Source organism: Hibiscus syriacus, unplaced genomic scaffold (assembly GCF_006381635.1).
Source record: "Hibiscus syriacus cultivar Baekdansim isolate YM2019G1 unplaced genomic scaffold, ASM638163v2 tig00111129_pilon, whole genome shotgun sequence".
Taxonomy (NCBI): Eukaryota; Viridiplantae; Streptophyta; class Magnoliopsida; order Malvales; family Malvaceae; genus Hibiscus; species Hibiscus syriacus.
In genome coordinates this window covers 766312-838400 of record NW_024062990.1, presented here as the reverse complement: position 1 = coordinate 838400, position 72089 = coordinate 766312, and the positions used below count along the sequence as shown (strand labels likewise).

General features: G+C 33.8%; 3 protein-coding genes, 1 long non-coding RNA gene and 1 pseudogene across 4 annotated transcripts; 3 read left to right on the top strand and 2 right to left on the bottom strand.

Annotated features, from left to right (window-relative positions):
• Nucleotides 1-4514: 4514 nt before the first annotated feature.
• Nucleotides 4515-27814, bottom strand: LOC120154433. The gene is made up of 3 exons (XR_005518881.1): nt 27804-27814; nt 23190-23197; nt 4515-4683 (listed from the first exon to the last, which is right to left on the bottom strand). It is a non-coding gene; the product is annotated as an uncharacterized LOC120154433 (long non-coding RNA).
• Nucleotides 8098-9885, bottom strand: LOC120154432 (protein MOS2-like). The gene is given in 2 exon segments (XM_039166188.1): nt 8098-8977; nt 8980-9885. Coding segments are annotated over 2 exon segments (1389 nt in total). The 5' UTR covers nt 9731-9885; the 3' UTR covers nt 8098-8339.
• Nucleotides 27815-46286: 18472 nt separating the features above from the next.
• LOC120154424 (protein LATERAL ORGAN BOUNDARIES-like) lies at nt 46287-47322 on the top strand. The gene has a single exon (XM_039166182.1). The coding sequence runs from the start codon at nt 46291-46293 to the stop codon at nt 46846-46848; it is 558 nt and encodes a 185-aa protein (XP_039022113.1). The 5' UTR covers nt 46287-46290; the 3' UTR covers nt 46849-47322.
• A 5832-nt stretch (nt 47323-53154) lies between these two features.
• LOC120154429 lies at nt 53155-53925 on the top strand (annotated as a pseudogene).
• An 8999-nt stretch (nt 53926-62924) lies between these two features.
• LOC120154411 (oleosin 18 kDa-like) lies at nt 62925-66644 on the top strand. Its single transcript, XM_039166170.1, has 4 exons — nt 62925-63283; nt 65986-66037; nt 66295-66360; nt 66480-66644. The coding sequence occupies exons 1-4, from the start codon at nt 62925-62927 to the stop codon at nt 66642-66644; spliced, it is 642 nt and encodes a 213-aa protein (XP_039022101.1).
• The last annotated feature ends 5445 nt before the right edge of the window (nt 66645-72089 follow it).

Sequence of the window (72089 nt, the reverse complement as noted above, 5' to 3'; positions counted from 1 at the left end):
CTCAGCTGCACAATTTTTATATTTATGCCGCCTTTTCAGGTTTTTAACTCGAATCCTCCTTTGGTTTCAAGACGTCATTAAAATTTACATCTTGAACCCCCCTTTGTTATTTTTCTCTAGCATGCATTAAAGATTTTAGAAAACTTTTTGCAAATAAAAATTAATCCTAATGGGCGGGATGAAATCTGAAGATAGTCTCTTCTGTTCAGAAATCCATGTACGATTAGAAGGGACTTTTAAGGCACGTAATGTAGGTCATGGTTCATGGTTATGAAAGAAATGGATAAAAGGCCCAAACAAGTGTTTAAGGGTGATTGAACCAAGGACCAATTCATTATGATGTCTTCGATCTTGTCTTACTCGATTTGAATCTGCTCGTATGTATCTTTCTCTTGATGCTCTATGATCTTCTAGTGAAGTGATTCTGGAATAATTTGCTTGATCAATCTCATGGTTTGAAGCTCGATGCGTCATTTGAGTCGAGGAACTCTTTACATGTGTTTATTGTCTTCTTTTTTTCTTTATTTTTCCTTTGTTTTTGTTTCTATTTTTTATTTTTCTCTTTTCTTTTTTTCTCTTTTTGTTCTTGATTGGATCTTTGCACTTGGCATTTGGTTCACCTTTTGGTATCTCCTTTAGATTGATGTTTTCACTTATGTGAGCATCTTCACTCATGTGAGCAGATTTCTTCCACCTTGCCCCCCAGTGTGGAGGGTGATCCTTGGTTAGGGTTGAATCAGAAGAAAAATACTACAGGCTCAAAAGGGGACAACAAGGGAGATATATATATATATATATATATACATACATATATGTATAAATGAAACAAAGTCATTCATCATCTCATACACAAAGGTCTTCATAGAAGAGGTATCCTCAGGGGGATAGATTTTCAGGATTAATTTTATTCACATGAAAACAGTGTAATTAATGTATGATAGAATTATTTTGAATGAATTTTTCTTTCTGTTTCTTGCTCTCAACATGTCTCAGTGTTCAGGTTCTTTGTGAGATGCCCCAAGTTGTGTCTTAGAAGAATGCTCATGTTCAAATGAACAACTCAATGCCTTAGGTTTTATTGGTATAAAATTGTCAATTTTGCTTCTAAAAAGACAATGGTGTGACTTTGTTGACCCAAAGAAATGTATGGTAGACTCTTTGTGTATCGAAAAGATAAAGGCAATGGTCAAAATTTTCAAAGAGAGGTAATGTCAAAATCTGGTCTTTTGGTAATGCCCATGAGTTATTTTGGGTAAAGAATCAAGGTATTTTATTTTTAGGGTTTTAGACAGGATAAGAGAGGTTTAATCTTGCCATATGTCAAAAATCTATAATTCTTGAAAAATTAAAAAAAAATCTTAATTCATTTAATATTCAAAGAACTAAAGATTAAAACTCGTTTAATTATTCTACCTTAAAAGGTAGCATAAATTCAATCGTTTAAAAGATTAAGCAAATATGAAAGATCAAAAACAATGCTCTAAGTGCAAATGGTAGATGCAATGCCCCCTTCTTCAATTGTCCATGCCCCTAAATCCATCAGTTTTGGGATCTTGCGCTTCAGTGTCTTACAGTTCTCATAGGAATGTCTGGAGCTTCCTATGTGGTAACTGCACACAGCTTCAACATCGTAGCCCTTAGGATATGGGGACTCTTTTCTCATATCATCATGGCAGGCTCAGTCCTACAACTATTTGATCAGGCTCCCATTGTACTGATTTATTTTTTCTTTAATTGTTAAACTCTTGCTTCCATGTGGTGTCGTGGTTAAGACCACTTCATCGAATCCTCCATGAAGTAATTTCATATTTATGAAAATTTAAAAAATGAAAATGCAAATGCAAAAATGCATGAAATGTTCGAGGCATTGATCCGAAAACATGTCTGTTATTATAAATAATCTTTATTGAGACAGAAGTGTTATTTCTTAAGAGACAAAAACATCCTAAAGGTACATCCTGACTAAGTCTTCTATACCCGAAACATATTGACTGGTCATCTGCTTCGTCTGTCACCGATTGAATACCCTGTCGAACCACTCTGGCTTCTCTGGCTAAACCGTACAAGTGACGAGCTGGTTTTTGCACTTGCTTCACGAAGTCTCGAATTACTGCATCTCTAGCTTTCATCCTTTGTTAAGCATGTTCCCAACGAAAATGCCATTGAAATCCTCCATCAAAGGGACTATATGAAGTTCATTCTCTTGTTTCTTGAATTCGTCAATAATGACCTCCAATTTCAGCTTCGCTTTGCCATCTTGTTCTTGTTGTCTTTGAAGGGACTCTCCATGTCAGCAATCTTTTTCTCGTCTTGCCCCTGCAACCTTTGCCAAACCATTTTCGAAGAGTGGACTTTTGATGTGCTTGGTGTAAATCCCGGTCCATTCTGAGTTATTCATAATGCAACAGAGTGGTATACTCCTCGATTATGGGCACCATGTCTTCTTGATTGAATGTGACAGATAATTGCCTTGGAGAGTGTCTCCCTTTTCCTTCTGAGTCTTTTCTAATCATAATTGGACCTCTGAGCTTTTCATCTCATGTATTATAACCCATTTGTCCATTAATGCAAATTATTTATGTTTAACAAACACATTTTTGTGGATCAACACCTCTTTTGAATGATGTAAGTGATAAAAAATAAAATAGAATAAAACAAAAATGAAAGGAAAAAAATATTAGTGAGATAAAGATGATAATCAAAATGATAATAAAAGTCCTACCCCACATGATATCTACCCTATATGCTTATTATTCCTACTCGGACATGATCTATATCCCAAATGTTAATTTTAAACCAGTCCTAACCGCATAAATTTCTAGTTCATATGCTTTGAACATAAAATAAAGCAGGAAATAATTCAGGCATCCTAGGTTTTGAAGTGAGGTTTTGGGTGGGCTCTAATTCCCTGTAGTCTCCCGGTTTAGTTATAAAAACGGTACCTGAATTCTCCTTGCTGGTGCTCCCTTGGGCTTGCCAGACCCTTAGTTCTAAGCCCATTACAAGGTTATGTGGACTAAGTTAAACTCGAGAGGATGCATTCCCTTATGCCCGCACGGTGAATAAATTCACACGAAGACATAAGGTATATGAATCCCGAAGGTTACTTGCTAGGCCCATACGGAGAATAAATTCTCACGAAGGCGTCGCGTTCACCCCCACTTAAAAGGGTTCAAAGCTCGGGTATAGAGCCTTAGATGTAAAAAGTTAAAAATCCGAAATCATTGAAAAAAAGTCAGTACAACTATTTATTTGAAAAATAATCAAAGATAAATAATTGGAATCAAATAAATAAATTAAAATTTAAACTTGCAATTTTCGCTCAAAAAGACAACCGAAAATTAATTTCGACCTGACTACTTACCTGTCCCCAGCGAAATCACCAATCAGTCGTAACCATTTTTCGGGTAGACTGGAATTAGGCTTCGACTTGAATAATTGAGTTAGAGTCGCCATCGATCATTTTAAAAATAGTTAGGTGGATCGGACACGTCTTACCTGATCTGCATTTTACCATAAATGTGTCGGGTTCGGGAGTCGGTTACGGTCAAGGAAAGATTAACACCCTTGAACCACCCTTTCGGTACCGATTAATTTATTGGTTGTCTTTAATTACAAAAATTAAAATTAAAATTTATAAAAGAAAAAGCACATTTGAACCACACAAGCATATAATATTTATACAAAGAAAAAGCAAAATAAAGAAGCACATGCTTATCGACAATCTTGTGCATATATAAATTCCTGTCACGCGTAACTTGAATCTAATGCTTGAGTAAGCTTGCCAAGTTTCAAATAGAAATAGGAGCTGTAAGAATGAAAACCATGCATGTCCCACATTTGAACCACACAAGCATTCTTAAACCATTCATGCATGTCCCACATTTGAACCACACAAGCATTCTTAAACCATTTCATCATTTATTCCATTATAAAACATTAAAAACTAATAATGATAATGTCTCATTATTTAAAAAAAAACAGGTGAATGGATAAATGATATAAATATGGCTTGCCACTCTCGAAGACTAGAGTTAGATATTGGAAGAAGTGAGTGGTGAGAATTTCTAATGCAGTTAATGTTGATCAACAGTGACAACCAAAAAGGATGTTATTCCCACTAAAAACGGAATAAAGGGAAAAAAGGTATTGCTAGACAGAAATATCATGACAATGGAAACACATTCTAAATTTAGTAAAAAAATATGACTTACTATACTAGCCTGAAACACGAAGCAAGATCCAGAAAGTGGAAACCATAAAACAACTGAAAATTCACTGTTAGCGGGAAGCAAAAACACAGAAAAAATTCCACTTGAATAAAATAGTAATTCGGCAACTTCTTAACAGTTATATGGTATTAGCAACACAAACAGCCCCCAACGTTGGCAACGGCGATGGGCTACGACGAACCTTAAACCGATGATCGACGACCTTGCTTAATCTTGGAGACGAACGACAGGATGGCGAGTGGTTCCTCTTCGACTCGGCGGCGGCAAGTGGAGTAAGCATGGGGAACTAGAATTTGTGGAACAACAGCAGGAGAAGGTCCATTTGCATCCTCTTTCAATGTCTTTTCCAAGTTGCTAATCTCAGAGGAAATAAGAGATCAAATACGTGGCCTCTTAGCGATGCTTTGAAGCTGCTTAAGCTCCTCCAAATCCATAGCCAATTCTTCTGCCCCTCCCGTGGCCTTTTGGATTGGATTTTTATAGTTTGATGAAGAGGACAAAGTAGAGATGTTGGCCCCGACTCCCATGGATGCTTGCTGCTGAGTTCTAGGAAAAGATGGATGGGTGCCCACGTTTACACGAAGAGAAACAATTTGAGATGCGTGGGGTCCCCTTGGGGCCTACAAAATAATTCTATATAAATTAATAATAATAATAAGTAATTATTATAATAATAATAATAACAATATAATATTTTTTAAGCCCGGTCAAAAACAGGTGTCTACATATAACATTTGGTTTTTCATCTTTAACATTGAATTTCATTTGTTAATATTAGTATCTACAAGAAGATAAGAGCATACCATGAAGATCACCCTTTCTTTTTATCTTCTTTGCATTTAACTTAAGAAATCTTAAAGAATGGAAGTGAGATAGTACATTCTGAGTCGGAAATGAGTTAAGAGATGTTCGTTGCCCACTGAAAGTCGCGAAGTGTGTATATTGTCTTCAGCAATTTCTGGTGAAGACAAAATGGATAAAGAAATTGAAGACTTCCTCGGCTAGATGTTGTTGGTGCTAGTGTTTTGTAAGTAATTTGTTTTCTTAAATATTGTTGTTTTGCATCTCTAACTCCTTGGCTCATTAAAAGTTGCATCTTGGTACTGCATTTTAAGGCCAAAGATGGATAAGTAGCCTGTTTGTAAGTTGTTTGGATATTGAGCAGGAAAGGAATCCAAGTAAATGAGATGTTTAAGGAGATAAGGGCTGCCCTAAGGAAGTGTAGAGATTCAAATGAATCACTAGTTTCAAGTTTGAGATGAAGAGGGTACTAATTCAACATGTTGGACTTGAGTTGCCGATGTCAATCTTACACCATGTTTTCTCCATTGCCAACGAGTTCTGAAACAGTTTTGGCCCATACACTCGTAAAGATGCAAGATTGACTTCGTTAAAAGCTCAGCACTGCCATATTTTAGAGCTGCAACTTTGGTGCCGAAGTTTTTGTTGTCTTGGATATGTATATATTTCTACCATGGTGCTCACTGTCATTTTCTCCATTCACCATCTTGTGTCATATGTTTCTGTATTATTTCTTTCTTCTAACCCCTGAAGTGCATATGGAGCTTTAGGGTAGGAGTTTCAGCTATTATGGATTAAACGATCTAACTTGGCTTATAAGTGATCTATAGGAGATCACGTGGTTGTAGGTCGTAAATAAAATGGTTGTACTTTGGTGTTCTTGACGTTCAGATAAGGACTAGGGTATTTTAAGTTAATCGTAAAGAATTGAGTCAAGTTTGAATAGTTTAATATATCGAGCTCAATTATCAAATGATTACCCTAATACTTCTGATGTTGTCGCACGTAAACTCTACGGCTCGGATGCCAAGCTCAACTTGCCACTTAGTGTCAACCATCAGTATCTACCTCCAGCCAATACTAAGGTCGCGCCAATAGGGAACCAACTTCTTCATACGGTTATGATAACTTTCTTGCTAAGATTGATGGTGAAAATTTTTCCCAAGGAAAGCTAAGAATTTTATAAAGAATCCTCGAGTGGCACCAGATTTCCTTTATTGCTATTCACTAGAATAAATGCCAGCATAGCTGATTACTAAGTCATGCACTACACCGTACCACTAGTGACTTTGTTTGTTGCAACTCATGTTGCTGCATTGGAGTCCTTAATTTGTAGTTCGGAAAGTTGGCCCGCCATTTTTTCTACGTGGATTATTGAGAATTGAAGGAAAGATGCATGTTTTGGAGACTGATATCAGGGTCATTGGTATGCTCAGTAGACCCTAGGGTGGTGTCTGCTCCCCTCTATACATAAAAGGAAACGTAGATATTTGTGCCAAAGTTGTATATGTACAATTTAGGTTGGCTCAAATAAATGTACAGGCCTCTGTTATCGCAGAATGGCCTCACTACAAATAATTCATAAGCATATTATTTCCAATAATCATTCATCAATCCATATGAAATTCAAATTAACCACATGATAGAAGGATTAACTGATACAAGTTACTTCAAATACAACAACAAGAATTAGCTTTATAAAAATAAAGATCAGGCTTAATTGATACCAGTTTCTTAACCACAGAAATGAGAGAAAAAATGATTGCAATTTCTAAATGACAGTAGTTATTCATCTTCAAGAAAAGACCAAACATACAAGCACTAAAACAGTTTCACGAGGACATCAAGCAAACCAACAAACCCTTTTGCTTCCTGATTTACTACCACTGATAGAATATACAGTGGAGGCCTCCTGCCACAAAAAGATACCTACCCAACATTAGTCAAGTTTACCCCCCAGGTGCTTGATGCTATGAAGTTGAGATGGCAGACAGAACAAACCAAGAGAAAGCAGCTACCAGTTTCCTAAACATAAAAAAACGATATTTTCAAGCTTTTGCTCAGTCCAGTGATTTTTTTAATCCAGGTTCAATTCCTTTAGAATAAAAGCCAAAGCAAAGCAAATAAGGATCATCACTCATATGTAGAGATTGATTCTTTCTTAATTCATATCAAATTTTACAGAATACAACCACACAAATTGGTATATAATTTTACATTATCATTCCAAACAACTTATATTAAACTCTTCTAAATTTTTCAAAACCAGTTTATGAAACCCACTTTAAAAACCATTAGGGTGTTTGGTTGGGGAATGTGAATTTCTCATAGGAATGAAATCCACATTCCCCCATTTGATTGGCCGAGAATGTCATTCCCGATAATCTTACATTACCAATAGTGAATTTTTTGGATATATTACCGAAATGTCATTACCTCTCTTTCTTAGGTATTGTTGGATTACGCGTTTTAGACTAAAATACCCTTAAATTTTTTCTTCTTTCAAAAATATCATTATTCTGTCATTGAATAATAAAAATTCTACAAATGTTAAATTAAAATTTATCCTTAAACTATTTTAGATTTACAAAAAAATCTACATTAAAATTTATATGAAATTCAGGAGTTAAAATAAAATTTTAACCTTTCATTAAACTTTTTATATTTTTAATAATGAAATCTTTTTATATTTTTAATTTTGAAAAAAATTATATAAATTTTATGAATTTAATTTTTTTAAAGAAGATATATAAATATTTTTCAACTTATTAAAAAACAAATATATAATAAGGGCAATTTAGTCAAATATACATTCCAATAATCTTTTATTCTTTTAACCAAAACACGGTAATCTTACATTCCTACTAAACCAATCAAACACAAAATACAACATTCCAGTAATCTTATTCCCTGATAATCTTTTATTCTCCATGATAATCTTACATTTGTGAACCAAACAAACTTTTAAGTCATAGCGGTATTCAGGGTGGGTTGACAGGGGATAGGTAGAAGCTATAAGTTGATAGGACGAAATAAATCCTTTCAACAATAATTCTAATCTATGAATTGAAATCTTTTAAACTGCAGTTGAATAATAATGGAGAAGCTTATACCTCAAACATGAATCAAAATACAGCAAGAATGGTTATATTTTGACCCAAAAAGTAGATAATTTGGTGCTTTTCATACCAATCAATGGTAAACATAGATTTATCAGAAAAGGGCACACTTTAGCAGAAAATACCTTTCGATCGTATCATTTGGCTTGGAATGGATTAATTTGTGGCGAGAAGGCAAATGCCATATTCAGTACCCAAGATAGCTCGGATCACCCATATACTCAGCAATCTGTTCAAGTTTCACATTTAGCAACTTCCGACTGTCAGCATCTCTAACAACACCCATTTCTCTATCTAAATCCCTCTCTACCAAATCTCCATATACACCTTTATGCCTACCGTACAATACAAGAACTGGACCACCACGCCTTGGCAATGCAGTCTCAAGCAGTTCCTGCTCAACCCCTTGAATCAACTCCTTATTCTCATCCATTGATATATCACACATGTATGGCCCAACAACATCCACCACCTGCCCTTTCTTCAAATACAGCCTTCCCCCGGCCAAACTTTTACTAATAATCCGAACCCTAATGTGACTTCTAAGCCAAGAAACCCTTCTATCACCATTACTCCTAGTTCTCTCAACATTAACTTGCGTTTCACTCCTTTTTTCACTCTCTATACTCCGTTTGCTAGACTTCCTTTCGCCGCCCTTATGTTTTGACAATTTTTCTTCCCTAATCTTCAACTCCTTCAGTTTCCTCAAACACTTCTCTTCTTCCCTGGAACCCAAATCAGCTATCTCAGATATACGAAATTTAACTTCATCATCCCTGTTCTTCAATTTTAAAACAACCCAATTGCCACCCAACTTCTCCATATTGTACCTTTGGAACCCATCTCTCTTCCTTCGATAACTCTAACATCTTTACCCACAAAAAAGCCATCTCCATCCTCCTTCACTCTTTCTTCTTTGTCGAGATTCTCTTTGACATTCTTCGAACCGTGTATCCTATCTTTAGATTTAAATTCCTTATAACTAAACCCTAACCCCTCTTTGTCGGTCCTCCGTTCGTATTGCTTAACTTTGACATCTTCTTTTGCGTTTTTCCCAATTCCTCTCCCTTCAACCCACCCGTAACCAGCAAGCAAAGCCTTACCGAAACCCTCAACAGGCATATCCTCGAACTCCTCAAACCCTCGATCATCGGGCAGCCTCTCTATATCCTCTTTAAAACTCTGGAGAAGAACCGTCTCGACTGGAGCAGCAGACGCAGTGGCTACCTCAATGATATCAGCCTCGCCCTTGGTAGAGTTGTTACGGAGATTGAGACCGTATGAGATTCCGGACTCCGAGTCGGGATTAATAGATGAGGAATCGAGCTCGAATTTGAGATCACGAGAAGCATCGGATTGGAAAGGGAGATCGAGATTCTTCATTTTCTTGTAGGGACGCCATTCGTTCTGTTTGGGAGGTATAACAAAGGAGGGTTTGGAATCGGCTAGGGTTTTGGAAGGGTCGAATTCTGTGACGAATTCTTTGTGGTTTTGGTCTTCTTGGGCGGCGGAGGGGTTGGGGATGGCCGCTTTCTGGGAGGTTTTTGATTTGGAAGGGAGAGAGAAGGAGAGTTTCATGGCGTCGAATCGAAAATTCACTGAAGAAGAGAGCAAAGCTTTGTGTTGGATCAGAGGATTGGATTAGGTCAAAATTGAAGAATAAAGATTGGGGATAGTCCGATTTGACCTTTGAGAGGGAGAAATAGGAAATACGTTTAAGTAGGAGACCGACACAAACACGGGGCTCCGAAGCAAATTTCCCAATACAACTTCCTTTCTTTCTTTTAGTCCGATTATTTTTTTGTAATTTTAATTTCTTAAATTCGAGATTAATTGATTTCTAATCTATTTTATTATATTTTTCACTTTATAAAAAAATGTTTATTCATTTTAAGATAAATCGTCAATTCAAAACTATTTTTATTTATGAAATACATACACTATTATAATAAAATCAACCTCGTATTAAAGTAACCATCTCTTATGAAGTTGTCTCCCTTCCTTCAACACATTTCTCTTAATTCTATTGTACCTAAGAAGATTTCTTTAGTGTTGAAATTGATAGGAATTCAATAAATATTTAAACTTAAAAAGGATGATGGGTCATGTTTTAATTCGTCTAATTTCAAAATTAAGAGAAAACTAAAAGAAATTTAAATAAAAAAATTTGAGGGTTAAGTTATCTAATTTCAAAATTTAAGAGACCTAGCAAACACCAGCATGACAATAAGGAATCAAAATCCTAGTAGATTGGATGACCAAAAAGAAAACACCATCAGCTTCTAAAGCTAGCATATCTCGAGTCATTTCTATTATGAAAATTTATATTTTCTACAAGGATGCATACATATTGTTACAGACCACCATAAGTTACGATCAGGTCTGACTCTTTGGGCTCATTTGTTATCATTTCAATCATTGAAGTGAATTTCTCTTGCTGCACCATCACTTCCAAAATCCTATCCTCTGAGACATTGCAACCTTTATAGTGCTGAACATCCCTTTTGTGAGAAGAATAAAACAATAATTTTGATAACCAATCCTTCTCAGCTTGTCTATAACATTTTAAACCCTCTATCGTCCCAGACGAGATAAGGTGATAAGTGTATACAACTCTTTGTTATCCAAGCCTATATGCACGGCAAATAGCTTGCCTTTCCATAGACGGGTTCCATGTCACGTCAAGCAAAACCACTCTAGAACCACCAACAAGATTTATACCTTCCAAGCAAGCCCTTGTTAATGCAAGCAACACCCTTGCTTTTCTCTTTGGATCATTGAAAACATTGATTATCCTTTGGCGCTATTTTATTTCACATTGCTCATCCATGTACAATATCTCATCCATTTCCTTCCATTTGAAAAAATCTTTAAGTTGATCCACTATTAGCTTTAATGGTTCAAGGTATTGACTGAAAACTAATGCCTTCTCATCTAGAGCTCCACTAATCTTAAGAAGTTCTATTGGGCTTTAGTCTTAATTCCTTTATCGGGCTTTAGTCTTACTCATTCTAACTCGTTCATACAAATAATGGAGCCAACATTTTTCGTAATATCTTTCTTATGGATAACTGCAGCAACAAAGAATGGTGGGTGGAGATCAAAGACACATAATACTCTCGCAAAAATGAATTTCTTGTTTCTTTAACACGCTCAAGGATTCTATTCTGCAGATTAGAGGGTCGTAAACAACCTCATAATGCCTCAAACTATGAAGGGTAGTTTGTAGAATTGTACCCTTATGCAAATGCACGAAGGGCTTAATCACAACTTTAAGCTCTCTCAATTTTTCAGCTTCATATACATCATCTTTGCCAATGGAATCAGTCAAAAAGTCTCATTTCCTTTTTGCTTTGTTTCCTTCATCACTGCACTTTTTATTAGTCTCTACTCGAAGCCTATATTGGATTCCTTCAGCAAATTTTGGTCTCACTAGGCAGAGAGTATTGAAGAGCTCATCAAAATTATTTTGGAAAGGAGATCTAAAGAGAATGATACGACGTCCCGTTTTGATTCTCAATAAAGCCTTCCACATAAGTGTATCATCATTTCTAGGTGTGCCCTTCATCAAGAACAAAGAGACCAGGAAGCTCAAGAAGTATTTTACTTGTTGAAAATCAAAGTGCACCGAAAGCATGGTGCAAAGTCAAAATTGGTGTACCTAATGCATTGAAAAAAAAAGACGCATAAATTGTCAAAATACACGGCAATTAAGTGAGCTGAAATTGTTGAAATGGGTAATGGTAAAATCTCAATTTTAGTCATTGTACTTTAGGGTATTTATAAGATTAGTCCTTAAGCTTTAACTATAAATACCCTAGCTCATTTAGCTTCAAAACCATCCCAAAGCATTCTAGCTTTCTTCCAATACTAGAGAGAATTTAGAGAGTTTCTTGAGAGTTATTTTCTCTTATTTATCAAGAGAGATTTATCATTGTTTTCTCTTTGGTAGATTGAGAGAAGTTGTAATTCCTATTTTCTCATAGTGAATTTCTTCTATCGTTGCCCGTGGTTTTTACCCTATATCACGTAAATTTTGTGTCTTTTTTATCTTCATATTTTATTTTCTCAAATTATCAGTTGCGATTTTGCTCTATTCGATAATCGTCTTCCGCAACAATTGGTATCTGAGCCAGATTTGAGTGTGTAATATCTGCTTATTGTCTTTGTGGTTGCCACCAAAAGGTGGATCCTCCAACATAAGAAAGTAAGAAGTTATTACTCATTCTTTGAAGGTTCTAGAGAACTATTCACGATAGTGAAATAGTGGGAGCTATCCGTAATAGAAGCTATGGCAACGAAATTTGATATTGAAAAATTCAATGGGAGAAATTTCTCATTATGGAAATTGAAGATGAAGGCCATCCTGAGGAAAGACAGGTTGTCTAGCAACTATCAGTGAAAGGCCGGTAGATTTCACAGACTACAACAAATGGATCGAAATGGATGGGAATACTATACAAACTTTCATCTAGCATTAGCAGATGAAGTATTGTCAAGCATCGAGGATAAGAAGATAGTTAAGGAGATATGGGATCATCTCACCAAATTGTACGAGGCCACATCGTTGCATAATAAAATTTTCCTTAAAAGGAAATTATACACTCTCCGGATGTCAGAATCTACTTCAGTGACGGAACACTTAAACACACTGAACACTTTATTTTCTCAGCTTACATTCTTAAACTGTAAAATAATAGAACAAGAATGTGCTGAACTTCTATGTACAATAAGAGAACAAGAACGTGCTAAACTTCTACTTCAAAGTCTACCTGATTCGTATGATCAACTCATCGTCAACTTGACAAACAGTAATGTCATTAGTCTAGTCTTCGATGACGTTGCAGCTGCTGTTCTACAAGAAGAAAATTAGCGTAAGAACAAGGAAGACAGACAAGTAAATCTGCAACAAGCAAAAGCGTTGACAACGATGAGAGGGAGATCAATGGAACGTTACCAAAGCAACAGTCACAAACATGGTAGATCGAAGTCGAGGAGCAAGAAGAATTTAAAGTGCTGCAACTGTGGAAAGAAGGGTCACTTGAAGAAGGATTGTTGGAGTCTAAATAAAAACTCCAATCCACAAGGCAATACCGCAAACACTTCAGATGATGGAGATGATATATGCTGTAAAGTGTCAACCACCGTGGAAGGCAGAAAAAGATTTTTAGATATATGGCTCATTGATTCGGGAGTGACATATCACATGACCTCAAGAAGAGAATGGTTCCATCATTATGAACCTGTCTTAGGAGGATCTATGTATAGTTACAATGATCATGCCTTAGAGATCGTTGGCGTGGGAACCATCAAATTGAAGATGTATAATGGAACAATTAAAGTTGTTCGAGATGTGCGACACGTGAAAGGCCTGAAGAAAAATTTATTATCCTACGGATTGTTGGATAATAATGCAAGCAAGATTGAAACATGGAAAGGAATCATGAATGTGTTCCATGGAGCGCTTGTGGTGCTGAAAGGCGAAAAGATAACATCAAACTTGTACATGCTGAAGGGAGAGACTTTGCTATAAGCAGAAGCCTCTGTTGCCTCATGTAGTTCAGATTCGGCAATGCTATGGCATCAGAAACTTGGACCCATGTCAGAACAGGAAATGATAGTCCTTGTGGAGCAAAAGCTACTTCCAGCTTAACAAAGGTATCACTTACCTTGTGTGAGCATTGCATAACAAGTAAGCAGCACCGGTTTAAATTCAATACGTCAAATTCTAAAGGAAAAAGTGTTCTAGAATTGGTTCACTCTGACGTATGGCAAGCACCGGTTACATCCCTAGGCGGAGCAAAATACTTTGTCCCATTTATTGATGATTACTCTAGGAGATGCTGGTGTACCCTATTAAGAAGAAGTCAGATGTGTTTTCAACTTTCAAAAACTTCAAAGCGCGGGTGGAACTTGATTCTGGAAATAAGATCAAGTGTTTCAGAACAGATAATGGAGGAGAATACACAAGCGAAGAATTTGATGACTTTTGCAGGAAAGAAGGCATCAAAAGACAGTTCACAGTGGCGAACACTCCTCAACAAAATGGAGTGGCAGAGCGGATGAACAGAACCTTGTTAGAAAGAACAAGAGCAATGTTGAGGGATATAGGCCTAGAAAAATCATTCTGGGCGGAAGCAGTCAACACCACCTGTTATTTGGTGAATCGAGCTCCATCAACTGCAATAAAGCTGAAGACACCAATGGAGATGTGGACTGGTAAACTAGCTGATTATTCAAACCTTCACCTATTTGGAAGTATTGTATATGTGATGTACAACTCCCAAGAAATTTCAAAGCTGGATCCAAAATCCAGGAAATGCAAATTCTTGGGGTATGCTGATGGAGTAAAGGGGTATCCCTTGTGGGATCCCACTGCCCGTAAAGTGATCATCAGCACAGATGTTATCTTTGTAGAAGATAAACTACAAAGAAAAGAAGAAGATGGTAGCGCTGAAAAGTCAGAGACTACACAGATACATGTGGAAAAGGAGTTTGAACAAGGAGATTCTTTTGAAGAAGAACCAGCACATTATGAACAATAACCAGAGAGTCTGAAGCTCCAACAACTCGTCAATCAGATCATGTGAGAAGACGTCCCAATTGGTACTCAGATTATATTATAGAAGGTAATATTGCATACTGCCTTTTAACAGAGGACGGTGAGCCATCAACATACCAGGAGGCAATAAACAGCTCAGATGCTTCACTGTGGATGATGGCAATGCAAGAAGAAATCGAAGCCCTTCATAAAAATAATACATGGGACCTTGTGCCACTACCACAAGGAAGGAAGCCAATTGGTAACAAATGGGTCTTCAAAATCAAGCGAAATAGTGATGATCAAGTTGAGAGGTATCATGCAAGACTGGTGGTCAAATGATAGGCTTAAAAAGAAGGTATTGATTTCAATGAAATCTTTTCTCCTGTGGTTCGACTAACAACAATTCGAGTAGTCTTGACAATGTGTGCTACATTGAATTTACATCTAGAGCAGCTAGATGTTAAAATAGCTTTCTTCATGGAAATCTTGAAGAAGAGATTTATATGCTCCAGCCTGAAGGTTTTGAAGAAAAAGAAAAGAAGAACTTGGTTTGCAGGTTGAACAAATCTCTGTACGGTCTAAAGCAGGTGCCGAGGTATTGGTATAAGAGATTTGATTCCTTTATTATGTGCCTTGGATACAACAGACTTAATGCAGACCCTTGTGCTTATTTCAAGAGGTCTGGTGATAACGATTTTGTTATATTGTTGTTGTATGTGGATGACATGTTGGTTGCAAGACCCAACAAAGATCATATTGAATAATTGAAGGCACAATTGGCTAGGGAATTTGAAATGAAGGACTTGGAGATTCTAGGGATGCAAATTCACCGAGACAGAAATAATAGGAAGATATGGCTTTACAAAAGAATTATTTGAAAAAGATCTTGTCACGATTCAGCATACAATATTGTAATCCAATTTCTATCCCTCTTCATATTAACTTTAAATTATCCTCCAGTATGAGTCCTAGTAGTGAAGAAGAGAGGATGGAGATGTCTCGAGTACCGTATGCATCAGCAGTGGGAAGTTTAATGTTCGCTTTGATATGCACAAGACCAGACATTGCACAAGCAGTGAGAGTGGTTAGTCAGTACATGGTGAATCCAGACAAAGAGCATTGGAATACAGTAAAGAGGATCCTGAGATACATTAAAGGGACCTCAAATTTTGCATTATATTATGGAGGATCAAATTTACTTATCAATGGATATGTTGATTTTGACTATGTAGGGGATTTGGATAAAAGCAAATCTACTACATGATATGTGTTCAAAGTTGTTGGTGGAGCTGTAAGCTGGGTTTCAAAATTACAGTCAGTTGTGGCTACATCCACAACAGAAGCAGAATATGTAGCAGCTACACAAGACAGTAAAGAAGCAATTTGGTTGAAGATGCTATTGGAGAAGCTTGGGCACAATCAAGAGTATGTCTCTCTGTTTTGTGACAGTCAAAGTGCCTTGCATCTAGCAAGGAATCCATCATTTCATTCAAGGACAAAGGACATACGAGTTCAGTACCATTTCATTCGTGAAAAAGTTGAAGAAGGGACGGTAGATATGCAAAAGATCCATACAAAAGACAACATAGCGGATTTCATGACGAAAGCGATCAATGCTGATAAATTTACCTGGTGTCAATCCTCTTGTGGCCTGTCAGAAACGTAAGCAACATGATGGTACAGGGTAGAAAGAATGATGTGAAGATATGATTGTTCCAATCAAATCTTCAAGTGAGAGATTGTTGAAAATCAAAGTGCACCGAAAGCATGGTGCAGAGTCAAAATTGGTGCACCTAATGCATTGAAAAAATGCGCATAATTTGTCAAAATACACGGCAATTAGGTGAGCTGAAATTGTTGAAATGGGTAATGGTAAAATCTCAATTTTAGTCATTGTACTTTAGGGTATTTATAAGATTAGTCCTTAAACTTCAACTATAAATACCCTAGCTCATTTTAGTCATTGTACTTTAGGGTATTCTAGCTTTCTTCCAATACTAGAGAGAAGTTAGAGAGTTTCTTGAGAGTTGTTTTCTCCTATTTATCAAGAGAGAATTATCATTGTTTTCTCCTTGGTAGATTGAGAGAAGTTGTAATTCATATTTTCTCATAGTGAATTTCTTCTACCGTTGCCCATGGTTTTTACCCTATATTATTTAGGGGTTTTCCACGTAAAGTTTGTGCTTTTTTTATCTTCATATTTTATTTTCTCAAATTATCAGTTGCGATTTTGCTCTATTCAATAACACTCTTCTGCAATAATTGGTATCCGAGCCAAATTTGAGTGTGTAATATCTGCTTATTGTCTTTGTGGTTACCCCCAAAAGGTGGATCCTCCAACATAAGAAAGTAAGAAGTTATTACTCTTTCTTTGAAGGTTCCAGAGAACTATTCACGATAGTGAAATAGTGGGAGCTACCGTAATAAAAGCTATGACAACGAAATTTGATATTGAAAAATTTAATGGGAGAAATTTCTCATTGTGGAAATTGAAGATGAAGGTCATCCTGAGGAAAAACGGTTGTCTAGAAACTATTAGTGAAAGGTCGGTAGATTTCACAGACGACAACAAATGGATCGAAATGGACGGGAATACTATGGCAAACTTTCATCTAGCATTAGCAGATGAAGTATTGTCAACCATCGAGGAGAAGAATTCAGCTAAGGAGATATGGGATCATCTCACCAAATTGTACGAGGCCACATCGTTGCACAATAAACTTTTCCTTTAAAGGAAATTGTACACTTTCCGGATGTCAAAATCTACTTTAGTGACGGAGCACTTAAACACACTGAACACTTTATTTTCTCAGCTTACATCCTTAAGCTGTAAAATAGTATAACAACAACGTGCTGAACTTCTACTTCAAAGTCTACCTGATTCGTATGATCAACTCATCATCAACTTGACAAACAATAATGTCACCAGTCTAGTCTTCGATGACGTTGCAGGTGCTATTCTATAAGAAGAAAATTGGCGCAAAAACAAGGAACAGACAAGTAAATCTGCAACAAGCAGAAGCGTTGACAACAATGAGAGGGAGATCAACAGAACGTGGCCAAAGCAGCAGTCACAAACATGGTAGATCGAAGTCGAGGAGCAAGAAGAATTTAAAGTGCTACAACTGTGGAAAGAAGGGTCACTTGAAGAAGGATTGTTGGCGTCTAAATAAAAACTCCAATCCACAAGGCAATACCGCAAACACTTCAGATGATGGAGATTTTCTATGTTGTGAAGCGTCAACCACCGTGGAAGGCAGAAAAATATTTGTAGATATATGGCTCATTGATTCGGGAGCGACATATCACATGACCTCAAGAAGAGAATGGTTTCATCATTATGAACCTGTCTCAGGAGGATCTGTGTATAGTTGCAATGATCATGCCTTAGAGATCGTTGCCGTGGGAACCATCAAATTGAAGATGTATGATGGAATAATTAAAGTTGTTCGAGATGTGCGGCACGTGAAAGGCCTGAAGAAAAATTGATTATCCTACGAATTGTTGGATAATAATGCAAGCAAGATTGAAACACGGAAAGGAATCATGAAGGTGTTCTGTGGAGCGCTTGTGGTGCTGAAAGGCGAAAAGATAGCAACAAACTTGTACATGCTGAAGGGAGAGACTTTGCTAGAAGCAGAAGCCTCTGTTGCCTCATGTAGTTCAGATTCGGAAATGCTATGGCATCAAAACATGGACACATGTCAGAACAAGGAATGATAGTCCTTGTGGAGCAAAAGCTACTTCCAGGCTTAACAAAGGTATCACTTATCTTGTATGAGCATTGCATAACAAGTAAGCAGCACCGGTTGAAATTCAACACGTCAAATTCTAGAGGCAAAAGTGTTCTAGAATTGGTTCATTCTGACGTATGGAAAGCACCGGTTACATCCCTAAGCGGAGCAAAATACTTTGTCCCATTTATTGATGACTACTCTAGGAGATGCTGGGTGTACCCTATTAAGAAGAAGTCAGATGTGTTTTCAACTTTCAAAAACTTCAAAGCGCGGGTGGAACTTGATTCTGGAAATAAGATCAAGTGTTTCAGAACAGATAATGGAGGAGAATACACAAGCGAAGAATTTGATGACTTTTGCAGGAAAGAATGCATCAAAAGACAGTTCACAGTGGCGAACACTCCTCAACAAAATGGAGTGGTAGAGCGGATAAACAGAACCTTGTTAGAAAGAACAAAAGCAATGTTGAGGGATGCAGACCTAGAAAAATCATTCTGGGCAGAAGCAATCAATACCGCCTGTTATTTGGTGAATCGAGCTCCATCAACTGTAATAGAGCTGAAGACACCAATGGAGATGTGGACTGGTTAACTAGATGATTATTCAAACCTTCACGTATTTGAAAGTATTGTATACGTGATGTACAACTCCCAAGAAATTTCAAAGCTGGATCCAAAATCCAGGAAATGCAAATTTTTGGGGTATGCTGATGAAGTAAAGGGGTATCGCTTGTGGGATCCCACTGCCCGCAAAGTGATCATCAGCAGGGATGTTATCTTTGTAGAAGATAAACTACAAAGAAAAGAAGAAGATGGCAGTGCTGAAAAGTCAGAGACTACATAGATACATGTGGAAAAGGAATTTGAACAAGGAGATTCTTTTGAAGCAGAGCCAACACATTATGAATAAGAACCAGAGAGTTCTGAATCTCCAACAACTCGTCAATCAGATCGTGTGAGAAGACGTACCAATTGGCACTCAGATTATGTTATAGAAGGTAATATTGTATACTGCCTTTTAACAGAGGACGGTGAGCCATCAACATACCAGGAGGCAATAAACAGCTCAGATGCTTCACTGTGGATGATGGAAATGCAAGAAGAAATTGAAGCTCTTCATAAAAATATTACATGGGACCTTGTGCCACTACCACAAGGAAGGAAGCCAATTGGTAACAAATGGGTCTTCAAAATCAAGCGAAATGGTGACGTTCAAGTTGAGAGGTATCGTGCAAGACTGGTGGTCAAAGGATATGCTCAAAAGAAGGTATTGATTTCAATGAAATCTTTTCTCATGTGGTTCGAGTAACAACAGTTCGAGTAGTCTTGGCAATGTGTACTACAATGAATTTACATCTAGAGCAGCTAGATGTTAAAACAACTTTTCTTCATGGAAATCTTGAAGAAGAGATTTATATGCTTTAGCCTGAAGGTTTTGAAGAAAAAGAAAAGAAGAACTTGGTTTGCAGGTTGAACAAATCTCTGTACGGTCTAAAGCAGGCACTGAGGTATTGGTATAAGAGATTTGATTCCTTCATTATGTGCCTTGGATACAACAGACTTAATGCAGACCCTTGTGCTTATTTCAAGAGGTCTGGTGATAACGATTTTGTTATATTGTTGTTGTATGTGGATGACATGTTAGTTGCAGGACCCAATAAAGATCATATTGAAGAATTGAAGGCACAATTGGATAGGGAATTTGAAATGAAGGACTTGGGATCAGTAAATAAGATTCTAGGGATGCAAATTCATCGAGACAGAAGTAATAGGAAGATTTGGCTTTCATAAAAGAATTATTTGAAAAAGATCTTGTCACGATTCATCATACAAGATTGTAAGCCAATTTCTACCCCTCTTCCTATTAACTTCAAATTATCCTCCGGTATGAGTCCTAGCAGTGAAGAAGAGAGGATGGAGATTTCTCGAGTACCGTATGCATCAGCAGTGGGAAGTTTAATGTTCGCTATGATATGCACAAGACCATACATTGCACAAGCAGTAGGAGTGGTTAGTCGATACATGGCGAATCCAGGCAAAGAGCATTGGAATACAGTAAAGAGGATCCTGAGATACATTAAAGGGACCTCAAATATTGCATTATGTTATAGAGGATCAAATTTACTTATCAATGGATATGTTGATTCTGACTATGTAGGGGATTTGGATAAAAGAAAATCTACATGATATGTGTTCAATGTTGCTAGTGGAGTTGTACGCTGGGTTTCAAAATTGCAGGAAGTTGTGGCTACATCCACAACAGAAACAGAATATGTAGCAGTTACACAAGCCAGTAAAGAAGCAATTTGGTTGAAGATGCTATTGGAGGAGCTTGGGCACAATCAAGAGTATGTCTCTTTGTTTTGTGACAGTCAAAGCGCCTTGCATATAGCAAGGAATCCAGCATTTCATTCAAGGACAAAGCACATACGAGTTCAATACAATTTCATTCGTGAAAAAGTGGAAGAAGGGACGATAGATATGCAGAAGATCCATATAAAAGACAACATAGCAGATTTCATGACGAAAGCGATCAATGCTGATAAATTTACCTGGTGTCGATCTTCTTGTGGCCTGTCAGAAACGTAAGCAACATGATGGTACAGGGTAGAAAGAATGATATGAAGATATGATTGTTCTAATCAAATCTTCAAGTGGGAGATTGTTGAAAATCAAAGTGCACCGAAAGCATGGTGCAAAGTCAAAATTGGTGCACGTAATGCATTGAAAAAATAAGGCGCATAAATTGTCAAAATACACAGTAATTAGGTGAGCTGAAATTGTTGAAATGGGTAATGGTAAAATCTCAATTTTAGTCATTGTACTTTAGGGTATTTATAAGATTAGTTCTTAAGCTTCAACTATAAATACCCTAGCTCATTTAGCTTCAAAACCATCCCAAATCATTCTAGCTTTCTTCCAATACTAGAGAGAATTTATAGAGTTTCTTGAGAGTTGTTTTCTCCTATTTATCAAGAGAGAATTATCATTGTTTTCTCCTTGGTAGATTGAGAGAAGTTGTAATTCTTATTTTCTCATAGTGAATTTCTTCTACCGTTGCCCGTAGTTTTTACCCTATATTATTTAGGGGTTTTCCACGTAAATTTTGTGTCTTTTTTATCTTCATATTTTATTTTCTCAAATTATCAGTTGCGATTTTGCTCTATTCGAGAACCGTCTTCCGTAACATTACTCACATGCTTATCTACCGTTGGACATTTTTGCTTCTCCTCGATGTCTTTTCCAGCAAGTTGCACAAAAAGGTTGTAACTGATTCCTAAAATGCCTCCATCGGATTTCCAAGACATCAACTTCACCATACGTCGGACAAGAGGTCTATCTTGCTATGGAACACGGTACTTGAATTTTTCATAAAGTCCAATACCGCACAGTTTTTCCTTGTCGAAAAATTTCTTAGTGTTTGAGATTGTGAAAGGGAATGTCAACCTTCCACTTTCTAAATTATGCTTCCCATGTGAGTAGCATGCTGCGAGGAGCAACAATCACGGGGCTGCAACTTGGATATTCATTAAGTACGTCTGAAGAAAGACTATCATGAGAAGCGTTTTCCCTGTCCCAAGAGTATGAGATATAATGCATCCACCACTACCTTTGGATGAGTTTTTCGACTTGTCACGATAAATCCCTCTTGCTATGTTATTCCAAATAAATTCAAAACCTTCATGCTGATGGGGATAGAGTTTACGTTTCAAATCAGGAATGATTCCCCACACTATGCCCTCGATATGAGCAGAGTGATCAATGCTGGGAATATCACGGTTAGAGTCTTCACATTGAAGGCCATCAAATATAGAAGAGTCCATAATGCCAGAGAATTGCCTTTCATATTTTCCACAAGGATCTATCATATGAATCAAGCGAAACCAAGTTATGAACAATCAATCATCAGTCAGTAAGAGCTATTTAGTTAAGTGTTATATAAATATATGTATATACATATTAGGCTCCTAGTGATTAGCCTATTGAGCCATTTAGCTAGGTCAATAGCATAATTCTCACTGGAACTACTTAGAATAAAATGCCCCCAAATTTAATGGGATAAAATTCCCAGCATTCCTAGCAATTCAAAATGCAAGAAAGCTTATCCATCAACGTTTTCAACAGAGCACTTCTTCTAGCATCATGCCATTTTATAACCAGCCAAGATACAACAAAACAAACCGCTAGTATGAAAATGAAAGTTCTATTTTAGATTATTAAGCATGAAACATGGAGGTATGACAAACAACTTACAAAAGGTGGTGGCATATCTTTGATATCCAGCAGCAGGAAAGAGCAGGATTTGCATTTCATTCCAACTTCTTCGTCTAACACGAGATGGCGATCCTCTTGAAGACATCGAGATAGGGTTGTTCTGTTACGTTCAGACTCTGAAACATTAGCAATTTCATTTTCCACATGTTCAGCAATTCAATATGAAAAGTATTAGTTCAGTTCAAATCCATATGCAGCATGCAGACAAGGGCGTCCTCATTATTATTCATGAAGCATTCAACATACCATAGATGGAAGGGTTGATGTTGAACCAAACTCGGACACCATAGAGAAATGCATCTCAGACTACAGGTAATCCATTTCTTTCTCGAACTCGGTTTTCTCATCTCCAAAAGTAAACTTGAGAGGCAAAAAGTGTTCTTTTTCTTCTTTGAATGAGATTCTCTTCGGATGTGTTAGAATCCAAGTTTAAATTTTGTTTGTCCGTAATAGATTCAGCGAGAACGCTAAGAATATCAAACTTTTTACTCTCAGACATGGTGGCGGAACCATCCAAGCCAATGGAGCCACTTAAGTTCTTTTTACACTCTTTAGTGCGTTCCACGATGAGCTCGGTCTCTGCAGCTTTTCTTTTCACAGTGAAACGACTTGACGTCTCTGAAAAAGAAGTTTCGGTGTCATCTTCTGAACTAGAAGATGGCCGATGATCCTCCTCTAAGTCCTCTTCCTGTTCCTCATAATAATCCAAATCGTCTGGATTAGAATTATCCTCTCCACTTGTATTTGAGAGATCATCATCCGAAACTCCGACTGAATCGTCATCCTCATTATATTCTTCTTCATCGTTATCATCATCACTACTCAGCCAAATAACACCCGGTTGAGGGTTGCTTCCATCTTAGTCTCGTGATCTATCAATATTCGAACTTGAGCGGTTTTCTTTTGAGAACTCAAAGACACGTCAACGTTTAAGGAAGGCTGCGGCGTAGACATATTCGTTTTGGCCAAGCTTCCATCATTCTCCGCCAATGTCTTCCTCCGCTTGCTATCACCACAAGATGACAGCGCTTTCCGCCATTTACTTCTTGTTATGGAAGCAACCGGAATCGACTTACTCGACATTGTGCTTGTATTGAAGAAAAGAGAAAAATAAAAAAGCTTTGAAGTTGAGGAAGAAATGCATGAGCAGCAACAATAAGGAGACTTGGGAAGCACAATATAATAGTGATAAGATTAATTAACAAAGTAACTGTAAAATGTAAAGAGAGGATTAGAGAAAAAGACGCCTGCAGTGGGAATGGATTGGCCGCCAACAGTAGTTCAGCGGACAAATCAGAAACAAAAGTAAATGGTAAAAAATCCAAGACAACCTCAAACCCAAGTCCAAGTGTTTGCGATTTTCTCGAACTGCTTTTCAACAGTTAGTCTACTATTTGTTTTTTTTATAATTGTCATTTATCTACAAATATTCAACTTATAAAAGTTACTACATTTTAGAGTCGATAAAATTTTGGTAGAATCGTACATCATATTTGAGTCAATAAAATTCATATGACGAGGTTGAAAAAAGTGGCCAATAAGGGGATAGTTTCTAGTTTGTTTGGCCCATGCTAGCTGCTGCAATGGAATTGCTTTAGTAATTACAATGTCAAATCCAGCCAAAACCCATTTTGCGTGTTTATGTATTGCCTTTTGCCGTTAATGTTCGTCAGAGGTAATTGAAGTATTACTTCTAACCAAGACCACCGCTTAGCTACTAATTCAGACATTAGGGATCAGTCTATATATACATATATATTTCATATATACAAGGTTAAATTACATGTATAGTATTTAAACTATCAATTTTAATATGTTTTAATATTTAAATTTATTTTTTTTAAATTATACATAAAATTTAGTTTTGTTTCATTTTAGTACCCCATTATTAAAAACTTTAGTTTTCGTTTCATTTTAGTACTCTCGTTTAAAATTTAACGTTAAGTTTTGAAAAATTAAAAATTTAGGTACTAAAATGGACCAAAATGGATAGTTTAGGTACTAAACAAGTTAAATTTTTAATGACGGGATACTATAATGAAATGAAAACTAAACGTTATGTATGATTTTAAAAAATTGAAAGTTTAGGTACTGAAAAATTAGTCGGTTAGATCGAATTAAGATTAAGAGCATTCACAACTCTGGAATTGGTCCAAGTAAGATGATACGAAATTTCGTGAATGAAGTTGTTCCATTGAGAATTTTGGATTTCTACCAAAAGATTTGTACAACTATATATATATAGTCAAACGACAAGAAGTACAAGATGGTGATGATGACTCATTTATGTGGAAAGCAAGAATTTGATCCTTTCTTTTTTGTGAGGCACACGAGAGATGAATTCGGAAACTTAGAGAAGTTATTTTGGGACGATGGTATATTACTTGCAGATTATAAAGAAGTTGGGCATGTTATTGTATTTGATATGACTTACAAGTGCAACGCTTACAACAAGTAGTTCGTTGTTTTGGTTGGTGTTAATCATCATTGAAACACAGTGTGATTTTGATGTGTATTGGTTGTGAATGAGAAAGAGGTTACTTAGTGTAGATGTTACAATTGATTGAAGTAGGAGATGACCACAGACCTCTTACTGTTATTACTTGTAGAGATAAGGCCCTGGAAAATGTCATTCCTGAAGTACTACCAGGGCAAAACATAGATTGTGTTTATAGCATATCATGAAGAACGTGCAATTCAATGATGATCACAGTTTTCTCAACAGGTTTTTGAGATACGCTGACAAGTGTAGAACTAAATCATATTTTTGAAAGGGTTTGGAAAGAATGGGTAGACAAACACAAAGTTGAAGGAATGAGATGAGTTCAAGAATTGTATAAAGTTAAGGAGAAATAGGCATAGACATATTTGCAAGGATATTTTTATGTAGGTAACATTATATACACTTGAATTGTATTTAATATTATATTTACTTACTATATTTAACAAATATATATTTTGGTGTGCAACAATGAGGACTACTCAACGGTGTGAAACAAAGAATAACACATTGAAAACTTGGTTGGACAGAGAGGTAATATTGTATTGATTTGTTGAGAATTATCATAGACAACTACAATCTCTAAGATGAGAGGAATGTCATCAAGACTATAAAACAATTGATGAACAATCGTATTATGATGGTGTGTTGGAAAGTTTAAAACGTATTACAACCCAAGTATATACTAGAAATGTTTTTGTTACACTATGCAAATAAATACCTTATGGGGTTATTATTTGGTTAAAAAAATGGAAGTACATAATAAATGTATGTGTTATTGGTTAGAGCATGTTGAAAAAGAAAAGTTGTATCTTGTACTGAAAGATACCACACATGATACCATGTATTGTTGTTGTATGAAGTTGAAGTATGTTGGTTTTCCATGTCGTCGTATGTGTGTCGTGTTGAAATATGAAAAGGAAAAAGAAATACCTCAAGGATGTATAATGAAACGATGGACTATTTATGCGAAGAAAGATGTTGGATTATAAAATAAGAATGCATATGTTGAAGATAATAATCCACCAACAGTTTAAGCCATGTATTTCATTATAGCCTCATATTATATGACTATATGTCAACGTGCATCACAAAAATTCAAAATTTTCAATGAGTTTAGAGATCAGTTTGAAAAATTGAGTCTCAAATTAAAAATGGTGAGAGTGAGATGTAAAAAGAAAACCAGTAAAAATGGAGAGACTCTTGGAATTGGTGATCCTATAGTTCTTGAAACTGGAAAGAGAAAACTCAAGAGAACAAAGCGTCAAGCTTCATCGTCCAACCTACCACATATTTCATATGATGAAGATGTTACGTTGGACTTGCATAAAACCTCTAAGCCTTCTTCGAACAAGCCTTCTGATCAGGATAAAAGGCATACTGAAGCACTTCAAATATCAAAATTAGTTAGATACATGCCCAAAACATATAAAAAAAGATGACATATCTGAGGTAATTAAATATGAAATATAATAGTGATCACTCTTTGTTGTTATGCATGTTGATAATATTTTTTTCGCAGACTGCATATATTAATGAATTGAAAAATATGGAAAAAGATCCAACTATTTTGGATTGACAACCAAATAAGGATTGGTAAAGTGCAGTCTAAATATCTGAGGTAATTAAATATGAAATATAATAGTAATTACTCTTTGTTGTTATATATATTTATAATAGTTAAGAATTAGTTTTATTAGTGATTCATTCACTTAAAAAATGTTTTAGCTTTTTTTGTTGTTGCGATTACTAATGTTATTTTCTACAATTTTTTACTCTCATGATAAACATGACTAGGTCTGAGCGTGCCTCAATAACATATCAAAATTCGAATCAACTACCGCATGGTGGATAACGGTTGCAGTTGTCTATTTCTATGTTCATCGGGAGGTTTAGTTTAATTATGTTATTCTATATATACATACATGACATACTAGTTATATGCACAAAATATTGTTAAGTTTTAATCTTTCAGATTGTATGAAGTTGATTTTCTACTTACTTTACTTTTATCTTATTTACAATTATAATGTTTATTGTGCTTTGTGATTTTCTTCCCCTTACTTCAATGCAATGGATATTCAGATTACTCTTACTTTTTAATATTCAATGATAATTTGGTTTAAATGTAAAATATATCTAATCTAAATAATTGTTAGTCTTTAGATTCAAATACGAGTGTCAAATACGAATATAATTCTTATTTGAAAAAAATCAAATTCAAATTCAATGTTGGAATATAAAAGTTCTTTGAAACAAATTCGAATTATTTATAATACATGTTCCTTACAATGAGTTTTTTTTAAACAAATTCAAATCCAATGCAGTGGATATATAGCAAGTACCAGTACGATACAACATGTGTATCGATACAGTACAATTATGTGAATTTTAGTGAGTTTCAACGGTATCGATACAAAATGTGTACCAATAACGTTCAATTACACATACTGATATTAAATAATGATTTTACTGGTACGTGCGGGTCTGGTGATATAAATATGCCTCTTATTAGTTTTTCCTCAAATTTTATCAAACCTTAACCTAAATAACACAACTTTCTCTAAAAAAACCACTTATTTATCAATCAAAATACCAAAATCCTTCACAATTTTTGCAAGGATTTCAAGGGATTTTATCTCCAAACAACAAATCGTGCATACCCATCACAACATTGATGTTTTAATAATTACTACTAATGTTACATGAACCTATAGGTTCACACCCTAGGGTTGAAATGAACAAATTTTAAATGAGACATATTTGTATAATTTTATCGTACATGAATGATGTATATAATTAAAGTTATTATGTATATATATATATAGTTAATTATCTCGAATATAATAAATAAATATTAAAATAATAGTTATGAATATATTTCTTTTAATAAATATATAATTTGGAATAATAAATAAATTTAGATTAAAACCCTAAGAGTTAGGGTTATTGTCGTATAAAAAGATTATGATGGCTTAGCAGTCGTTCTAGTCTTTTGACAAAATTTCTCAAAACAATTTTGAGAAAAAGAAAATTTCCCTCAATCTGGTGAATTGAGTAGAGGCCGAGACAATTTCGTGGAGGCTTAGGATTTGAACTATTCGTGAATGCACTGCTGATTTGTTGTTATTCCAGGAACCCAAGGTATATCACACATCTTTTCCACCTGAATTCAAATTTTCATACATGGATCACTTGTGAGGTCGTTGGATATTTTTTTCGATGCGCCATGGGTTGTATCGACAATCCCAACATGGTCATCTCCTTTTACTACAATTTTGTCCTGAGTCATATCTTTATTAAGGAGAACATAGATTGATCCATGTATATTCCTTTCTCTCTAGGAAATAAAATTGATGGTCAATATCTTCAAATGGCTCATTTCAATCTCATCAACGGTGAGTGGATTCCTCGCGTTCCACGGCCAACTCCAGCACCTGCAACACTTCGAGCGGCTCGTCAACCAATTTCTCCAATACCTTAAAAAGATGTCTCTTTGGCATCACTTTCAGAGTTGATCACTCATATAGAGGGTTTCATTATGCGACGACGATACACTGGAGGCTTAGCTTTATTCTATTGATTAGTTTGGATTAAGTTGGATTATTTTGTTGTGGCTATGTCACTTTGGATATCATTTATCCTTCATCTCTATTTTATTTAAGATATGTTGGTATTTTAGATTTGTTGTGTAACACCCCTAACCCGTACCGACCCGAATACGAATCTAATGTGTCACATTGACATTTCAAAACATTTACTTGTACAAAATAGTGAATAATTTTAAAACTTTTATTAACACACGATTATATTTACATAAATTACAATCATATGATTTTACAAAATCAATTAGAGCATATCAGATTCAAACCATTATTTACATGCCAACTATAATCAGTATTATAAAATACATACTATTCATTTCTCTTCTGATCTGACCTTCAGTAAGGAGAAACTGACATGTCTTGCTCTTCATCGTTACATAAGCTCGTCAAAACCTACGTTTGAAACACTCACACGCTAAGTCGTTGACTTAGTGAGACATATAAAACATATAATTTAAACTATTACTTATAACAATGCATGTACAATTAATACTATCATATCATGCAAAACCATATAACATTTCATATAATCCAATATATTCATATACATAACTCATCCTTTCTATCTTTACCTCATTCCATTATCATTTATATCTTTTAGTCATTCTTAATTAAACAATAAACACAAAACAACTTATATTTTATCATGCATAACATCATATAATCCTTGTAATACATTCCCCATAACATGTAATACATACACATATCACATATAATATATTTATATTATTGCTTTATTAGCCCATGTATACTTTGAGAACTTAAGGTATGTGAGTACATTGAGGTTGTGCACAAATTCTATCACCACAACTCGTATAAATACACCGAAGTGCCACATAGAATTTGCACCGAAATGCCGCGTAGAAATGCACCGTAGTGACATATAAGATTGTCCATAAGGACCACATAGAAATTCCTTAAGAATCATATACATATACCAAGGATCAAGTAGGTGTCTCAAAAGACCTCATACATGTTCCAAAGAATACATATATGTCCCGAAGGACCACGTAGAATTGTCCTGAAGGACCGCGTAGACCCTCGACTCTTGGCATGCCAACTATACCTTTAGATCTCATGACACATAACATGGGCATTATCTTTATACTTATCATTTCACATAACACGTAGTTCACTTTCACATATCACACAGCTGATGTCACAAAACTTGGATCACATATACATAGTCACGTAGATCACTTTTGCATAGCTTATATCTTATTATTATGACTTCTCAAAGTCATACATTCATATGTTCATTTTCTTCTTCTCATAATCACATATACAAATAATCTCATAGTTCTTTCACATAACTCATTATAAATTTTCATAAGATCACATCCAGTCACGTAGTTCATTTCCATATAATTCACATATACCTATATTCTTTTTCATAGAATCACATAGTCGAATAATATTTCATATTACCTCATATATCACATCACATAGATACATACTCATATACTCATAGTTACATATTACTTAAATTATTCCTATTTACATCATTCAGGGTCATATAACTTCCATCACAAAGTCATTTATTTCATCTCTTGTTCTCATATGTTCATATTTATTATATAACACATAACCTATGTCATATTTATAAACAAATATCTTATATTATATGTGCATATCATCACTTTATATTCAAGTTCCCTAAGTGTTATATTATTCTCAGTTCATTCTATAATTCAATCTTATCTAGTTTTCTTCAATTCTCCATAAATCATATAACTCTAATGCACTAATTCTCATAATTGATCATACCACTATGTGCTTGTCTCATTCATGTTTCTATTATTTATATAACCTTTACACATGTTTACTTAGTTCCTATTGTTCTTTGGAATTCACTTTCATCATATTCTCATATTATTACACATTTTATTGTTGAATGATGTTCGTTATAACAAATTTAAGGAAAGAAACGTTTGTATGAATAGTACTATACGGTATGAACAGTACCGTGAACAATAATGAATAGTTCTGTGAACAGTACAAAATGCTAAAAATTTTCAGAATGCTACAGGGGTATCGATACCTTGCTACAGTGTACCGATACCCTGCTATAGTAACTCCGTCAAACATATATAAAACTCATAAAATTTAACCTTTTATCACTATAAAGTTATCATTTACATATATACGTTTAAAACATTACAAAACTCAATCATATGATTTATATTTATTCTCTTATAACTCTTCATACTCATATATTTTCATTTACATATATCATATAAATCTTATCACATTACTTATCTTTTATACTCACATAAAACACATAGCACATACCAGAACCTATCAACTCATATAATCAAGCATACATACAAATCATGTCATTCACATACTTATAATCATAAATTTATGCATTCTAATATAGGAAATAGACTTATCGCAAGTCTTAATTCCATAGCATAATTTACCCTTATCATCATGTACTCACCTTAGCTACTTGCCAATACCAATTATTGTTCTCTCTTGAATCTTACTCTGATGACACATCTGAACTTTGTTGTCGTTTAAATTGTACTCGATATCTACACAATCATACATTTTTAAGGTAATTATCAGATATCTACACCTTGTAATTTGATACTAATAACTTAAACGAATTTAAAAGACCCATATTCACTTTTTCCTTTAGGGGGTATCGATACTCACCCTAAGGTATCGGTACTCTGATTACATTCTGAAATTTTCCGTTCAAGAGGGTATCGGTACATATTGAATGGTACCGATACTCTTTGCCCAGAAATCATATTTTAAGCACGAAATTCACTTTTTTCAGCTTCAACACTTCATGTTTCCTCCCCTTTCATGTTCTTAACTTACAAATACATGCTTAAACTCATTTATATCCATTTATCTCATCTTAAACCTCAAAATCCTCTCCTCTTTATGAACTTCAAGAATCATACCCAATTTTTTAACATGTTTTAAATCCAATTCTAACATTTCATATCTCTTAAGTAGACTGGTGACAAGTCAAATTTAACTTCAAATTCAACTTATCAACTCTTTTCCATAAATTCATTTAGAAACTCATTCACTTAAATCTCTCATAACTTCTTCATCTTTTGATTTTAAGATAACTTAAGCTTTCCTTAAGCTTAGTTATCATCTAATGATCAAAACCCAACTTAAATTTCAGCTAATAATCAACAACAAAGAAATCTTACATTTGCCTTGCTTCCCTGGAGATGAGGAAGAAGAAGGGAGAGGAAGAAGAGAATTTTCCATATTTCTCTCCCCCTACGTGTTTCTCTCCTATTAAAGGGGGAAAATATCTTTCATGTCAAATGACCAAATTGCCCTTTACTTCATTTAATAATTACTAACAACTTTCATGAAATATTTCCAAATAAATCATTGAACTATTCCACTTTTATACATTAATCACCAACTTCTGAAATTTTTACAATTTAGTCACTAACCTGGTATTGAGGATGTTACATGTTGGATTATTTACCGCTTCATATTTATGGATTTTGGATATTTTTATAACTGTTTAATTTTATTTTGGATATTTTGCCATTATTTGACCGAGTACAAATATCAAAAAATATTGAAAGGTGAGTCAAAAAGTGTATTTTTGTATATGAATTTGGGTTGAGTAATTTATGATTTAAGTTTAGCTGGATCAATTGTATGATTAAAGATTAAGACATGAGTACTTGAGGGTACGTAAATAGTGTGGATAAAATCAATTTAAAGTATGAAATTATCTATTTAATCTAGATAAATGATTTTGAATAAAATTTTGAAGGTAATTTACAATTTACAAAGTTAGGAGTAATTAAAAAGTTATTTTTGGTCTATGTGTACCTGTATGACCTTGTAGATGTACCGATACGCTTACATATTATGAAATTCCAATGTGTTTCAAAGGTATCGATATGTGTTATGTACCGATACAGTCATATTGAGCGTACCGATACATTCATATTGAGTGTACCGATACGACAGCTTCGTTTAACGGTACTGATACGATGGGAACAAATCATGCTAGTTAGGAACAAGTATTTATGTTTCATATTTTTGATCAACTCAACAAATACTTTTAAAACAATATATATGGGAAGTAACATTGTAATGTTTGAATAATGTTTTGGTTCTTAATCAATTTTTCAGAATCAACACACAGTATATTGAATTGAATGATACAATTTTGGAATCAACAAACAAAAAATATATCATAACAAATATAATAACACTCAAATGTATGACATGCCTCGAACATTCCAATACCACCATTATTCACCATTAAAGAAACTACATTGAAAATCCTCAACTTCTTAATTATGTGTAGGTAGTTTAGGACAATTGAAAAGATCAACTACATTGTAGTTGATTGTGATAAGTTTTGTCAACATTCTTAGTCGTTCAACTCTCATTTGTTGCATCTACACAATAAATATATAACGTTAATCAATATCACACAATAGTTAAACGAAACTACACGATATACTTTACCATAAAAATAATCTTTGATCAATCACTTTTGTTATCGACTTCTATATACTTCAATATGTACATCCCACAATAATCTCTGAATCCAATATAAAAATAATAATTTATTAAAAAGAAATTCACAGACAAATAAATAGTAATTCTTATTTTAAATGTAAATTACATACGAATTTGACTGCATCGGTAATTCAAGAAAATGGATTGAAAATTTTGTAACATCTTTAAATAATCTACCCAAATGATCATGACCCTCGTAGTTGAAAACTACATGAATTCTATTAGTTCTCATAAATGAATAAAAACTCACAATATTTTATGTAATATTTTTATGCACTTCATTTACGCCAAGAGAGTCCAAAATGTAATTATGTTCCTCCATAATATCAATAACTAATAAAAATCAATGATTGTTTTCTTCATCAAGTAAAGACACATATACATGCAAAATCATGTTAGTTAAAAATCATTGTCAACTACATACAAACAAAGAACAAATTATAAACATATATGTTCAACATTACTACTATCAATAAGCATAAAATTCTCTATCAATCGGGTATGAAATTTGAAAATGCTAGTATTTTTTCCCACATTTTAAGCATGTGTGAAATATTTGGTAAGGATACCCTGAGACAAACATTAAATTCGAAAATGTCATTAAATCAAAAACTAAAAATAATGTGATCCCTATCCCATAAATTATTTTTTTACCTGAAAGGACATAAGCATATATAACTTTTTTCGCATAGCCTCTTCTCTCAAGTGCAAATCGTACACATTAAGATCGATAAACTATTAAATATTTAAAAATAATACAAACACTTGTATTAATAACAAACAAAATAATAAATATTGATCATGTAAAAATATTTAATAATTTAATTTATAATACCCAATCAGATAACCATTTTCTGGAAAAAATAGTATGAGCATTGGCAACGTCCAAATTATTATTCTTAGCCATATAAAGAGTGTTGGATGTATCATTCTAAGTAGAAACATTTGTACAAATTCTGCGTTCTTTAGGTGTTAAGAACTCTAAACATTGTATGCATGCATCACTTATCACATCAGTTTCTTTGGAATTTTCTGATAACAAACCAGTTACCTCATATCTATATTGTATGAAAAACATTTAACTCTTAAAAACATTTATACTACATTAAAATAATATCAAACTTTGACATGAAATATAACCAATAAAGAATGAGTTATACATACATTGGCATTCACTTTAGATGTTCTAGCTCTTTTTTTTGATGTCATATCTTTCGACTTTGGATCATCAGTAAATTCAAAACATGTGGTTGAACATCTCACACTCTTTTTCTGTTGAGATTAGAAAAAGTCATAGGACCATTAGACATTTTAGGCCCAATTTTTTTAATCATTGGAAGTTCCTTCAACGTAACTAATTTACTAGGAAATTGATGGAGACTAAATTAAAAGTTAAAAACCTTGATCGAAATTTTGGGAACCATCAATGTCAGTCTTGATGTTGTCTTCAGAATTAACTTTAAGTTTTCTTTTGCTAATAGGTTCTAATGAGGTAGAAGAATAATCAGAATCACAGTAAATAAATGGAGATAAACTCGATTTTTTAATACCACTCTTGGTTTCTTCCTTCAATGATGCGACTCTTAATCCTTCTTTTATGTTTGATTTATTTTCTAAACTCTCATCTTTCAATAGAACACTATGTAAATTAGTCTCTTCTGATATATTATTTAATGCATACTCCTTTAATGATCGACTATGTATACAATCTCCTTTTATTGAATCACCATCTTGTATTGAACTTTTAACATTACTCAGTGTTAATATGCTCACTAATATTTCAAATTGATCATTTAATATTTTAAATTGACCTTTTAATTTTTCAAATTGACAATTCATTATAGCAAATTCCTTTTCAATATTTTGCATAGGATGAATGAGTGTCTCAAACTTGTGATCACTCTAATAAGGAGTTTTTTTAATCTTTTCCTCATGTACAACTTCAACTTTTTTCCTATATGTACATAAAATAAAAAAATAAAAAAATAATCTTAAATAATATATACCGACAAGAAGAAATTAATCAAAATTATTAAAATTTCAGTTAATTATAATGAATGTACCTCGTTGATTGTCTTCTCCAAATTCATGTTGATATGACGCTTACACTCCATTATCTTAACTTGTTTTGAAGGCATTAAGTTTAGATCTATCATCTGCATTAAAAAGATAAAATCTAATCTTGCATACTTAACAAAAAAATGTACAAATCAAGCATATCGTACCGATACACTCTACTAAAGTATCGGTACATGTATTTGAAATTAATAACAGTGTATAATTATGGTACCAGTGCACAACCAGTACCGATACTCGAATGCCCGCGTAACGGTGCACATGAGCCAAGGTATCGGTATGACCTGTGAGATTCAAAATGGGAATTTAAAATTGGATTTCAAAAATACAGTTCTAACGTAGAAATTATGGTTCAATTATTCTAATTGGGATTTTAATTTGGGAATTATGATAGTCAATTTGGGAATTCATAATTCTGACTGCCGGAGGTCTTCCACGGAAGCTGCTCTCAACCCGTTGGGGGCAGCCTTCTACCTTACCTCCCCTCACCCCATTACATATGGGACTAGGGTCAGCTAATATTTTTTTTAATTTGGGAATTAGAGTTCTATAATTGGGCTAACTAGAAAATTAAGGTTAAGGTTGTGGTTAGGGTTTAAAAATTAGAAGATTATGGAATGATGATGAGATGGCGGCAGCCCCATACCGACATCCACGACCACTATTGGTGAAGGCACCGACAGTCGGTGAGGCCCCACTCGCGTGACAATATGGACGGACGACAAAGTCTGAAATAAAATAAAATTAATAATGCTTACCTTAACAGATTGGTTACGCGAACGGCGATAAGAAATGTTCACGTCGGGAGGGTTGAATGAAAAAGACTCAATCACCGGCGATGACGACAGCAACGGCGGCGGGAGCTTCAAAACTATGAAAAAAATAGGGTTTTTAAATTTAGGAGTTAGTGCTTGATATAATTATAAATAAAAAATAAGATTATAAAAAATAATGTAATTAATAGTGTATTTTAAATAAATTACATTTAGATTTTTAACTAATTTATAAGTATACATTAGGTATTTTATAATTTAACATTTTATAAATTAATTTAATGATATTTATCATTAGTGGTGTTCATCGATACTAATAGTAGAATTTTCCTAAAACAATAGCGAGAAAAATATAAGATGTCTAATCAAATCAAGTATAATTTACATCTGATACGTCTATCTGTCTGTGTGTTAGGTATTGATCACAAAAAAGGAGGCCCCAATGGGTCATTTGAAGGAGACTGTTTTCGTAGTTGTAGAATAAGCTTCTCATAGCCCATCATTTTCCTTAATGGTCATAAAAAAGAGAAGCCCAACATCGTATTTGATCATTATGAAGCCTAAACAGTAAACAAAGGGCTATATACAGTAAAATGACAATAGTTAACTTGCTTTTGCTGAACTTGCGGCAATAAAGAGGAAGCCTAATATATGTTCTATGCTTGGTTGTGAGAATTGACAGTCCATAATTGGATTTTCTTGTTTTTGGCTGGTTAGGCCGTAAGGTTCGGCAATCATGAAAGTTAGATGATGAAAAACAGCAAGTATGCATGCTTTGATAATTATCCAACAAGAAAAGGAAAAAAAAATCAAAAGCCATTAGTGCTGTTTAAGTAAAATTCCTACCACTAGCTACCATCATAGCCTAGACTTAGCTTTCAATATAAATTAGCACTATCTAGAGGGAACCTTAATCTTTGGTATCCCATTGCCATTATAAATATGCCACCAGCATGTGTTGCAACACAGATTACTCGCATCAAATCCCACTGTTAAACGTATATGTATGGGCTAGTTTTGGATTCAAAACTTCATTTTATGGCATCCATTTGACTGATAAGCAAACGTTTTCCAAAAGAGTTTTGTGTGCTTAACATGTGAATTGGCATGATTGGGTAAGTAATTTAGAAGTGAAAATGTAGAATAGGCTTTGTGTAAGATGCTTAGTCTGGTATTTGATGGGTAGAGCTCTTGGTCTTTTATCATCTCTAATGGAAAAAGATGAATCTACTGGGAATTTAATATGAAACCTAGCTAAAGAAAAAGCTAGAGTAGACTGAAACTTTGAGCAGTCGATGTTTGTCATGGGGGTTTTTTTTTTTTACATCAGCATCCCCCTTTATCAACTGTGTGATCTGTCAATTCACATAAAATAACTAATTATCAAAACAGAGAAGACTGAAAATCATACAGATAAAGATTAGCGGCTCTAATAGCAACAGAATCCATTGCTAAAATGTTGCTCAATATGATTTGCTCAACTTCCATAACCAGTCACCAAGACTTGCTGCTCTCTCCCTCTCTTTATACTAGACTTCGTTATCTATAAAGAGCTATATGTTTTTTATAAAAAAAAAAGTATTTTATGTTATTGAAGAAGTAAAGATAATTTATAGAAAAATAATTTTACTTTTCTATTGATTAGTAAATTATTTTTTAATCAAGTTATTTATTTTAAAACAAATATAAAATATATGAAAATGTTTTTCAAAAATCATTTTCAATGAAATAAATAAACCTTCATTGGACAAAATCATTAAAAACATAAAGGTCGTGTCCAATTTTTTGATACAATAATATTTTAGATTTTTAATTTTTTTATTAATTCAGTTTGATAACAATTGATAGTATTTAATCTAATTACTCTCAATCATTTAACAATAAACGCTCAAATACTCTGTAATTGTTGGTGTTCGAACTCGAAATATCTAAATTTTTTTTAATTCAAATATTAATAAAATAAATATTTTGTCCTTCTAAATTTAAGATTCAAGTATTTATTAGATCTTTCTTCTATTTATGTAAAATAATTTAACCCTTGTGATATTTAATCATAACTCTGTCCACGATTTAAAGTAACTTATTAAATTCTTATATACTAACGATATTTATACCTTTAAAAGATATATTAGTTTATTTCATCTCATGTTATTTCTTATGCCTTCAAACATTTAAAAAGAAATCATCTTAATCCTTTTTTTTTACATCTTCGTGGTCATGAAATTTAATTCTTTTTGTTAAATTGTACAAACAGAAAATAACATATATATTAAACTAACATTAATTATTTATCATTTGACTAATGTTGCCATAGAATATTTTATTCACATAAAAATAGAAAAACATTTTAAAATAATAAAAATTATTTAGAAATTAAAAAATATTAAAAAGTATAAAATATAAAAATACATTCAAATTGTGTATATGTAAAAAAGTATAAATATTATTTGAAAATTTTCATTAGCTTGTTTAATCGGAAAAAAATATTTCAAGGGCTGAAATATGTAAAAAATAAGGGTTAAAATGAATTTTTAGAAAGTAATTTTAAGGGCAATATATATATATATATATATATATTATTGTCTATTTGATATCATTATATTTTGAGTTGAGTTGAATTAAATCTAATCATATCTTTCTTAATTAGAGATATACGTAAGCTTTTATTTTAGAAGTGATAACTTAAAAAGTTATATTAAAGTTTTAAGGTTTCAAAATTATTAAATTTTAAGAGATATAAAATTATAATATTAATGTAAAATATAAAAATATACCGAAACTATATAAAGATATAAATTTTCCTAAAGGTACACCACTCTCTCAATCCTCTTCTGTCTATCCTACTTTTAGTAATATTTTTCTATGCATAAAACTTAAGCTTTTTAACTTTAATTAAGAAATAATTGATCGTTCATTTAAGGGAGGAGAAGGAGTATGATTATAGCCAGAGTTTATGACAACATTGTGAAGAAGATCCGAATGGTGATTGTTTCCATTTTTTAATTTTAGAATCAATTTCACTGCTAATATGAAAGTAGAAGCACTTATATTTTGTTCCTCATTCCTTTTCCCCTTTCCAATTGTTAATATGTAGAATTCTCCATTAGTATGCTTTAATAAATATTATTTTGGATTACGGAATATATGTGAAGCATGAACTGATGCATGAGGAAAAAAAATGTCGGGAAAATGAGAAATGGGAGACATCCCCTGATATTATTATTAGACGCAAGGTCACAGTCATTCCTTAGTCCGTTTTCATTACCTTTGTCTTTTGCCTACATTCCATCCCCATCCACTAAATGCTCTTTGCCTTCCCTCTTCCTTCTCCGTTTCCTTTTTTTCTCACTGATCAACTTGCTTTTGCACTTTCTCTCTCTCCAATTAGGGTTCCTCTTTGGCTGCAGCGATAAAATCTGCTGTGGATTGGTTAGGTTATTTTATCATCAGTTTTCCACTGCCCAAGGCTGGCCTTATCTTGGTAGGAGAGCAAACCAACATCCTCCCCAACACATACACAGCTCGTTCATTTAAGAGTAAAAGGTATTTCCCTTTTTCATTCTTCTCTTCATAAACCACAGATCCAAGTTCAGTATATATTTATATTTGTATTGTGTCTTGCTGCTGCTTTCTCATCTTCTTCTTCTTCATCCTTTTGTTTTTCTTTTGTTGGCAAAGCAGGCTAAGCTAAGCTAAGCTAATGGCTAATGGCTAAAAGGCTCTAGTTTTAGGCCTTTGCTTATGTTCAAATATACCTTAAATATACCTATGACGGGTTTAATCTTGTTTTTGTGAATTTTGCACTTCTCAGATATCAGATCCCATCTTCATTCCATTGCTGAAAAGAATCCCATGGCTTTACAGCTACTCATGCAACTAAATTTGCAGTACTACAAGTTAATTATGGATCATATATTATTATAATATTAAAAGAAAAGACAAACTTAGGAACCAAATTAATGGTGACAGGCTCAGTTCCTTGTGTGGATCATGAATTGAACTTTTTTTTCTCTAAACGTACAAGAAATTAGCAAAGGAGGAACAAAAAAAAAACAAGTTAAAGAAGAATGAAGGCAGCTATATCTGCAGAAAGTAACTGGTGATAGTTAATATTCACATAGTTACGTGTAATTGCTTATGCATATATGTTTCAAAAGGTTCTCCCTGTTGTTTGTCACTGAGAGTGTCAGAAAGGTGGCCTTAAGATTTTCTTTTTCTTAAACTTCAAAAGTTTCGGTCTTATTTCCTTTGGAACTGGTTAGAATTGTGTTGTGGTTGGAGAAGAAAGGGAAGATCGAGGAAGTGAGCGGGATTTGAATGAGCATGAATTGGGGATAGAGGAGGAACGAGGGTTAGGGATTCGGGGAAGTGAATTGGGAATAGAATTGAAAGATAGAAATGAAGCACGAGGGGAAAAAGAAGGGGTGGAAGCAGGCTAAAAACAGAACAAGGAAGATAAGCCCAACCGGATGGCCCAGTACTTGGATAACAAAGAATCAGTTTGTTAGGCAATCTGTTAGTAAAGAATGCCAGCTGGCATTTGTTAGATTCCTGTAACAGCCTGTATAAAAATAAAACTGCTGTGTAAACAATATTTCCTTTATGAAATGAATGATGCATTTTCTTGTCTACCTACTCTCTCTTTCGTCTAAATTCTTCTCCTAAACCTTTTCTTTTCTTTCAATCTATAACAATTGGTAATCAGAGCTACGATTCTGGCAAGGGAAATTTTTTAAGGGCATGCCAAAGAAGAATCAATCTATGGTGGAAACTGATTTAGCTGGGATTCAGAAACAGATTGAGGACCTAGTTGCATTGGTGAAACAAGGCCAAAATGAGACAAATCCACCTAAATGGTGGGAGACTCAGGAGAATAGGATTACTGCACTGGAGGCAAGGATGAACACGAATCATGGCTATGTGGAGGATATTTTGAAGATCTTAACGGGCAGAAATGGTGAACAAGAGCAATTTGCAGGTGATCAGGTATACACTCCTAATAACTCTAAAAATGGAGAAAAAAATCCTGTTTTAGTAACGGTAGTGAAGGATAAATCACGATTCAACTATAAAACTGATGAACCTGGAATTTTGAAGGATAAGCCTGATGCTTGTTTAGCCCTTAAGAACAGTGGTCGGCCTTAGAATCAAATGGGGAAAACAGTAACACTAGATCTGTTATGTGGGGACTGGAAGCTGAAAAAAGGGGTACAGGGGGCTCATTTAACAGTTCAGGAAGTATGTGGCACAGACCAAAAATAGAACTTCCTTTCTTTGAGGGAGTTAATCCTAGAGGGTGGATCCAGAAATGTTTGAAGTATTTTTCTATTTGCAGCGTGCCTATGGAACAGAGAGTGGAGGTAGCCACTATGTATTTAACTGGAAAAGCAGAAATATGGTTTGATGGGTATATAATGCAGAAACACCATGTCAATTGGCACGAATTTGAAGCTGATATCTGTCACAGATTTAGTGATAGATCATTTTCTGATATTGTAGAGGAGTTTACTAAGTTGATACAGAAGGGGTCTGTGGAGGATTTTCAGGAGAAGTTTGAAGAGCTACAACCTTATATGCTTTTACAGAATCCTACTTTGACTGAAGAATTTTTTGTGCCACTTTTTATTAGTGGACTCCGAGATGATATTAAGCATAGGGTTAAGGCCTTAGACCCTAAGAGCTTGTGTGAAGCATGTAAACAAGCCAAGCTATATGAACTGTCAGTAGAATTTGAAAGTAGAAGATTCAGGCCTTCTTTTAAGGTCCCACCCTACCCAAACCCCATACATACATACAAGGAAAATGCCTTACTAGTAGCCAAAAAACCTACTTCTATGTCAAATCCAAAACAAAATTTGATTGATTATAGAAGGCAAATAGTCTCTGTTTTAAATGTGGTGAAAATACATTCCAGGTCATCAGTGTAAAACCAAGCAGTTAAATATGATTACTGAGGAAATTGATACTTCTCTAGTAGAAGTATGTCCTACTGAGACAGAGCAGTTTCAACAACAAGAAGAGGAGAATCTGGAAATCTCTATGAATGTTATTACTGGCTGCATTGGCCATAATACATTAAGAATCCAGGGTACTATTCAAGGAAAATCATTGAGTATCTTAATTGACAGTGGCAGTACACACAGTTTCTTGACTCCTAAATGGGCTGATGCTGGCATACAAGTTAATATTGCTTATCCTTTGGCCATTACTGTGGCTAATGGCCAACAAGTGTTCAGTTCGGCTAGATGTAACAAGGTCCAATGGGAAATGCAGGGCCATAATTTTTTACATGATTTTAGGTTGCTTAAATTGGGGGGAAGTGACATGGTCTTGGGAGTTGATTGGATGAAATTATTCAGTCCAATTTTAATGGATTTCAATAATATGACCTTAAGTTTTGATCATGGAGGAGAACATATTTGTATTCAAGGTCAACAGCCTTCAACTGAATTACATCAAATATCAGGCGCTACATTACTTAAAATGACTGCAAGGGATTCTGATGTTATGGGCCATATTGTCCTATTAACTATGGCAGCAAAATATTCATCTGTTCCTATTGAATTGCAACCTATCTTGGATAAATACAACAAGGTTTTTGCTGAACCTAAAGGACTACCTCCTCAAAGGACACATGACCATACAATTCCACTGGTATCTACTGCCACACCAGTTAATCTAAGGCCTTATAGATTTCCTCACAATCAGAAGACTGAAGTTGAAAAGCAAATAGCTAATATGCTTTCTTCTTCTATTATTCAACCTAGCAGGAGTCCTTTTGCCTCTCATTGCCTTCTTATTAAAAAGAAGGATGGTACTTGGAGGTTTTGTGTGGATTATAGAAAACTGAACAGTTTGACAATCAAAGATAATTTCCTATTCCTATAGTGGAAGACTTGTTGGATGAGTTACATGGGGCAGTTTATTTTTCAAAGATTGATTTGAGGTCAGGATATTGGCATATCAGAATTCAACCAGATGATATCTATAAGACAGCCTTTAGAACTCACCAGGGGCATTATGAGTTTAAGGTAATGCCTTTTGGCCTTACTAATGCACCTGCTACATTTCAATCTCTCATGAATGAATTATTCAGTTCTTTTCTTAGAAAATTCGTTTTAGTTTTCTTTGATGATATTCTAGTGTACAGTGGCAGTATGAAACAACATGTTGAACATTTACAGCTTGTTTTGGAAGTTTTGGCAGTGAATCAATTATTTGCAAAAATGTCCAAGTGTTTTTTTGGGCAGACTAAGGTGGAATATTTGGGTCATATTATTTCTGCTGCAGGAGTGTCTACAGACCCTAGTAAGGTGGAAGCTATGCATACTTGGCCCAAGCCTAAATCTCTTAAAGCTCTTAGAGGATTTTTGGGGTTTACAGGTTATTATAGAAGATTTATAAGGAATTATGGCATTATTAGCAGACCATTAACACAGATGTTAAAGAAGGATGGGTTTCAATGGACTTCTGCTGCTTGTTCTGCTTTTGAAGAACTTAAAAGGGCTATGAGTTCTGCTCCAGTATTAGCTCTACCAGATTTTTCTAAGCCCTTTTATCTAGAAACAGATGCTAGTTCTGGAGGTGTGGGGGTTGTTCTGTCACAAGAAGGTAGGCCTATTGCATATTTGAGTAAAGCTTTAAGTCCTAGACATTCAGCTTTATCTATCTATGAAAGAGAATATCTAGCTATTCTCTTGGCTGTTTCTAAATGGAGACACTACTTGGAAAGTAAACCTTTTGTGATTAAGACTGACCATGAGCCTTTAAAGTTTCTTCTAGAACAGAAACTGACTACCACTATTCAGAAAAAAAGGTTGACAAAGCTGTTGGGATTGGACTATACTATTCAGTATAGAAAAGGAAAATTGAATGTAGCTGCTGATGCTTTATCTAGGAGATGGGAGGAGGAAGCTCAGTATTTGGCTATGGGAGTGACAGTTTTGGTGCCTACTTGGATTAAAGATATTGAAGAAAGCTACCAAGGTATTCTTTAGCTCAGAATTGGATTTCAATTCTGACTATTACTCCTTCTGCTGACAGTAAGTGGAAATATTCTAAGGCTGTTCTTCGATATGATGGGAGAGTTTATGTTGGAGCTAATGGGAGCCTCAGAGTGAAGATTATACAATCTCTACATGATTCGACTCAAGGGGGACATTCTGGGGCACAAGCTACATATTACAGAATCAGGGCAAATTTTTATTGGCCAACCTAAAATCTATGGTTGCTACTTATGTGAGATGTTGTGAAGTTTGCCAGCAAACTAAGGTTGAACATGTAGCAAAACCTGGGTTGCTACAACCCCTGCCTGTTCCTAATCAAGCTTGGCAGATTATAACTATGGATTTCATTGAAGGGTTGCCTACTTCTTTTAAGAAAAACTGTATTTTGGTTATTGTGGATAAGTTTACAAAATACAGTCATTTTCTGCCCCTATCACATCCTTATTCTGCAGTAGAGGTAGCTAAACTCTACTTAGACAATGTTTATAAATTACATGGTCAACCTCAAATGGCCATCTCTGATAGAGACAAGACCTTTACAAGTTTGTTTTGGAAGGAATTGATGAAGCAATTGGGTACTAAGACCCTTTTCAGCACTGCTTATCATCCGGAAACGGATGGACAAACAGAAAGGGTGAATCAATGCTTGGAACAGTATTTAAGGGGTATTTGTTTATATCAACCTAGACAGTGGGCTAAATGGTTACCCCAGGCAGAGTGGTGGTACAACACCACTTACCATACTGCTTTAAAACTGACTCCATTTCAGGCTTTATATGGGTACAAACCACCTATTATGGTTTGGCCTACAGATACTACTCTACAGTCAGTCAGTGAAATCATGCATAACAGAGAACATATGAGGCAATTGGTTAAAAATCAACTGGACTTAGCTAGCAACAGAATGAAGCAGCAAGCAGATAAAGGTAGATCAGAAAGAAATTTTTTTGTTGGAGATTTGGTTTACCTCAAATTGCAGCCATATAGGCAGTCTTCAATTGCCCTGCGAAAAAATTTGAAATTAGCAGCTAAATATTATGGCCCCTACAAGGTATTGGAAAAGATAGGGGAAGTTGCTTATAAATTAGACTTACCAGTCTCATCAAGACTCCACCCAGTATTTCATGTCAGTCTCTTGAAGAAATTCATCGGGGACTCCTCGCGTGCTGCAACAAATCCTCCTGCCATAGAAGATTATGGTCAGTTTCGAATTAAACCCTTAAAAGTTGTTGGGAGACGAATCGTAAACAGAAAAGGAAAACCAATCACTCAACTTTTGGTTCGATGGCAAAATCTGGATGAAGCAAATGATACTTGGGAAGATTATTCGGTCTTACGAGGGCAGTTTCCTACGTTTGATCCTTGGGGACAAGGCTCGTCTCGTGGGGTGGGTATTGTTGTGGTTGGAGAAGAAAGGGAAGATCGAGGAAGTGAGAGGGATTTGAATGAGCATGAATTGGGGATAGAGGAGGAACGAGGGTTAGGGATTCAGGGAAGTGAATTGGGAATTGAATTGAAAGATAGAAATGAAGCACGAGGGGAAAAAGAAGGGGTGGAAGCAGGCTAAAAACAGAACAAGGAGGATAAGCCCAACCGGATGGCCCAGTACTTGGATAACAAAGAATCAGTTTGTTAGGCAATATGTTAGTAAAGAATGCCAGCTGGCATTTGTTAGATTCCTGTAACAGCCTGTATAAAAATAAAACTGTTGTGTAAACAATATTTCCTTTATGAAATGAATGATGCATTTTCTTGTCTACCTACTCTCTCTTTCGTCTACATTCTTCTCCTAAACCTTTTCTTTTCTTTCAATCTATAACAAATTGTTAGAGATACTGAATCATACACAAAATATACGTTCAGAAAAACCCTAGTAACTATAGATCATATATTCTCGAAGATTGAATCCCAATCCCCCAAGTTAATTACGAAAAAGAAAAGGAAAGGAAAAACTGAAAATATCATGAAAAATATGCAGATGAAGTGTAAATGATGATATAGTTTCTCAAAACCTTTTCAAAATCGCGTCGTTAAAGAACTAAAAATATCTCTGCTGACGACAACTGGCTCTTGTGGATCTGTAGACAGCAGTGAAAATGGCTTCTTCCAGCTCTTACAATTCACCCTGTGCTGCTTGCAAATTGTTGAGGAGGAAATGCACGCCGGGCTGCATCTTTGCACCTTACTTTCCACCGGAAGAGCCCCAAAAGTTTGTGAATGTTCACAAGATCTTTGGAGCGAGCAACGTGACCAAGCTCCTCAACGAGCTCCTCCCTCACCAAAGAGAGGACGCGGTGAATTCTCTTGCCTATGAAGATGAGGCGAGAGTAAGAGACCCGATTTACGGCTGCGTTGGTGCCATCACTTTCCTGCAGAGACAAGTCCAAAGGCTCCAGAAAGAACTTGATGCAGCTAACGCGGACTTGATCCGCTACGCTTGCAACGACATCACAACATCCTTGTCTCAAGCGCCGGGGACGAGCTCATTTCAACCGCTCACTCCCCGTAACAGGTTAGATGAATTTAACAGAAGAAATATTGACAATGAAGGAGGAGGATTCTATCAGGTCCCTGCTGCTCTTCCTTATTCTTTTCCTTGGAATGATACCTCTTCGGGTGATCTCAACGATGGAGGAGGAGAAGGCGGCCTGTGAACAACAAATCAAGAAATTCAGAGCGTATACTATGCTCCATTTAGGGTTTCCTACATGGGGCATATGATCTTGCTGGGATGAGTGTTTCTTTTACATTTTTCAGTGAAAGTTTGGTCTATGGCTAGCTTCTCTATCTTCTGGACTTCCCTTAGTCCGAGCTAGAGATGTCTCGCTTAGCTTTTCTAGTTTTTATTGTTTGCCTGGTGGTTGGTGCAGTAAGACTATCTTCTGGATTTTTAAGTGTGTCATCGGCATTGTACTTTATATATATTTATGTGCTGTAGTAATTTGAACCTAAATAAGGGTAATAGAAGCCGTATGTATATGGCAGCTAAGTAGCTCTAGGCATGGGTGCATGTGGAGCTGCGCTTCCCCTTCTATCATTGTTCATGCTTAAAGAATAAGTGAAATGAAATAGTTGCAGTGTTAAGGTCCAACTTTAAAGAGGATTCTCTAAGCCTAAGTCTATGGCGTAGTCCTTTACGTTATTTATTATTTACCTTTCTACTTTGTTCTTGAGGACCACCGGGTTTACTTTCTTCCCCAAATTTTATTTATTAATTCATCATAGCCACAGCTCTCTAATTCCCAGCGTTCAACCCCAAGTTGCACCGAGTAAATTAACCACTATTTTCTCGTGTATAGGTTTACATGCTTTTAACAGATGAAATAGCGTTTAAATTTATGTACAGAAAGAGAACCAATAAATTTATGTACATACATATATATTTGCCGGCTGACCTTCCAGCAATAGCATGTTCCTTTCTTAATATTAAAATGTTGTACTAATAAAAAAAAACCCTATACCTACGTATGAAATAGAATATAGCAGTCGGTGTGTCATATTTTTTTTTACTTTTTAGTTAATCTTATTAAGAGTATGGACAGAGGGGAAGTTAAGAGTATTTGCTACACTAATACACTATAAACTCATAGACAAAGCCTCACACTAATACGGTATAAACTCATAGACAAAGCCTCTACATTTCCTATACTTTTGTATATTTTCAATATGAATCGAAGTTCTCTAAAGCCCACAGGGAAGAAAAGCAGAAACGTAGGAAGCTTAGGGTTTTCCATTACAATACATGCACCCTAATTTCTGGGTTTTTGCAAGGTCAGCACAGGCAGTGGAAAGCATATGTCGTTATCATAATTAGCTAAGCTATGCTCTTAAAAAGGAAAAGGTCCCGACCTCCACTTCTTTCTCCAAATCGACTAAAGCCGTCGTTTTCAACATTAGACGGAATTAATTCAGGTTTAAAAGAGTCTTGACTTTGGAAAATTCTCCTTAATTTCTTCGACTGTCTAATTCATTTCATTCACGGCCACACGCTTGCATTCATTAAAAACACGACGGTCCATCATTATCATCATCTTCTCTGCTACTCCCACTTTTTGTCAGCGTCTGTTGTAATAATGTACCTTTGCCCACAGGCCACAAAAGAATGCCCAGTATCTCTCATCTTAAAACACATATTTTATCACTATTATAATGCATCTGTATATCTAGGGACACAAGTAGATGATAAGATACTATAGTAATCCAGAAAAAGTAAAGAGTGTCCTCTCGTGGTTTTTTTGCTTCTCTATGATTCACTCGTATATAAATGGAGGAGGGAGTTACAGTGAGAGTCACGTCTTTTGTCCTCCAATTCCACTATTTTTAGTCTTTTGGCCTCATTTTCAGCATTACCACAAGGCACTATTGTGATTTACGAAGAAACAGTGAGTAATAATGAGATGATCAATTAAAGCAACGAGTGCGATAGTTGGAGTTGTAGTGGTACTGTTGGGAGTAAAGCTTATTATCTGCGGCTGCTCTGCAGCTTTGCTTAGCTGAAGAATGAAAAAGTGAGTACTGAATCGAGAATCCATAAAAAACCTTACCCCATCAATCTCTCTGCAAAACGTGAAAAAGAAACAAAGAGCCGGTGAAAAATGACAGTGGGTTTAAATAAATTAAAAGTGGGAAACGACAGGGTGTGCGGGTCCAATTGATTAAACGAACACAGCGTATGCCCCCCCCCCATCCATACAAGGAACTCTTACAGATGTTCTTTCCCGACAGGGAGGGTCTCATCATTTGTATCTTTTAGGTTGGATGTTCTTGATTTTCCAATACACTGATCTCATTATTTGTTGGGATTTGGGAATCTCCTTCCCTTCCTGCATTTGCCTATCCAGATTTTATATTTATCCACCACACTCAACACATGATCCATTCCCGAATTTTGCTCTTCAATCACTTGCTGCATTTCTCATGGACAATTTCGAAATTGTTCAGGAATACGTTAATGACATTGTAAAAAATTAAATTAATACAATTTTTTATTTGTAAAGTTTCTGTGAAGCTCACTACTTCAGCTTCCAGTATTTTGTCGGCTTATATCTGCCAATGATGACAGAATGAGCCCATCAAAGATAGTATGTGTGAATGATGAGATATGCACCGGAAAAAAATTATTCATCACTACCATTTGCCTTCAAACTATTTCCTATTAATGTCACAAAAATGTATTATCAATTTTCTTAAATTAAAAAAAGGAATTGTTCAATTTAAATATCAAATATTTTTCTTTTATAATTTTTGTTAAAAAATGAGGTTTTTAAGTAAAATGTGACTTCAAACTAATGATTTAAGTACGCATAATTTTATAATACAAAGATACTAATACATCTCTTGAGACAAATTATTGACTAAAAATTGATATTTGAAATTCACCATGGACATATTTCCTCTTAAAACTTATTAATGAAATAATATCATTTATTTTAATATAGTAATATCATTTGACATGTTAGCAATATATTGTTATACCATATTTAAATTTTAGTCTAGAATTAACAAATTTTTACTATAAAAAATTTTAGTCATATTTTTACTATAAAAAAATAGTCTAGAATTAGCAAATGTTTACTATAAAAAACTGCTTTTACGTATATTTATAGGGGTCAAAATTTTAAATTAGCCCATATAATATGAGTAAGTTGTAAATTAGTCCTTACACCCCAATTTATTGTACTTTTCATGTTTTAAGTACAAGTAGATTTAGTTTATGTTCTTCAATTTTATCATTTTAAATCTTATAATTTAGTCGTATTGTCTTTATAACATCAGAATAAAAAATAAAATTTCAAAAAATTTTAAAAGATAAGAATTAAAATTAATCAAATTAAAATATAAGAACCAAATTAATAATTTACATATAATACATGTACTAATGGTAGAATTTGACATATATATAAGTGTCTATTATTCATATCAGCGATAATTCTTGGACAGCGTGTAAAAGGACAAGACGCAATCTTCCAACAAATCCATTTGGAATAAATCATCAAGAATAAAGATTTTTTCGGCGGCCGTTTGTAAGAGATCACTTTATGAATTGTTTCTCTTTGAGTTTATAATTAACTCATCCACGCAATTAATTAAAACTTAAAAGGAATATGCTTCATTATTTATTTCACAATCTATTAGTTTATGGATCGCTTCCAATTTCTAAGAGAGCCTAAAATGCTCCAACATTGTCACTTGTACGTCCATGATAAATTAATACTGCTATTTATGCAAAAATTCACAGCATTTATCTTTATATATATATATATATATTATAAAATAAAATTTATTCATAATATTTCGTACTTATTGATAATATATAATAATTTTGTTTGAACCTTACCTGCATAAGATATGATGCTGCCAATGCATCGTGACTCAAATCTAGCGTGCATGCTTTTCAGAGTTTCTTAATTGAAAGAATCATCAACTTCCTTGCTTCTAGATGCGCACCATTAATGAACCCATTTTTCTTTTTCTCAGAACAAAGATTTTTCTTAATTAAGAAAAGAAAGAAAATCTGTCATGATATGTTATTATTAAATCAAAGCATGAGGGCTTTGAGACACGGCGGGTACAAAAGATACGTAGCGAAAGAGAAAGGTGACGTGTTGGTAAATTTGAGTTTGTAAGTTTCTTTATTCTTTAGTTTACATATAAATTCTTTGGTATAATATTATACTATATTTAAAAGTTGAAAGTGTTTGTTTTGTAAGATTACGAATGATGATGGTCATCATGTATGTCATGAGATTATAGGTTCAAAGAATTGCTGTTTTGTCGGATGCATACGTATTCTTTCAGCAAAGAAGGAATTGCACCTCGACACCATTAGATTGTAAGAATATGTACATAATATAGTTAAATTTCAAGATCAAAGTTTAAATCATACCTGTTTCGTTCTTTTCTCTAAGTTTATAACCAAACAAACAGTGTGATATGAACAATATATTGGTGCTTGGAAGAGTGAGTTGAGATCTGAGGATAAGGAATTAAGTTAATTAACATTGCTCTAATCATATGAGAGAGCATAAAGTGTTGATTTCTCTTGGAATATGGGCAGGGTTTCGATTTGGGAAAGTGGGCTGCCCAGTGGGCATCAACCATAAAGCTAGCATCACTTTCCTTTTCCTCTCTCTCGGCGTAACCTTCCATCCATTGATTACAAACAAATTAAACACCATAACAAAAGCACCATTCAGCATGCAAAAGACTCGTATAATTTAAAGAAATTAATTATTGTCGTATCTTACCACTTTTAAAATTATAATTGAGGATAAAATACATAAATGACAACTTAAGTAAATTATCAAATTATTTGGTTCACTATCCACTCTTTTATCACTTCGTAAAGCGTCTCATTCGACAGAGACAGAGTTTTTTTTTATAAAGCTTATTGGGTTTTGATTTGGTCGTCATTCTTAACGAAATGTTTTATTTTCTTTGTATATTTATGTTTAATATTTTACTTTTGTATAAGTATTTTGGTGATTATTATCTCCAAAATTTTCTCTATATTTTGATGCGTTGTAATTTTGACTCCTTCTAATATTAATGAAATCTAGATGTCATTGTACAAAAAAATTATAATTTAGGGTAAAGTACACAAATGATCCCCGACCATAGGGTGTTGCTTGTTGAGTCCTTCAAATATTAATAAAATGATCTATTGACTATAGGGCATTACTTTGTTGAGTCCCTCGACTATTAAAAGTTACAAAATTGCCACTCGACTATTCATATGTTCCAAACTCTTCATTTTTGTTGAAAAAAATGACAATTGTCTAAGCTGGATGTTAGTATGCTAACTAGGATATAATAATCCTTTGGGATTCTGAGATTACATTTTATCATATCTCAGTCAACATGTTAACGTTCAGCTCATAATGCATTCATTCTTTTAACAGAAAATGACGAGTTTGGAATATATGAATAATCGTGTGACTATTTTGTAACTTTTAATAATCGAGGCACTCAACAAAGTAATATCCTATAGTTGATACCATTTTGTTAATATTTGAGGGACTCACAACACCATAAAATCGGACATCATTTGTATACATTACCTTATAATGTACTACAAAATTAAATAAATTATTTTAGAACTTATAATTATAAATAAAAACAATATATTTTTATGATTGTTAGCATAATGAGTTAGTGAGCATCAAGAAGGTTGTTAGCAGCAGTTAAGGCTGTTAACAATTAGTTACAGAGTCTGTTAGACTATAACAACTATGGGAGTTGTATCTAAACAACAGAGGGGTTGTAAACCATGAATTGTATTCATTCTCTATTCAATATACAAGTATTATGTGTTTCTTCATTAAATACTCAACATGGTATCAATCGCCATAAGTTCTTAGAGCCTCTTGTTTTCTTGCTGCGTAACTCAGGGCTTTCTTGTCAGTTCATCGTGCTTGTTGGCGTAGAAGATGGTTGCTCAGTGGTTATGGTATGGTGTTTCTATTTGATTAACGGATGTGGTTGCTGATCTGAATATGGATCTTCGTCGTTCTTCTTCTCAATTATCGATTTACTCTTTCTCTATCAACGTCAATGGTCTGTTAGTTTGAATCTATATACTCTAAATCGTTGTTGCGGTTGTTCAGATGTTCTGTCATAGCTGTTATTTTAAGTCATCTATGTCTAGTACTTCCTCTAATGTACCATTATAAGGTTCTTCTACATTCTTGCTTGGTGTGGTCTCCGTTCGTCATAACTAGCAATATTTTTGTTTGCTTGGCCTTGTTAGTGATGTGTTGCTCAAATTGATTTATGTTTGCTGTGTGAATATTTCTTCTTGCTTGCGCGTATCATCTGTTTGTTGAATTGCCTGACCGAGCCACTCAGACCAGTTCAATTCATACTGATTCTCCAAGTGTTTTGGAATATAGTCAACAGCTTCCGCTGCATGGAGTTCGTTGGCTCTATTGTGACTGCATTTCCGTCTTGAGCAGCAGATTATGTTTGAGATCTTCAATGTACCTACCATGTACGTTGCCATCCAGGTTGTTCTTTCCTTGTATGCTAGTGGTCGTACTACAGGTATTGTGCTGGATTCTGGTGATGGCGTTTTTCATACTGTGTCAATCTATGAAGGATATGCCCTTCCACATGCCATTCTCCGTCCTGACCTTACTGGTTGTGATCTCATTTATGCTTTGATAAAGATCCTTACCGAGAGAGGTTACATGTTTACCAATACTGCTGAACGGGAAATTGTCTGTGACATGAAGGAGAAGCTTGTTTATGTTGCCCTGGACTATGAACAGGAATTGGAGACTGCCAAGAGAAGCTCTTCTGTTGAGAAGAATTATGAGTTGCCCGATGGACAAGTCATTACTATCAGAGCTGAGAGATTCCGTTGTCCTGAAGTCCTCTTCTAGCCATCTTTCATAAGTATGGAAGCAGTTGGAATCCATGAAACTACCTACAATTCTATCATGAAGTGTGATGTAGATATCAGGAAGGATCTCTATGGTAATATTATTCTTAGTGGTGGTTCAACTATGTTCCCTGGTATTGCAGACTGTATGAGCAAGGAGATCACCGCCCTTGCTCCAAGCAGTATGAAGATTAAGGTCGTTGCACCACCAGAGAGAAAGTACAATTTTTGGATCGGAGAATCCATTTTGGCATCACTCAGTACCTTCCAGCATATGTGGATTTCCAAGGGTGAATATGACAAGTCTGGTCCATCCATTGTCCACAAGAAGTGCTTCTAAGTTTTAAGTGCATTTTGTTGTTTCTATCTCAAAGTGTCATGGGACTTGAAAGCTTCATAGCCAAGTGTCCATGAAAAAAAATATATGTCAAGGAACCTTGTAAAAGAGGATGAAGAAGAAAGAAATGAAGGTGGATAAGAAGAATGAAATGAAGGATTGTCACTTTCGATTCAAGTGAACGGAATGAAGCATTGGCACTTTCAATTCAAGAAGAACAAAATGAAGCATCGGAACTTTCGATTCAAGTGAACGGAAGGAAGCATCAGCACTTTCGATTCAATTGTTCATCTTTTCATCAAGAAGGTTGAATGTTAGAAATTAGTTGTAATTAGTTTTTAGAGCTTGCTGTAATAGTGTGTTCAAGGTCAGAAGAACAAAAGAAGAAGAAATAGAGGGAATGTTAGCATAATGAGTTAGCGAGCATCAAGAAGGTTGTTAGCAACAGTTAAGGATGTTAACGATTAGTTACAGAGTATGTTAGGACTATAACAACTATGGGAGTTGTATATAAGTAGCAGAGGGGTTGTAAACCATGAATTGTATTCATTCTCTATTCAATATACAAGTATTCTGTGTTTCTTCACTAAATACTCAACAATGATTACAACTGAAAAACTCATAAATGATATATATATATATACACTCAGGGGCGGACCCAGGACAAAATTCAGGGGCTGCACAAAAAAATTCTTATAAATTTTTTAGGGGTTGCACAATATTAAAGGTGACACTTGTATTAATTAAAAAAAATTAGAAAAAATTAACACTAAGTAGACAATTTTGTTGTATAAATTTTTTTCTATAAGAATTTATCTGAAATATAGGGATTCTACCTAAAACTCACAAAATATATATATATAAATACTAAAATAATATCATTTGATCAATGTTCCTCACAATTTGAGGGGTTGCCCGGGCTACCCCTGGCAACCCCCTGGGTCCGCCCCTGTATACACTTAAAGCAAGATAATTTTAGACATGACTTAGGTATAATAAGAGTTTTTTCTATTACTCTATCATGATTATAAGATGATATTTATTTAAAAAATTTAAACTATTGATAATACACACATTTTACAGACACAATTACTTAAACTCAAATATTTTTATAAAAAAGAATATTTCTTTTTACCATTAAAAGTATCTATTAAACTTATGAATTTAAACGATTAATGACCAAGGGCTAAGTCTTTGCCAACTCTACTCAAAACTTATTGGTAAATTTTGACATTTTATGAACATTTTTTTTATATTTTATAACTTTTTATATTATTTTTATTGATTTATTTTTGAACTTTTAATACTAATTTTGTTTTTGATATACTTTTCATATATTCTAATATATTTTTTATTTTTTTTAAATTAAATAAACTCTCAAATATTTTATAAATACAATTAAGCTCTTAAACTTGATTAAAAAATAATTTAATTTATATGTCACATCATTATTTACACATAAACTATCATATCAGTATTATGGATCCTTATATTTACACTATAACGATTAATGATGACTTTCTTTTATAAAAAAGTTATGATTTTCTTTAGTCAAAGAATAATATTAATGCAATTCAAATAATTTAAGAATTAAGTTGATACAATTTAAAATGAGAGATAACGTTATCAATTTAAGATAACTATAAAATTAATCTTTAAGTCAAATTTAAAATTTTTAATTATAAATATTCAATTAAGTAAAAAAATTAATTGATTTTTTAAATTCTCAATTTAGTTTTTAACATTAAACCTTTCGTTTTTTAATTGAAGTGCAATTAAACCTGTATATTCCCGGAGAGTCTTAAGAATAACAACCTAATTTAAGGTTAGTGAACGATAGAAAATAGACATAGCCTAAAATGTTAATTTTTTACCAATATTTTTGGTTGAATTAAAAATGTTATATTTTTCATAATATTTTTAGTTGACAAAAGAAAATGTTAGGGTCCGTTTGGTTCTAAAAAATATTTTCTGTTTTTTATATTTAGAAAATAGTTTTCAGTTTCAATTTTTTTTAAAAAAAGTAGAAAACATGTTTGGTAAATAAAAATAATGAAAACGTGTTTGGTACCCAATTTTCTAAAATAAAAAAAAACAAATTGTTATTAAATAATTAATTTAAAATAATAATGTTAAACAAATATAATAATAATAATAATATAATTAAATTAAATCAAAAAGTAGTTATACAAATATGTTAATTCCATTCTATGCAAAGAACAATTAACAACTAGAAAATATTTCACTTTTTAAAAGTTAAGTGTTGGTGACCCTGAAAGATATTAATTACTTCCGATGCAAAGAACAATTATACATTAATTTAATCATTGTTTTAAGTCTACTATAACTATAACGCTTAAAATATATAAAACTTTTTGAGAAAAGATTATCTAAAAAGTAAAAAATTGTAGAAAGATCCTCTAATTATATCATAAATTTTAAAACAAATATAAATATCGATGATGTAGAAAATTTCTCAAAATACAAGTTGTAAGTGACGAGAGGAACATAAGCTTTAAAGTTTTCAAAGTCGATTCGGCCATTGAAGCCTAGATTTTGTAAAGCATTGATGTTCTTATGATTAATTGTAGAGATAAACATGAATATTTTATTTCCTCTGTACATTAAAACGTGAAATCCGTAACTTTTTTTAAAAAAATTTGAAAACAATTTTCTAAATTTTAAAAATAATTTTCTAAGAAAATATTGAAAACACCATTTATATATATTTTTAAATTTTCATTTATTTTTGTATTTGTTTTCTAGAAATCATTTTCTAATTTTACAACCAAATACATTTTTTCAAAGTTTTCTATTTTTTTTATGAAAATGAAAATATCCTTTATTTCCCGAAACTGAACTATCCCTTATTTTCTTCGTAATAATTTTTTGTTCAACTGAAAAGTATTAAAAAATTAAAAATAATAATAATTTAGATTGTGTCAAGTCAAAAAAAATATATTATATTTTATAACATTTTTATTGCATATATTTTCTATTATTTTTAATCTTAAATTAGTCTATGTACCACAAAATTACTCATATATTCCCTTTTTTACCGGGAGGTTCTGCTGTGAGGCACCTAATACAAGGCTAATAAACAGTGTGACTAGTAAAAAGGTTACATGTTAAAACCACTACCTAAAATAGTATAAGTTGGAACCAGAAAAGTTATCAGTCAAAGTAACATGACATGTTGCACCTAAAATGTTATATAAGATAAGTAAATGAGTTATAAATTGTAAATGTTATGAATGTTATTAACATTTTAGGTTGCGCTTAAAATGTTACTAGAGTTTAAGCTAAAGGAACTTTGGATTTTTTCACAATAAGAAAATAAGTTAAATAGCTGAAAATATATGAATATATATAGGAAATACAGTTGCGCTCAATAATGTTATGGTTCACTAAGAAATAGATTATGATATGTAATGTTAATATTTTTATTAATAAAATATTTTGCGCCCAAGAATGTTATGGTTCATTAAGAAAGTATGTTGCAATATGAAATCTTAATTTTTTAATAATAAAATAGGTTATGCCTAAAATGTTATCAAAGTTTAAGCTAATGGAGCCTTGGATTTTTTCAGGATAAGAAAATAAACTAAAAGCTAAAAATGTTATGATATATATAAGAAATACGGTTGCCTCCAATAATGTCATGGTTTACTAAGAAATATATTGCGATATGTAATGTTAATATTTTTAGTAATAAAATATGTTGTAACCCCTAGACCCGGTCTGTAAGTTAAACCCAAACCTAAGTGGTCACATATCCGATTCAGAGATTTTTTTAAACAACTTATAATACATTAGATATAATAAATAACAAAATATTAATAATACATATATATCCAAAATGATAGCAAATACATGTCACCAAATACAACTGAAAAACATATAGAGATACACGTTCGTACAAATAAGTAGTTTATCTCCCCTGATGCCAAATCTGCTAACTTACGATATGTTGTTATCTGAAAAGGGTAAAAACTACAGAATTAGCTAAAAAGCCCAATGCGCTCCGTACAGTGTATATAAAAACATACTGATAAAAAAAATTCAGCAAAATCGATTTATGCAAACATGTCATTAAAAATATGAACACTACCCCCATCCGATCACAACAGAATGTGTAGGTTCCCCAGAACCATACAACCCTGGCACAACAGTAAGGCCCTAAGCACACAGCCGAGGAGCCTGCATATATTCTTCCTCCAATATATATCCCCCAATGATATTAATAAACATGAATGCATCCGAGTGAAAACAATGATTAATCCTTTAAAACAAGAAAATGTTTCATGCTTAGAAATCATATACAGAATTACAGAAAACAATTAAAATCGAATCATTAACGTATAGTAAATCATATATCAGATAAGCCATATTCAGAAATCAGGTATAAAAATATACCGTAACCATAGATCATATCATAAGTGTGCCATAATTCATATATCAAACAAAAGGTATTCAGATCGATATTTTAAAACAGCTGTCGGGAAACAAACCTGTAACAGTCTGAGAAATCAGATAGGGAAGCCTACTAATGGGTTTGTCGATCACGCTCTGCTGCAGCGTTAGATCCTACGAATTATAAAAATCCATATTGAAATCCTAATATAAATAATCTATCTTTATAAAAATCGAATCATATACAGAATTACAGAAAACAATTAAAATCGATTCAGGCTGATCTGACGAACGAACAACTCCAGACCTAACTGATCCTCGCTCAGGTGAAACACGAGTACCTTCATAAAATATTTTATTGAATCAATTCCTTAACCAAAACTCAAATAAATAATCAAAATATTAAAATACCAAGCCTTTTGGATTCACATGCTCGATTCGGGGATTTCAGGTTAGAATTTAGCAAAACGGACTTCGGAATCAGATTCAGGACGTCGAAAAACGTAAAGTATGACCTTCCGAAATTATGAATTCTTGGTCAAAATCAAAGTTAATGGGTTTGACTAACAATTAGGAGACTTTAGGGTTCAAATTTGGTGAAACGAACCCCAAAAACAGATTTAAAATATTGATAAATGTCAGGATATGTATACTCGAAAAATATTAAAGGTCGTTTAATGGCCGGTCAAAGTAGGTCAACGTTTGTCAACAGATAATCCACCATTTTACACAATTATCACCCTTTTAAAAAATATTTACCGAAATATCACCATTTTCAAAATAATTACTAAAATATCATTTTTAAGAAAATTACGAAAATAGCACCATTTTCAAAATAATTACCAGAATACCACCATTTTCAAAATAATTACCAAAATACCACCCGGTCAACGGTCGGGTCAACGGGTCGGGTCAACTGGTCGGGTCAACGGGTCGGGTCGAACTGATCAACCCGATTCAGACCGGTCAAACCGGTTCATTCCGGTCAAACCGGTCAAAAACCGATCAAACCGATTACAAGGCAGCGGCCGAGTCTTCCCCAAGCGCAGTGGAGGCGCGTGGGGGCACGTGGGACCTCCTCCGACGTCCTATAAATCACGAAAAAATTCCTAAAAATTATTTTGAGCGATTTCTAGATACTTAAAAAGCTCGGTTCCAATTTTTGAACGGCGGAGAGCTCGATTTCAACGAATCAAAAACTTTGACTGTTTCACCTCCTCATACGCCACCGTCAACGAAGACCAAGGATGACACCGACGAACTCAAAACGACACAAGGAACACGATGGTGCGGGAGGTGTCGAAAACGGAGCAACGATCGGCGACGAATTTAAGATTTTCTCATCGATGGAGCTAAAAAAGTCGAGACTTTGACTTGAAATTCCCGGCGTTTGGCAGTGTTTCACTTTAATTAATTTAAAGGATTTGTTCCTTGCTCGATTATGAACACGATGGTGTTTTCAAAACAACGATCAGAGGTCAGACGGCGTCGGGATCGTGGTTGAAAGTTAGGTGTTGAAAGGAAGAAAACTTATATTTTTTTTTAATAATTCACCCCACGCACATCTGATTCTGCATTTAAAAGAGTGTATGCCGACACTTTTTTTTAGTAAATTTAGGGTTTAGTCCTTGAATTTACTTAAACTCTACAACAACCTACAAGTTTTGAAAACTTTCAATTTAGTCCCCAATTTTCACCAATTACACAATTAAATCCTCAAATTTCAATATATATATATATATATATATATATATATATATATATATTCCAATTTCTGGGTTGTTGCATATGTTGAGCACAAGAATATTATGGTTCATTAAGAAAGTAAACTACCATATGTAATGTAATGTTAATATTTTTTTAATAAAATAAGTTGCGCTTAAGAATGTTATGGTTCACTAAGAAATAATTTTTGATATGTTATGTTAATATTTTTATTAATAAAATAGGTTGCCCAGAAAATAAAAAACATTTCAAAAATATTGATACTTAACATATTATTATCGATACTTTTAAATATTGAAAAAGTTGAAGATAAGATCAAAATTTAAAATATCAAAATTTATATATTTTTTTTTGAAAATATCGATATTTGTGAAAGGGATCCGTACTTTTCAAATTTTTAAAAAAATAAGAAATAATATTTTAACTTCAGAATTTAAAAGTATCGACACTTTTAGAAAAATATTCATATTTTACAACCTTCTCATTTTTTATGTTTTTCTTTAAGCAATCTTCTCATTTTCATTTTTTAATTGAAAAGTATTAATACTTGTGAAAAAGTATCATATTTTCGAATTTTAAAAAATATGAAAATGATATTTTAACTTTCGAATTTAAAAGCGATACTTTTTCAAAAGTATCGATACTTTGCAGTATTCTCACTTTCTAATTTTTTTAATTCGAAAGTATCGATACTTGTGTAAAAGTATCCATATTTTTTTTATTTTTTATAATAAAATTATTAATATTCATATCACAACTTACTTTCTTAGTGAACTATAACATTATTTGGTGCAACCCATTTTATTAATAAAAATATTAACATTTCATATCGCAACTATTTCTTAGTGAACTATGACATTTTTTGGCGTAACACATTTTATTATTAAAAATGTTAACATTCTATATCAAAACTTATTTCTTAATGAACCATGGCATTTTTAAGCGTAACCATATTTCTTATAAATATTCGTAACATTTACAGTTTATAACTCATTTTCTTACCTTATATAATATTGTATTTACTTTCAACCTGTAAAATAAGTTTCTCAATTATATTATTTTAAGTTATTTTAAAATAATTACAACTAAATATATTATATATAGGTTAAGATTTCCCGTGCCATTAAACCGGTTAGGGTGTGTTTGGTTGGGGGAATGTGAGATTCCCATGGGAACAGAATCCACATTCCCCCGTTTGGTTGGTCGGGAAAGTCATTCCCGGTAATCTTACATTACCAATAGTGGATTTTTTGGGATATATTACCGGGAATGTCATTACTTCCCTTTCCTTAGGTATTGTTGGATTATCGACGTTTTGGACTAAAATGCCCTTAAAAAAATTTCTTTAAAAAAATATCATTATTATGTCATTGAATAATAAAAATTCTACGAAGGTTAAATTGTAAATTTATCCTTAAATTATTTTAGATTTACAAAAAAAAAGTCTATAATTAAAATTTTATATGAAATTCAGGGGTTAAAATAAAATTTTACCCTTTCATTAAATATTTTTATATTTTCAATTTTGTAAAATAAATTATATAAATTTTATGAATTTAAATTTTTTAAAGAAAATATATAAATATTTTCTAACTTGTTAAAAAACAAATATATAATAAGGATAATTTAATCAAATATACATTCTAATAATATTTTATTCCTTTAACCAAACACGGTAATCTTACATTCTTTCTAATAATATTTTATTCCTTTAACCAAACACGGTAATCTTACATTCTTGCTAAACCAACCAAACACAAAATACAACATTCCCAGTAATCCTATTCCCTGGTAATCTTTTATTCCCACAAATAATCTTACATTACGTGAACCAAACACACCCTGGTAATCTTTTATTCTCACAGGTAATCTTATATTACCGGTAATGACATTCACGGTAATATACCCAAAAAAATCTACTATTGGTAATAAAACATTACTGGGAATGAGATTCCCGACTAACCAAATATGGGAATGTGAGATTCTCATCCTATGAAAATCCCACAATCCCCACATTCCCCCTTATATTAAATTCCTTTTTAAATTTCGGTTATGCCGTTTTTTTTTAAATATTACTATGACCTTTCTTAGAATCCCCTTTTATCATAAACATAAAGAAAAGAAAGAATAAAAAAAAGCTACCAGGCTATCGCTACTTGGTAGCTGGTGATAACAGTCGATTACGAATGCCAGGGCCTACGAGATTTTCGAACTCAAAAGTTAATATATTGTTTCTACATTTAATGATATTATAAGAAAACATCAAATCAACTAAATTAGGGTTTGTAACTTTAGGTATATTAACAATATTGTTATTCTTTGACTTATTCTTTAATATTGAACTTGCACTTCCAAGTAAATTCCTTTCAATATCGGTGCAGTAAATCTGAGTAGTTCTCTTTTTCTTTCACTCATTCTTTAACATTAAACTTTCACTTCCAAGTAAATTTCTTTCCATACATTTATAATCTAATTTTTAATCATCAATCCTAGTAGAAATAGTTCGCTTTTTTAATTTTTTTTGTATTTTTATCATCAATTGTAGTATTTAATCATCAATCACTGATTTTTTTTTATTTTTTCCTCTTATAATCTAATTAATTTATTTTTTAATAAGTATTCTTCTTTTCGTATAAAACTAGTAGATGGTTTTATTTATCTATTTTTATAATATTTTTATCAGGGTTGTTATTGTCTCTTTAGATCTAAAGAAAATACATTCACGCAGACCACATTACACTACTATCTATTAAACAACTGTCACCAAACTCCACGCGTCAGCCCCTCTGTTTCCTTAAATGGAGAGTTCATTCCCTCATCTTTCCACTCTTGTTTCCAGTGAGCCAACAAAACCAGCCCCTAAAGTATTAGCCATGGCTGAGCACCGCAAGCAACTCCACCGAACAGATAACATGAAGTATTTCTTCCATGAAAATGGTCCCTCCACATCAAAAGTTGTTACAGTCGCCACGCTCCTTCCTATCGGTGGCACCCTTCTCTTGCTTTCTGGTATGAGCTTTATTGGATCTCTCATAGGCCTTGCTATGGCGGCGCCAATTTTCCTGACTTTCAGCCCAGTTTTGGTCCCTGCTGCTCTTCTCATTGCCGGTTCTGTAGCCGGATTCTTGACCTCTGGAGCTTTCGGGATCACTGGACTTTCATCGCTGTCGTGGATTGGGAATTTTGTCCGGGGCTATATGTATCAGCAGCTGCAGAATAAGAGCCAGGATCCGTGAGGATATTGGCAAGACACATGAAGGTGGAAACAAGTCCGTGGATTCGGCTGAGACATATATGGACAGCATATAATATTAAGTCTGTGTTTATGAACTTGTGCTACTTGCTCCATGTGGTTGTAACTTGTAAGCGTCACTAGGATGGCAAACGGTATAATTTCGTGGATTCCGCATCACACCCGCTTCAATTGGGATTGGGGCGGGGATAGGTATAATTTTAGTGGGTAGTAGGCGGGTGTGGATTTAGAAAATGGTACCCGTCGCGGGTAGTGGGCGGGTAATGGGTTTGACATCTTACCCGTCCCGCATCCGCCCGCCCAACTAAATATCCAGTACATTTTGGACATTATGAATTTAGGTCTAATTTTATAGACTAATTTATAAATCCTAATATTGTATAAGATATAACTTGTTATTTAACCAAATATTAGGGATAAGTTAAGTTTATGCATAATTTTTTTTCCTTTCATTTTCATTACTGCGCCGATCTTCAAAGGCAGTCTGAGTTCTACGTATTTCTCAATTTCATGTGTTACTATCAAGTTTTTACCGATCTTCAAATGATGTTGGATTTTGTGGTGTTTTTGGTATAAAGGATTCACTGTCTTAGGATATTGGAAGAGATTGTATAATAAAATACTCATTTTTTAGTTAAAATGTCGAAATTTTATATCAATCTGCATGCATTGATATTGGTTGGAACAGTTCAAAACTTATCGAAACTGTGTAAACGTATTGAAATTCGGATTGGAATGTAGCTTAGACTATTTGATATCAGTTTAGGGAAAAATGAGTAAGTACACTACAGCAAAAGTGTTCTGTAGCGGCTTTTTCAGCGGCGTTTTATGATAAAACGCCACAAAAGTATTACATATAGCAGCGTTTTCATTTCAAACGCCACAAATTGATACTTTCGCGGCGTTTTTTGTGAAAACGCTGCAAAATAGTATAAATATAGCGGCGTTTTTGTGAAAAATGCCGCCATATGATGGTATATAGTGGCGTTTTTTCAACAAACGCCGCAATTAATAATAGTTTTTGCGTCGTTTTTAGACAAACGCCGCAAAAAACATTTGATATAGTGGCGTTTTGTAAAAACGCCACAAAATGTTAAATATATTATCCTCCATTTTCTCCCACCCAAACCCTAAAATCATTTCAACTCTTCTTCCCTCACAGTTTCTTCTCTGGTACAACAACAACCCTCACACGATTCCAAGCGACGTCGTCTTTTGTCTATCCCGGCGACCAAATCGGCCCTCTCACCGACGAACTATAACACAATTCCACGGTTTGATCCCTCTTATCTTAGCTCCTGATCTTTTTCAATTTTGTTTTGGTTGGTATTATGAAAATGGAGAAAACCCAGAAAGCTAACATATTTGAGAAAAAAAGAGCAGGTCTTGCCTTGAGTAAGAGAAATTATCGTCGGAATGTCTACGTGGCCTCTACTGTTACTCCAAGTAAACATTTATATCATCTATTTAAATATATTTTAATGTTTGATTCAATTCCCAAGCACCTCCAATCAAGTTTTATACTGTAGGAGGAGGGTCGTTATTTGTTTCAAGTGAAGCACTGAAGCGCGCAAGGAGTCTTCTTGGTGAACCGGAGGTAGGAGATTTATTTGGTGAAATGGATGAAGAGTTTCTCCATATAGAATTTACACGGAGGAAAAACTTAACGATGCGTCGTCAAACAAGGAAAACAGCTTTCCTACGTCCTTTCCCCACGAAAGAGCAATGAAGACTAAATTGTACTGAACAATATGGTGAAGACTGTTTATGCATAAGTACTTTAATGTTTCTAAATTATAATGTATTTTGTTTTTAAGTAGTTTTATGCATAAGTACTTTAATGTTTCTAAATTATAATGTATTTTGTCGTTAAGTAGTTTTATGCATAAGTACTTTAATGTTTCTAAATTATAATGTATTTTGTTTTTAAGTAGTTTTATGCATAAGTACTTTAATGTTTCTAAATTATAATGTATTTTGTCGTTAAGTAGTTTTATGCATAAGTACTTTAATGTTTCTAAATTATAATGTATTTTGTTGTTAAGTAGTTTTATGCATAAGTACTTCTGTTTTAATTAAAATGTATGGTTGTAACTTTAGGTTATGTATAGAAGAAATGAAATATTTAAAATATGCTAATCTAATATAAATAAAGGTATTTAGCGGCGTTTGTATCCAAAAACGCCGCTATATATTAAACATTTTGCGGCGTTTTTAGATATAAACGCCGCAAATGAGTAGTACAATAACGGCGGCTTTTTACAAACGCCGCAATAGGTGTATTATATAGTGGCGTTTTTATAAAAAACGCCGCAAAATATTTGTATTTTAGTGGCGTTTGTATGAAAACGCCGCTATAGACTTCTACTTTAGTGGCGTTCGTATGAAAACGCCACTATAGACTCGTACTTTAGTGGCGTTTTCGTAGAAACGCCGCAAAGTATTAGTAATTTAGCAGCGTTTTGCTAACAAACGCCGCAAATGATGCGTACTTTAGTGGCGTTTTGACAAAAAACGCTGTAAATTTTTTAACATTAGTTGTGTTTTTAATTAAAAATGCCGCAATTGGTTACCCTTCAGTGGCGTTTGTATATTTAAACGCCGCAAAGTCCGTTTTAATTCTCCTCTAGCCCTAGCCCTCTTTTCCATCACTATTATCCGTTCCCTCACGCCAATTACAGAAGCCATCTCCTTCACTGCGCCCAGCTTCCTTCGCCTCCAACGTCGTCGCAAGTAGTACACCATTCTTCGGTCGATAAGTAAAATCCCAAATCCAACCCAGCATTTCTTAACCCTTCTTCCCTTGTTTCCCTTCGATTTCTCTCTGATTTCAGACTCGGAACAAAAATTACGCGACGAAAATGAGAAGCTTTTCGCGATACCCAGGTTAGGCTTTCTTTCTCTTAGTAGTTGATTCAACGTGAGATGCGCATTAGCATGTATTATGGACTAAACCGAGTTAACTTTTCTAATGGGGTTGCTATTGTCAGATTTACCTTGATTTTACAGTTCTTGTTGAAGCAGAAGGAGAAATTTTAGACAACATCGAAAGTCAGGTTTGTTCATATTCTCAAATCTCTTAGAATGGGTGGTTTACCAAGTATTTATTAGTATGCATATTAGGTCGAGTGGTGTGTTTTTGCTTGGCATTGTGCGTTAATGAAATCTTGTTCAGGTTTCAACTGCAGTCAGTAATGTCCAGTCAGGGACGGTTGCCCTTCAAAAAGCAAAGAATCGACAGAAGAGTACACGAAAGAGGATGTGCATCGCCATTTTGATTCTCCTAATCATAGTTGATGTTATAGTTGTTGGAGTCCTTAAACCTTGGAAGAGCAGCTAAGGTACTTACTTGCCTTCGTTCCTCTTTCTTGTTTGACCATGTAGTTATTTCGTACTTGCCTTCGTTCCTCTGTCTTGTTTGACCATGTAGTTATTTCAGAATCGTTAGTTTTTCTTGTATAAATGAATGCAAGTTCCACTTTGTGTGATTCGGTTAACCTTTGTGTGAGTCTCAATCGAACTTGAAAATGTGATCCGAGTTTACCATGAAAATCAAGAATTATTTGTTTTTGAAAATTAATTGAATAAATAATTTGAATTCAGGATGTACTAAAGGATACTGGGTGTGGTCACCCATCAAAATTCTAAAGTCTCGTATTGTAGAGGTATTTTATTTGTACTTTTTTTAATAATAATCTCATTTTAAATCTTGAAATTTCTAATATAACTTTCTAATTTGGTATCCTATGCAAAATCTGTCTTTCCATGTGAACAAAGATAAATAATTTGAATTTTTTTACTGTTCAACCATTCAAAAATGAAGAAGAAAAGCGTAAACATAGTTAAATATGTATCATGTATGAGACGAGTGAGACAGAATAGTTAGTACCCGAAAGTAAAGATTGGCCTCTTCTTTTTTCCTTTGAATGTTGCATTCTTTATTTTATATTTTGAGATTGGTTAAGCCAAAACCTTTATGAAAATGAGGTATTTCTTTATTTACCCTTTCATGAGACAATCCATTACATATGCACGCATTATTACCCTCAGATCTACCATTAGTTTGCTAAAAAGCTTTCACTTTATTAGATTTGCTTCACCAACTAACAGCAAGAATGAATTTGGAAGAGTAAAGTAACTTACATAAGTGTTACATCTTACCAACAAAATATGTTTCTTACATTATATAATATAGTTCTTTCTTTTCCTTTTCTGGATTGATTTTGCGAAGGAAATAATATCGAATAAATCAAGTGAACACTGGGGGGAAAAGGAAACTGATGGTCTTCTTTATCCTTTATTAGCAACTTCCAAGTTCCTTGTTAATGTCTACATGGTTAGTTTGAGGAGTTTTGAGATGTATTTTCGCTTGATCAAACAGATGACACTATAAACAATGTTAGAGCGTTTATAGATTCTGCCGGTTGTGCTTCTGTAAGACCTCCATGTCTGCTTGAACACGTTTATCTATAGATCTGATTCAAACAAGAACAGGTTATTTGTAATTAACACTTTGACACAACAGCGGAGATCCAATTTTTAATTTTAATTTTAATCGTTTTATTATAGCTTTATAGTCCAATTTATAATAAAGTGATTTTTTATTTGCTTAATATACACACTTTGGTTGAGATCTAAGTTAATTTTATTTTATGTATTTTTACCAGTCCTATAGTGACTGCAATTGATTTACATGTTTACTCATAAAGTGTTAAGCTTTTCTCTCTGATTTACATGTTTACATGTTTACTCATAAACTAGTTTTTTAACTAACACTTGTGTTCCTAGTTTTTCTCAGTATTTTCTTTAATTGAGTATCAGTGATTAAAATCAATAATTCATCTGTTTCTGTCTTCGTAGGTGCTAATTGAGTTGTGCATCTCAAATTTTATTCGTTTCTGAGGAACTCATTTGTCAAGAAACAAAGGTAATCTTCTATCCGTTATACTTTTGGGTTACTATTTTTCTATTTTTCTTGAACCTGTCTGACATGGAACAAAGGTAATGAACTCCGTTGTAAGTTCTTCATGCCTCTATCTTTACCATTGAAACATGAGTTTATTTAGATATAAATGCTTGATTTCAATGAAACATCTGTGAAAATGATTAGTTCTATACTATGCAGTTTTATATATTCACCCTTATATTTTTTATAAAATAACATAGATACACTTGCTCCCATACAATTTTAGTAATTTAAAATTTCATAATGTAGGAGTGATTATTTCTATATTCATCTTAATATTATTATGCACTAAATAGGAAGTTCAAAGCTTATGTTTAGGTTCTATTTGTTCTGTATAATATTAGCATAACATTTGTAATTGAAACTCCAGAAAGACGAAATGGAGTCGAAAACTTGGATGGATTTCTCAAGGGTGAGCGTCGAATATCGAAATGGAGTCGAAAACTTTCTAAATTTTGTTCTATTAATGACGTTTTGGGTCTTGAAAGATATGGTCGGGTGCGCTGTCAAGGATCATTCGTTACTCCCACCAAATATTTTGGATCTAGTTCATCACAGTACATGTCATCACAGTCTCGATCTTCCCAATTAGAAGTTGGTCGTTTAAAAGAAAAGTTAGCTTAGATGGATCAACAAATGGCTAACTTGAAAGCGGAAAATGAAGCAAGGGAAGCAGAGAGAGCAGCAGCGGAAGCAGCCAGAGCAGCAGCGGAAGCAGAGAGAGAAACAGTGGCAGCACAAAGAGAGGCAGCGGCAGCACAAAGAGAGGCAACATATCAGCAGAGATGTGAAGAATTTGAAAAACGACTCAATGATATGATGCTGATGATACAGAAAACGCAACCTCAGAATCCACCATCGTAGACTCATTTATGTTATGAGCATTATGTTAATGTTACTGGACCGTGTTTCACTGAACTTATATTATGTTAATGAAAACTTTTATTTATTATATTGGATTTGATGTTGCTTGTTATGGATATAGATTTTGATGTTATTGTTGTTTTGTTTGTTGGATAATGGAACAGGTTGAAAAAACAGATTTGGGGCATTCAGCATAATTTTTAGAACTGTTAAATTCTGTGTAATTTAGCGGCGTTTGTATTCTAAAACGCCGCTATATACAAATCTTTAGCGGCGTTTGTATTAAAGACGCCGCCAAATCAAACACATATTGCGGCGTTTAAGCTAAAGACGCCGCGAAACCTTAACACTTATTGCGGCGTTTGTGATAAAAACGCCACTAAACATCAACACCTACTGCGGCGTTTCTGGGAAAAACGCCGCTAAAAAGCGACACCTATTGCGGCGTTTGTCTTCCAAATGCCGCTAAATATCAACATCTATTACGGCGTTTGGCTTCCAAACGCCGCTAAATATCAACATCTATTGTGGCGTTTGTCTGTCAAACGCCGCTAAATATCAACACCTATTGCGGCGTTTTTTCTTGAAAAATGCCGCAAACTTTAGCGACGCTATTTTCAGCGGCGCTTTTAGCGGCATTTGTCAAAACGCCGCATGTGTTTTTAGCGATGCTTAAAAACGCCGCTATAAGTAAAAAAAAAACGCCGCAACAAGCCAGTTTTGCTGTAGTGGTACTAGTTTTATTTATGTGTTTGTTGCTTATGTATAATTTAAGTTTGTTGTCAAGTGGGTCTAGCCGGGTACATCTCTAGTTGGATAGTGGGTGTGGGGATGAATTTGAGAATTTACCGCGTGGGCGGGTGTGGATTTGAAAATTTTTACCTATCATGGGTGGTGGATTAAAAAATATTAGATGGGTATGGGGATGGGGAGGGGGTATCCGCACCCGACCCGCTCGTTTGTCATCCCTAAGCGCCACTATGTTTTTAAACTTTTATCCGACATTGAACATGAAATATGAATATACCTTTGAGAAGCTGAATATACCTTTGAGAAGGTATTTAAAGCGATACCATTTTTCCTTTGTATTGAATGTGGCTAAACAATTTATGTGTGCCGTTGTTACCACCATTGTGGTCATTGTAATTATGTGTTTCGACACGTAATGTTAAATATTTTCTTTTTTGAAAAAAATTCTCTAATTCTTAAATTTTTATAGAAAATTCGTAAGAATTTTTTTAAAAGAAAATATTTTCATTTCTGATACTCTATATATACACAAAAAATTGAAATGGATTATTTCTCTGAATTGGTATGATAAAATTTTCAGAATTTTATTACTGTAATTTAAATTCGGAATTTTAAAGAGAAAATTCGTAAGAATTTATTTAAAGATTTTTTTTTTCAAAAAATTGAAATGAAATTTCTATACTGTATTTATTAAAAAAAATGTGAAACTAATTATTTTTTTGGAATGGATAGAATTTTCAAAATTTTATTATTGTAATTTAACAATTATTATATCTGTTTTTTTTTGTATATTTCAATTATAAACTTAAACTATTTTTGGTTTATAGGTGTAAGTCTTTTATTTTCAAACTGTTACAGTCATTTACAGATTTTTTTTCCCAACTGTTACAGTCATTTACAGATTTATTGATGTAATTTTACATTCAATAAATTAATTCCATAGCTCATGTCTTTGTTTCTCTGTTTCGTCTGCAGAAGTACTTATAAATTAATTAATTTTTTTTATTTATATTTTAGCCAGTGTTAACGACTATGTTTTGTAGTTACTATTTTCAATAATTTAGAAGTTAATTATCGATACTAAAAAATAATGTCAAATCCTTTGAGCAAGCTTGTACCATTCCTTTCCAAGCTCGATGCACTTAACAGTTCAAACTATCGTCGATGGTCCCAGCACATCATCATTTTTTTCGAGCAATATGACCTCGACTAAGTGCTACTTAAGCCGCTACCTCAAATCATTACTTCGTCTTTGGGTGTTGCTTTTAGTGTTGTTTGTAATAATTCCACTCCCAATCCCATAAGTCAAGTTCTTCAGCCCACAGGTACCGCCGCTCCTACCAAGGCATCCTTGAAAAAATACGAGGAGAACAACAAAACTGTTCGATGCTTTCTCCTAAGTCATATGTCAAATAAACTGTTCGATATGTTTCTCAAGAAAAAAGTACAAAGGCGATCTGAGACACCTTGGAAAAGAAGTAATAAATTGATGATGTTGGCATGAAGAAATATGTCGTTGGTGAATGGCTAAATTTCCAGATGACGGATGAAAAAACTATCATGGATCAAGTCCATGACTATGAGAAGCTGATGGCTGACATACTAGGCGAAGGGATGCAAATGTGTGAAGTTTTACAAACCAATGTTCTTATCGAGAAGCTGCCGAAGTCTTGGTCCGACTACCACAATTCTTTGAAACACAAGAAGAGTGACATTTCTATAGAAAAGTTGTGGGCCATATAAAGATAGAGGAGGATCATTGCCTTAAGGATAAAATCTCAAACCCTTCTTTAATTTATCTTTTAAAGTTAACCTTGTGAAATCTGGATCTGCCTCAAGTTCCAAATTTAATAAATCCAAAAATTGGGGGAATCAAAAGAAAAAGTCTTAACCAAAAAAGAGGGTTAACTTTAACAAACCAAGAAAAGACAAAGCGTAAGGCACGCCTGTCAATTGCTATATATGCGGACGGGTCGAACACAATATAATACCCCGAATTCTTGGTCAGTAGTTTCAGTCAATCTGAAACCCATCAATAGAGCTCATTAGATTTTTCCAAGCCATTTTAAACCAATTCTCAAGGGTATTGAGCCTAAGGTTCTTAGGCTCAAGAGTTTAGTTAAATGGTAGTTTTAATTTAAGGTAAAAAGGAGAGAGACCTAGATAGCAATTTATCCATAGTTGTTTTAAAGGTTATAAACCCTT

Coding starts and splice junctions, on each gene's coding strand:
- LOC120154424 (XM_039166182.1), top strand. CDS start 46,291: ATGGCTTCTTCCAGCTCTTACAATTCACCCTGTGCTGCTTGCAAATTG.
- LOC120154411 (XM_039166170.1), top strand. CDS start 62,925: ATGGCTGAGCACCGCAAGCAACTCCACCGAACAGATAACATGAAGTAT. Junction 66,038..66,294: donor CGCCTCCAACGTCGTCGCAA/GTAGTACACCAT, acceptor TGCTATTGTCAG/ATTTACCTTGATTTTACAGT. Junction 66,361..66,479: donor TAGACAACATCGAAAGTCAG/GTTTGTTCATAT, acceptor AATCTTGTTCAG/GTTTCAACTGCAGTCAGTAA.